The 72089-nt window shown below is 42.2% G+C and overlaps 1 protein-coding gene across 1 annotated transcript; it reads right to left on the bottom strand.

The window, feature by feature from the left end:
• Nucleotides 1-21279: 21279 nt before the first annotated feature.
• LOC142101131 (histo-blood group ABO system transferase-like) lies at nt 21280-60168 on the bottom strand. The gene is made up of 7 exons (XM_075185352.1): nt 60061-60168; nt 52576-52648; nt 51257-51316; nt 41118-41177; nt 39403-39438; nt 23458-23592; nt 21280-23074 (listed from the first exon to the last, which is right to left on the bottom strand). Exons 1-7 carry the CDS (start codon nt 60080-60082, stop codon nt 22345-22347), a joined length of 1116 nt encoding a protein of 371 aa, XP_075041453.1. The 5' UTR covers nt 60083-60168; the 3' UTR covers nt 21280-22344.
• Nucleotides 60169-72089: the final 11921 nt, after the last annotated feature.

The following is a 72089-nucleotide window of genomic DNA, read 5'->3' as shown; positions in this document are numbered from 1 at the left end:
AAATCTTACTCCAATTTACCACTACTGGAAAACAGATGGCTAAGTGTTTGACAATTTGTTCTATATTCCGTTGGTTAATCTCATCAGTCAAGGTGTCATCTTCCTCCAACAAACAATCTCCAATAAATTTTTGTATGTTAGTATTGGGAGGAAGACACGCCCTCAACACTACCCGCCAATCCTTACTGGTTGGTTCGTGAGCATTTCCTAAGTCTTTAACAAATTTCTGACATTTAGCTAACTCTTTTCTAGGATCTGGGAATTCAGTCATAATGGAACGTAATTCTGATCTAGTCCAGGGACAATGCATTGTAACATTTCTTAAAGGAACTACACCATCCTTATCTGGTTTCCCATTGGGAACCGATATTGTGCGGACCGGGAACACACCCTCTGGTACACTAACTTCAGGGGACGCTACAGGATTTACAGGCCCTAGATTTAGAACACTTTCACTCCTAGTGATCACGCTATTCTCACCTATCTCAGCCATTTTCTCATACTTGCGCTGAGCCTCTAGTACATTAACAGCATGGGCAATGGCCGAAATCACAGTGGGTTCATCTTCATTTTCAGATACACTTGATTGAAACTGATTTAAAACAGGGTACAACTTAGTAATTTTTCTATTTTCAGTTTTAACAACGGCTGTACTTATCCCTCCCGCCACATAAGGTGGCGGGGGCGCGCTTGCGCTGAGTTCGCCACGCTTCTCAATGGTTACATCCGCCTCGCGCGCGCTTTTCGCCACGCCTATTTCCGGTTTGCATTCGCTGCTCTGCCACGTGTTACCTTCCATTTGCCACAATTTTAAACAATCATTATGTCTATTTTTCTTTTTCGTTGACTTGATCAACCATATTTTATCTTTTACAGTATTTAGTACCTCTGCATTAAAACTCCCTATTGTTGGGAAAGGCCTATCACAAGCTTTGGTCATCCCGACCCACGTGTCACAATACACAGTTGCATATGCACCATATTTCTTACACATGAGAAACCTCGCTGAACCAATATGGCCTTCCTTAGGCAGTACACTGACCATCTCTAGTGTATGCTTAGCACCCATGTTGAACAATATACCTTCTACCCGGAACACAGACACACCGCAATGCTCTGTTCCTTCTGGCCAAATGTGAAATACAGACACACCGCAATGCTCTGTTCTTTCCACCTAATAATTTCAACTCTGTTGCTATACTCACCGCTAGAGATCTATAATGCTCGGTGAACGTATTTCCTTTAGCCGCGCTCACTCGCTTTTCTCGCCCCTGGCGAGGGTCCCTAATACAGAAATATCACTGTGGGCCGCAAGGGCTATCAGCTCCTCAATACCCTGGCTCAACCACAAAAATCTGCTGAGTTTATTATCGCTGGGAGCGCAAAGTCGATACAATCAACCTGCCTTTCCAGTATAATTCCTCCTAGCTGCTTCACCAATTCGCACTAACGGTGCGACCGGATCGCACTGCCTACCAATACTAATTATTAGCAAACCTTGCGATCTATTGGTAGCGCTTTGCGAAAACCCAGTTTTCGCATTTGGTATACCTGCCCTGTATACCGTCCTTCAGTTGGGCAATCCGCCTCGTCAGACAGCAACTGAGCACCTCAACAATAAAACAGTGTATCTACGTTATAACATCACACACTATACACCTTTTCTGCGCAGAAAATCAAAAGTTCCCAACAATAGTAATAATGTCTCAGAGGCTTTCACAAGTAATTATACTATGCATGTATAATAACTATCAAAACGATTGTTTAACCACGTGGCAAGTTTACCGGAAGTTCGCGTACGCACAGCAGGAAGTACACATACGCTAAACAATGCAATACAGTTAAAACGCACAATGACAGAAAAAGAAACAGTTTTCTCTTTTGTCCCTAGGTTCTAGTTAGCGTGCCCTAGATAATGCAAAACGGACATTCGGTTTCGCAACACAGAGTAAAATTCAGGTTTTGAACAGCATGCGTTCTTACCCGTTTATGACGCGTCTCCACCCTTTGTTGAGGAACCGAAATCCGTTGGTCTTGCGTATCATTGGCAACGAAACCTCCAAAGCTCACGAGCAGACTGTAAATATGACAAATTTTTATGATCAGTAAAAATTGTCACAGGATGACGAGCTCCTTCCAACAAATATCTCCATTCCTCTAATGCTACTTTTATAGCCAGCAACTCCTTGTCCCCAATGGTACAATTCTTCTCTGCAGGCAGAAGACCCCGAGAGTAAAAGGCACAAGGATGGAATTTTTGTTGCTCCGATCTTTGGGAGAGAATGGCTCCTAAGCCAACATTAGAGGCATCTACCTCTAGGAAGAAGGGAAGCGTCACATCAGGCTGTCGAAGAACAGGAGCGGAGGAGAAGGACTCTTTGAGAAACTGGGAAGCTTGAAGGGCCTCAGAGGACCATTGTTTAGTATTGGCCCCTTTACGAGTTAGGGCCACAATAGGAGATGCAATCGAGGAAAAATCTTGAATGAAGCGTCTATAGTAATTGTCAAAACCTAAAAAACGCTGAATTGCACGAAGAGTAGTTGGCTGAGGCCAATGTAATACAGCATTCACCTTTTCTGGATCCATCTGAAGACCAACTCCGGAGACAATATATCCCAGAAATGGAATGTGGGGCAACTCGAATGAACATTTTTCTAACTTGCAGAATAATGAATTTTTTCGGAGTCTGGAAAGGACCTCTGCCACATGTTGATGATGAGAAGGCAGGTCCTGAGAAAAGATTAATATGTTGTCCAGATAGACGACGACACAAACATATAACAAGTCCCGGAAGATCTCATTAATGAAACCCTGGAAAACAGCGGGGGCGTTACATAACCCAAAGGGCATTACTAATGTTATGTGCGTATCGTCGCTAACCAATAACGATTGTCGAACCTCGATTTGTGTTTCCAAAGCACAAAGATTTATTCGCAATAAGTGGAAAAATATGCTCAAGCGAAGTAATAGTAAATACAGCCGTTACTTATCGCAGGCGCTCTGGATCCAGTGCAGTCATTCAATCCCGAAGTCTTGGGACAAGAAGTCTGCACTCTGGATCTCAAGCTGCTGCTTATATACACAATCAAATACAGTAATACAATGAAGATGGTATAGCTTGCATCTATTGGTCCGGGTCTCAGGAATGTCCAAGGGGTCGTCAATCATTGGCTGGTTCATCCTAAGGAATCCAAAGGAGGGGGTCATCTCTACAGGGGGTATGCTCTGCTCTTCCCGCCCGGATTCCTTAGTCTTAAGTAGTTCATAATTCCCTATATTCATAACTTGCGTATGCACGCTGCGATTCCCTCGCAGAGTGAACCAAACAGTAGGATATGTAATAAGGTTCATTATGATACCACTCATGATGTTATTCCTTTAACCCATTCCGTGTATTTCACTAATATGCATGTAACTCTGATATAACATATAAATACTACTATATTTCGACATAACTGACTATGTGTTGCAATTACCATTAATGTGTACTATTTTATAAGTATGCGTGTTTGTGCGAATGTATGGTAAAAGACCGATTACTGTTGCTGCCACGTGTAGTGGATGCGTACGCCCTTTCACGCCGTAGCGTGCCCTTGTACGTCATAGCGTACCGTACGCATCTTTTCAGACAAAGACAACCAAGTTTGCTAGACTTTAATTGAAATGACTTTGTTCAATTTACTGACTTCGACACTAAATATTCATAATGCCCGTCTCTGGTGTTGAAAGCTGTCTTCCATTCGTCACCGGACCTGATTCGAATTAAATTATAAGCACCACGAAGATCCAACTTGGTAAAGATCCGGGCTCCCTTGATACGATCAAATAACTCAGTAATTAATGGAATGGGATATCAATTTTTGATAGTTATGGCGTTAAGTCCACGGAAATCTATGCAAGGACATAATGACCCATCCTTCTTTTTTACGAAGAAAAAACCTGCTCCAGCGGGAGAGGTAGAAGGTCAAATAAATCCTCGCTGGAGATTCTCTTTGATGTACTCAGATGTGGCTTGAGTTTCAGATAACGAAAGTGGATGCACACGACCCCTGGGAGGAGTCTTGCCAGGTTGAAGATCAATCGGACAGTCCCACGAACGATGAGGAGGAAGACGTTCAGACTGAAGTTTATCAAATACATCGGCAAAAGAAGCATACTGAGGAGGAAGTCCCGGTGAACAAGGTGAAATGGAGGATTGCTGTATCTTGAGAGGAACGACTTGAGAGAGGCAACGATGATGACACTCAGACCCCCAAGACGTAACTTGAGGAGTGTGCCAGTCAATCTGGGGAGAATGACGTTGAAGCCATGGAAGGCCTAATACAATCGGACTGGTAGTAACAGGAAGAATTAAAAATAAAAATTTCCTCCTGGTGTAATACACCAATTTGAAGGGTTACTGGAGACGTACTCTGGGTGATGAGACCATTAATAATGCGTGATCCATCGATAGCAGTCACAGTAATTGGTATTTTCAAAGTAATCACTGGTAGGGACCATTGATTCATGAGGGATTTAGAAATAACATTTCCTGCAGCTCCAGAGTCAATAAGTGCTTGGGACATGAAAGATTTGGTAGCAAAGGAAACAGTAACATCAAAAGCCATACTTTTAATTTCGTAGAACATGGAGAGGACTCCAGGGACCCTAACTTCACCTCTCCAGAACTGGTTAGGGCCTGGCATTTCCCAATTTTTTTAGGGCATGAATTCAGCATATGAGTAGAATCAGCACTATAGATACAAAGTCTATTTTTTACTCTTCGGTCCCTCTCCTCTGAAGTTAATTTGGAGCGACCTATCTCCATAGGTACTACTGGAGATGAAACTTGGCGAACTTGAGGACTTGAGCGAAGAGGTGCTTTATATGAAGTTGTTTTTTCAAACTCTCTTTCACGAAATCTCATGTCTACACGATGGCAAAGAGAAATCAAATCTTCTAGGGAAGTAGGTAATTCTTGAGTAGTCAGTGCATCTTTAATTTTATCAGAAAGCCACTGCCAGAAGGCGGCAATTAAAGCTTCAGTGTTCTACTGAAGTTCAGAGGCTAATATCCGAAATTGAATGACGTACTGGGCTACAGTACGAGAACCCTGACGTAGACGGAGGATGCTGGATGCAGCGGAAATAACACGACCAGGTTCATCAAATACACTTCGAAACGTGGAAATAAATTTGGCACTATCTTGTAATAATGGATCATTTCTTTCCCACAGAGGGGAAGTCCATGCGAGAGCTTGTCCGGAAAACAAAGAAATGAGATAGGCCACTCTGAAACGATGAGTAGAGAAATTGTGAGGTTGAAGCTCAAAATGAACTGAGCATTGATTTAGAAAACCCCTGCATGTTTTGGGGTCTCCATCATATTTTGAAAGAGTAGGCAGGTGTAGCGTGGAAGCAGTAGACACCTGGGATGGCACTGGGGAAACGGATGAAGGCACAGGAGCATCAACAGTAGCTGTGATATTTTGCGCAGAAGTTCCTTGGGAGGCTAACGCCTGGCAACATTGCAGCAATTGTTGTTGGCGAACATCCTGTTGTTCAATACGGGTAACCAGATACTGCAGCATCTCTTTAGCTGTAGGTTCCGATCCTGGGTCTGTCATGGCCTGATCTTACTGTCACGGGCACTAGGAGTCTTTGCCCAGGATATCACCAGATGATGTTCTTACCAGAGTAATTTAGCTGGTACTATGGTCCTCTGGTAGCAGGGTGACAACGGAACAGGAGAATCAGCAGATGGTGAGAGAATGCTCAAGCAAAGTCTATGACTAGCAGCAACTGGTAATGACTTAGATGTATGAACACGAGGAACCAGATGGACAAGTAAATGTGAGGAGAGTCAGTGGTCTGCGGACAGCAAGTTGTACCACTGCTATAGTGAGGAGGAATGTCCAGGAGTAGAGAGGAGGTAGTGAAAGTCAGTGGTCTGCGTATAGCAAGTTGTACCACTGTCTATAGTGAAGGAATGGGTTCCAGGTGCAAGTAGGTAACGGGGAAGTCAGTGGTCTGCGTACAGCAAGTTGTACCACTGCTTATGTGAGAGGATACTTGAAACTGGTGCCAATGGGAAACAGAAGTCAGTGGTCTGCATTTAGCAAGTTGTACCACTGCTATATATATGTGAGAAGGGGCACGAGGAGATGAATGGAATACAGAGGATACACGGGCGGCACACGGAACTTGATCCCTCGATGATAACCACAATACAATAATAACTGACAAGCGCTGCTTGAAGTATACAAAGTCACTATAGAGATCCAGGTAATAGGAAACAAAGTCAATAGTAACAATAGCTTCAGTAGATGGAAGACTCCGGAGATGAACACAACACAGTCCAGACGGATATGCAATACAATAGCAAAGTCAATGGAAAGTATGCATAACGCGGTTCAGGAGAGCAGGCTGTCAAGGAGAAGTGCAGGGATACCTGAACGGCTGAACGCCGGCAGGAGGAGAGGCCACTGGAGGATGGAAGCGGTAATCAGGTTGGTGCAGCGCACGAAAGGTAACCGGTAATCAAAGGAGCAATACTCAGGAAGCAGTAGTAAGTAAAACTGGAAACATGATGAACACGGGAGAGTTGAGGCTGTCTGGTATCCGGCAGTAGTAGCGGAGGCAGCGGAAGAGAGACACGCTGAACACAGGAGAGTAGAGGCGGTCTGGAATCCGGCAGTAGTAGCGAAGGCAGCGGAGGAAAGACACGCTGAACACAGGAGAGTAGAGACGGTCTGGAATCCGGCAGCAGTAGCAGATAGGAATCAGTGGAGAGCTGACACGATGAACACAGGAGAGTTGAGACGGTCTGGAACCCGGCAGTAGTAACAGAGGCAGCGGAGAGCAGACACGCTGAACACAGAAGAGTTGAGGCGGTCTGGAATCCGGCAGCAGTAGCAGATCGGAATCAGCTGAGTGCAGACACGATGAACACAGGACAGTTGAAGTGGTCTGGAAACCACAATCGTAGTAGACAGGAATCAGCTGGAGCTGAATACACGAGGAAACACAGGAACACCTTCTGAGGCTCATGGGGAATGAGACTCCAAGATCAGGCAACTAAGTAATGATCACAGGTGGTTTAAATAGGGAGGGTTGCCTGATCATCCAATTAATTAAAAGCAACAGGTACTGAAGGTTTCATAAGGGCTGCACATGCGCAGACCCTCAGGATGGCGGACGGCCACGGTTCCTGAACACAGGAGAAATGGCACTCACAGTCCGGTGAGTGACAGTACCCCCCCTTTTAAAGGTGGGCATAGAACACATGGAACCGGGTTTGTCCGGAAACTTGGAATAAAACTTCTTAAGAAGAGCTGGAGCATTGAGATCTTCTGCCTTAATCCATAAACGCTCTTCAGGACCAAAGCCCTTCCAATGAACGAGGAAACGAAGAACTCCTCGCGAAATTTTTGCATCTAATATGTGAGTAATCTCAAATTCCTCCTCTTGATGAGCTTGAACTGGCCGAGGTGCTGAAGGAGGGACCGAGAAACGGTTGATGATAAGAGGTTTGAGCAAAGACACATGGAAGGCATTGGAAATACGAAGGTTCTTAGGTAGTAAAAGTTTGAAACAAACTGGATTTATCACTTGAATGATCCTATATGGACCAATAAAACGAGGAGCGAACTTCATAGATGGGACATTCAAACGAATATTTTTGGTTGATAACCATACACGATCTCCGATTTTAAGTGGTGGAATAGCCCGTCTCTTTTTATCTGCAAAAGACTTATATCTGGCAGATGTCTTCTTTAAACAGGTTTTGACCTGAGACCAAATATTTTTGAAGGTCTGACAAACAGTCTCTACAGCAGGAACTTGGGTGGGAGGGAGGGCAGGAAATTCCGGAAAAGACGGATGGTGACCGTAAACCACAAAGAATGGAGTTTTAGAAGATGATTCATGATACATGTTGTTATGAGCGAATTCAGCCCATGGAAGCAAATCTACCCAGTTGTCTTGGTTGGCTGAAGAGAACATCCTTATAAAAGTCTCAAGATCTTAATTGACCCTTTCGGTTTGTCTGTTTGATTGAGGATGGTAGGAGGATGAGAGTGATAATCGGATACCCAAGGTCTTACAAAGGGCCCGCCAGAATCTGGAAACGAATTGCACTCCTCTATCTGAAACAATCTCGGAAGGACATCCATGAATACGGAAGATTTCTTTGATGAAATAATCAGCCAGAGTAGATGAAGAAGGTAAACCAGTTAAAGGAACGAAATGTGCCATCTTCGAAAATCTATCCACCACTACCCAAATAGTAATGCACTTTTTACTAGGAGGAAGATCAGTAACAAAGTCCATACTAATATGGGTCCACGGCTTGGAAGGAATGGGTAGTGGTTGAAGCAAACCCGCTGGAGTTCTGCGGGGAGTCTTAAACTGGGAACACAATTCACAAGCAGCCACAAAATCTTTGACATCTCTCCTCATAGAAGGCCACCCGTAACTTCGAGAAAGAATTTCAAAAGTCTTGCGTTCACCAGAATGTCCAGAAAAACGAGAAGAGTGAAACCACGAAAGGATTTTCTTCCTAAGAGCAGGAGGCACGAGGGTTCTCCCAAATGGTAGCACCTTAGTGGAAGAAGCAGCCAGAGAAACACATTTGGGGTCTAATATAGAGTGGTTAGGACCATCTTCAACGTCTGAGGATGTCACAAAAGCTCGAGATAGGGCGTCTGCTTTTTTATTTTTTGCAGCTGGTTTGAAGGTTATGATTAGTTCAAAATGAGAAAAAAAAAGAGACCATCTTGCTTGACGAGGATTCAAACATTGAGCAGACTGTAAATATGACAAATTTTTATGATCAGTAAAAATTGTCACAGGATGACGAGCTCCTTCCAACAAATATCTCCATTCCTCTAATGCTACTTTTATAGCCAGCAACTCCTTGTCCCCGATGGTACAATTCTTCTCTGCAGGCAGAAGACCCCGAGAGTAAAAGGCACAAGGATGGAATTTTTTTTGCTCCGATCTTTGGGAGAGAATGGCTCCTAAGCCAACATTAGAGGCATCTACCTCTAGGAAGAAGGGAAGCGTCACATCAGGCTGTCGAAGAACAGGAGCGGAGGAAAAGGACTCTTTGAGAAACTGGAAAGCTTGAAGGGCCTCAGAGGACCATTGTTTAGTATTGGCCCCTTTACGAGTTAGGGCCACAGTAGGAGATGCAATCGAGGAAAAATCTTGAATGAAGCGTCTATAGTAATTGGCAAAACCTAAAAAACGCTAAATTGCACAAAGAGTAGTTGGCTGAGGCCAATGTAATACAGCATTCACCTTTTCTGGATCCATCTGAAGACCAACTCCGGAGACAATATATCCCAGAAATGGAAAGTGGGGCAACTCGAATGAACATTTTTCTAACTTGCAGAATAATGAATTTTTTCGGAGTCTGGAAAGGACCTCTGCCACATGTTGATGATGAGAAGGCAGGTCCTGAGAAAATGATTAATATGTCGTCCAGATAGACGACGACACAAACATATAACAAGTCCCGGAAGATCTCATTAATGAAACCCTGGAAAACAGCGGGGGCGTTACATAACCCGAAGGGCATTACTAAATATTCATAATGCCCGTCTCTGGTGTTGAAAGCTGTCTTCCATTCGTCACCGGACCTGATTCGAATTAAATTATAAGCACCACAAAGATCCAACTTGGTAAAGATCCGGGCTCCCTTGATACGATCAAATAACTCAGTAATTAATGGAATGGGATACCGATTTTTGATAGTTATGGCGTTAAGTCCGCGGAAATCTATGCAAGGACATAATGACCCATCCTTCTTTTTTACAAAGAAAAAACCTGCTCCAGCGGGAGAGGTAGAAGGTCGAATAAATCCTCGCTGGAGATTCTCTTTGATGTACTCAGATGTGGCTTGAGTTTCAGGTAACGAAAGTGGATGCACACGACCCCTGGGAGGAGTCTTGCCAGGTTGAAGATCAATCGGACAGTCCCACGAACGATGAGGAGGAAGACGTTCAGACTGAAGTTTATCAAATACATCGGCAAAAGAAGCATACTGAGGAGGAAGTCCCGGTGAACAAGGTGAAATGGAGGATTGCTGTATCTTGAGAGGAACGACTTGAGAGAGGCAACGATGATGACACTCAGACCCCCAAGACGTAACTTGAGGAGTGTGCCAGTCAATCTGGGGAGAATGACGTTGAAGCCATGGAAGGCCTAATACAATCGGACTGGTAGTAATAGGAAGAATTAAAAATGAAATTTCCTCCTGGTGTAATACACCAATTTGAAGGGTTACTGGAGACGTACTCTGGGTGATGAGACCATTAATAATGCGTGATCCATCGATAGCAGTCACAGTAATTGGTATTTTCAAAGTAATCACTGGTAGGGACCATTGATTCATGAGGGATTTAGAAATAAAGTTTCCTGCAGCTCCAGGGTCAATAAGTACTTGGGACATGAAAGATTTGGTAGCAAAGGAAACAGTAACATCAAAAGCACAAACTTTTAATTTCGTAGAACATGGAGAGGACTCCAGGGACCCTAACTTCACCTCTCCAGAACTGGTTAGGGCCTGGCATTTCCCGATTTTTTTAGGGCATGAATTCAGCATATGAGTAGAATCAGCACTATAGATACAAAGTCTATTTTTTACTCTTCGGTCCCTCTCCTCTGAAGTTAATTTGGAGCGACCTATCTCCATAGGTACTACCGGAGATGAAACTTGGCGAACTTGAGGACTTGAGCGAAGAGGTGCTTTATATGAAGTTGTTTTTTCAAACTCTCTTTCTCGAAATCTCATGTCTTCACGATGGCAAAGAGAAATCAAATCTTCTAGGGAAGTAGGTAATTTCTTGAGTAGTCAGTGCATCTTTAATTTTATCAGAAAGCCACTGCCAGAAGGCGGCAATTAAAGCTTCAGTGTTCTACTGAAGTTCAGAGGCTAATATCCGAAATTGAATGACGTACTGGGCTACAGTACGAGAACCCTGACGTAGACGGAGGATGCTGGATGCAGCGGAAATAACACGACCAGGTTCATCAAATACACTTCGAAACGTGGAAATAAATTTGGCACTATCTTGTAATAATGGATCATTTCTTTCCCACAGAGGGGATGCCCATGCGAGAGCTTGTCCGGAAAACAAAGAAATGAGATAGGCCACTCTGGAACGATGAGTAGAGAAATTGTGAGGTTGAAGCTCAAAATGAACTGAGCATTGATTTAGAAAACCCCTGCATGTTTTGGGGTCTCCATCATATTTTGAAGGAGTAGGCAGGTGTAGCGTGGAAGCAGTAGACACCTGGGATGGCACTGGGGAAACGGATGAAGGCACAGGAGCATTAACAGTAGCTGTGATATTTTGCGCAGAAGTTCCTTGGGAGGCTAACGCCTGGTAACATTGCAGCAATTGTTGTTGGCGAACATCCTGTTGTTCAATACGGGTAACCAGATACTGCAGCATCTCTTTAGCTGTAGGTTCCGATCCTGGGTCTGTCATGGCCTGATCTTACTGTCACGGGCACTAGGAGTCTTTGCCCAGGATATCACCAGATGATGTTCTTACCAGAGTAATATAGCTGGTACTATGGTCCTCTGGTAGCAGGGTGACAACGGAACAGGAGAATCAGCAGATGGTGAGAGAATGCTCAAGCAAAGTCTATGACTAGCAGCAACTGGTAATGACTTAGATGTATGAACACGAGGAACCAGATGGACAAGTAAACGTGAGGAGAGTCAGTGGTCTGCGGACAGCAAGTTGTACCACTGCTATAGTGAGGAGGAATGTCCAGGAGTAGAGAGGAGGTAGTGAAAGTCAGTGGTCTGCGTATAGCAAGTTGTACCACTGTCTATAGTGAAGGAATGGGTTCCAGGTGCAAGTAGGTAATGGGGAAGTCAGTGGTCTGCATACAGCAAGTTGTACCACTGCTTATGTGAGAGGATACTTGAAACTGGTGCCAATGGGAAACAGGAGTCAGTGGTCTGCGTTCAGCAAGTTGTACCACTGCTATATATATGTGAGGAGGGGCACGAGGAGATGAATGGAATACAGAGGATACACGGGCGGCACACGGAACTTGATCCCACGATGATAACCACAATACAATAATAACTGACAAGCGCTGCTTGAAGTATACAAAGTCACTATAGAGATCCAGGTAATAGGAAACAAAGTCAATAGTAACAATAGCTTCAGTAGATGGAAGACTCCGGAGAGGAACACAACACAGTCCAGACGGATATGCAATACAATAGCAAAGTCAATGAAAAGTATGCATACCGCGGTTCAGGAGAGCAGGCTGTCAAGAAGAAGTGCAGGGATACCTGAACGGCTGAACGCCGGCAGGAGGAGAGACCACTGGAGGATGGAAGCGGTAATCAGGTTGGTGCAGCGCACGAAAGGTAACCGGTAATCAAAGGAGCAATACTCAGGAAGCAGTAGTAAGTAAAACTGGAAACATGATGAACACGGGAGAGTTGAGGCTGTCTGGTATCTGGCAGTAGTAGCGGAGGCAGCGGAGGAGAGACACGCTGAACACAGGAGAGTAGAAGCGGTCTGGAATCCGGCAGTAGTAGCGAAGGCAGCGGAGGGGAGACACGCTGAACACAGGAGAGTAGAGACGGTCTGGAATCCGGCAGCAGTAGCAGATAGGAATCAGTGGAGAGCTGACACGATGAACACAGGAGAGTTGAGACGGTCTGGAACCCGGCAGTAGTAACGGAGGCAGCGGAGGGGAGACGCGCTGAACACAGGAGAGTAGAGACGGTCTGGAATCCGGCAGCAGTAGCAGATAGGAATCAGTGGATAGCTGACACGATGAACACAGGAGAGTTGAGGCGGTCTGGAATCCGGCAGCAGTAGCAGATCGGAATCAGCTGAGTGCAGACACGATGAACACAGGACAGTTGAAGTGGTCTGGAAACCACAATCGTAGTAGACAGGAATCAGCTGGAGCTGAATACACGAGGAAACACAGGAACACCTTCTGAGGCTCATGGGGAATGAGACTCCAAGATCAGGCAACTAAGTAATGATCACAGGTGGTTTAAATAGGGAGGGTTGCCTGATCATCCAATTAATTAAAAGCAACAGGTACTGAAGGTTTCATAAGGGCTGCACATGCGCAGACCCTCAGGATGGCGGACGGCCACGGTTCCTGAACACAGGAGAAATGGCACTCACAGTCCGGTGAGTGACATTAGGGTTATGTAACAAAGGAAGATCCATTGAACCATAAGGATTTAAGTGGTACATACAGAAAAGTTTGTGCCAGAGTTTACGTGTGGTAAGTAAGAGTGGGTTATGTATGACCTGACTTGGTAAGTCCTGTTCATGTAGGTGAATAAAGGTCAACAAACTAAGATTGGGTATAAAGCTCTGATTCAGCGTAGTGTTAGTATAAATATCTGTCATGTGTAGCCAGTCTCTGAGATGTCGGAATTGGGCCGCTTGATTATATCTAGTGATATTTGGCAGATTCAGTCCCCCTCTATCTTTGGGCTGTTGTAACTTGATCAGTCCAATGTGCGGTTTTTTGGAATTCCAGATGAAACGTCTAAAGTCTGCATCCAGTCTATCTGCATCTGATCTAGTCAATAATAATGGTAAGACTTGGGGCTAGATTTACTATCAGGCGTGTTTGTAAAGCCGCCGACTTTCGGCGGGTTTGCCGGCGGTTTAGCCATCGCCGGATTTACTAACGCTAAACCCGCCATCCAAACGGCCAGAAATGATGTTTTCAAACCCGCCTCTGTATAAAGCGCCGTGACGGTTTCAACAATGCTCCACATACAAACAGCCGGATTTACTATTAGGGGGTTTATAAAGGCGCCGGAAAACCGCCATTCAAAAGACCAAAATGAAAGCGCTGCTTGTGAGCGGCGAGATTGTTCAAACAGTGTGCTGTTTGAGGTATTTGGTCAATCTGAACAGAAGGGAAAGGGCCATTTCATGTGCAAAGTTTGTCCCTTTGGGATTGTATATGTTAAAAGGCCAGTGTCTTGTAATGGCAGTGTAATTTGGGTTTCTTTTTCTCTTCTGTTTTCCCACGATGCAATTTTTTTACTAAGTTCAACATTTGTTTAATATTGCAACAAATCCCTTAACAGAGTGTAAAAGCAATTTTACCTGTACTCAATAAAGAATGGGTTTCTGGCTGATGACTCCTCTGCTGCATCCTCACACATCTGCACAGCACAAATTCAGGCACAAACCCACTAGTAGAGGTGTGTTATAGCGTACATTTGTACTTTGGTAAACCAGGTTCAGCTTACTAGAATAATCTGGTGGGGTGGTTATGTATGCACCTGAAAAGGGGTCTGATATTATCCTGGCTGGCTGTTTGATACATAATCTAGCATTACATCAATTTACCCCACCGATTAGTGCAGTACACACTGAAGCAGAAGGGGTCTGTGTCACATCTGGTGATGTGCAGAGCACAGAGGGCGGAAGGCAGATTAGAGTCCGTCTCATTACAAACTACTACACAATAGGAAAAACATTTATTTCTCTAAAATGTGTTTGATGTGAGTGCAATGTTTGTGACAGTCAGAGGGCAATGTGTAAATGATTTGAGTGCCTAGTTTTTTAAAACATCACTATACTCTTGTTTAATTAGCAGAAAATAAACACTGACACCATAGAAATTTAACTGCATTTATTGCAGTACAACACAATAAATAATAAAGGATAATGCTTATACAAAATAAAAAAAGCATGAGGCAATAGTCATGTGTTAGCGCTAGCGACGCCTTTTTGCTTGCATATCGCTATGTCTTGCCCCACTCTCTCCTCTGCCTCGCCCACCCCTGGTGCGAGCACCTCTCCTTGGAGGAGTACTCTGTGCCGATCTGCTTGGCGTACTAGCGGTACTTGTGCTGGCCGAGGAAAAGGGTGCAGGCAAGCGGGCAATGAGTTCTTGCTGCAGTTGGCCTGCCAGCCGGGTCAGGTTCGCATTCCCCTCGCGAACGGAGGAATTTAATGCCTCCACAGCCCCAGTCATTTGGGCCATCTGCAGATTGGATTGCTCCCAGGCATTAGCCAGACGATTGATTGCAGCAGGAATTTGGCTATTTGTGCGGTGTATCCGCCTCAACTGGGCCGCAATTTGGGAAATGTTGCGAGTTTGGCTCTCCATGAAGACTGATTGCTGCTGCTGGAAAGCACCAATAGACTGCGCCATTTCACGGGCTGGGTCCATACTCTGAGGTGCCGGCTGCTGGTGTGCTGGGGCTTCAGCAGGGCCAGGTGCAACATCCTGGAAACCAGACACAGGGGCATCCACTGTTTCCAGGGTGATTATGGTTTGCTCATCTGGCTCAGGGGACATTTGGAGGGACTCCACCTGAGGTGCCTGGTATGAAGAGGGCCCTGTGTATGAAAATGACGGTAAGTATATAGGATATAATATGTTTGTATATTGCATTCTGAACACTTGATAGGAAAGAATAATCTTTACAAACTACAGATTGTTTCACAATTTTTGCATGAATGATTTATTGTCCTATGCTACCTGCTTAAGGATGCACATATTATCCTTTTAATACCCAGTATCATATGAACTATGTATGGTTGAGGGGGCTAAAAAAGCATAGTATTTTTAACCTACAAATATTGTGATTTATTACGCAATATCTGGCTAGACCGTGCCTTGGGGTACACAAATCCTATTTCAGTCCTCCCTCTGTGTAGTACATGCTGGGTATTTTGACTTAACTGCGTGTGTAAAAAAGTGAAGACGTTGCCTATAGCAACCAATCAGATTTGAGCTCTCTTTTTGTAGAATGCAATAAATAAAGTAAAGGTATATTCAGATTGGTTGCTCTAGCCAACATCTCAGTTTAGTAAATGTAGCCCTAAGGTCGCATAGCACACCATATTTTAACAAAAAAAACATTGCCAGCAACATTTCCACAGAAAAACAATTAACTCCATTATTTAGCACAAAAATATAAATCACACACCTGCTTGCTCTTCTGTGGCCGAATCACTGACTGAAGGTGGAGGTGTAGCTGTAGGAATGGGACTCAACTGTGGTCCAGGTGATTCTGGATGTATTAGAAAAAGCATACAATGTATTTGCAGCAAAAAGCCTTTTACAAATAATAAATCTTTGGAAGACATGTGTTTGCACATTAAAAAACAGTTATAAACAAAATTATTGCCCTTTAAATACTGATTGAGTAAAAAAAACACTTTTATATGGAAAAAAGACACTTTTACAATAAAAAAACATTTTCAATATTGTTAGCTTAAAAAGGACAAATCACTCACCAACTACTTGGGCAAACGAGGGCGAATCTGTGTCTTGCACATTAATTCCCTCCACTATTTCACGGGGCATTATCTGCCGCAGCTCCTCCTCATAGCTGGTATATTCAACGCGAAGAGGGGGGCCACCACCCGTGCGTCTTGTGGACCTCCTTTCCTGGGCCATTTTTTCCTTCAACCTCCTCTTAATGTCCGAAAATCTCTTGCGGCAGTGCGCCACTGTCCTCTTTAGTGGGCCCACCGCGTTAACAGCGTCGCACACTCTCCCCCACAATTGGTGGCGCCGCCTTAGCGGAGTCCGGGCTGCCAGGTTCCCCAAGATCACCTCGTAGCAGGGAATGATATTGTGCACCAACACACAATTCTCATCATGTGAGAAACGCACATTCCTCCCTGTCTTGGTCTTCCTGCTCTGTCCTGTCTCCTCAACCTCTCCCTCTCCCTCCTCTGACCCCTCAACCTCCATCTCCCTCTCCTCAGCCTCTGCTCCCCTCCTCTCTCTGGACATAATGACAAAGAAATGTCAAACACACAAAACACAGAAAGACTTACAAACACAAAGGACAAACTACACTAAGTACAGACACACTCTCCACACAATCACACACAAGTAACACAGACAAAGGACAAGTCAAATACAAAAAAGACAATACCGAAAATAAATGAGAAAATAAATGTACAAAACAGGAAAAAACCACAGGACTACTCACACTTCTCTCAGATACACAAAGCCACCAAACTCCAACTCACAAAAACTCTCAGCAAACAACTCTCCTCCAAACTCCTCTCACAAAACTCCTCAAAACCCTATCAAAGAAAAAGTGTCAGGCCAGTGGTTTATATAGGGCTTGTGATGTCAAATCTCCTGACTTTGAAAATAGCCAATAGTAACAGGCCATGAGGCAGGTGTAATTTTCAAAAAAACCGCCTTTACACGAAAGCGCCGTCATTTAAAGCAAAAGCGCCATGTTCTATTCAAAGCTGCCGGCGGCTTTGAGCATTACATCCCGCCGTGACATCGCCGGCGGCTTCAAAATGAAGATCAAATGCGTCCATTAGTAAATCCGGCTGTTTCATATGCAAACACGCCGGAAAACCGCGGCGATGCATGGCGGCTTCAAAACGCCATGCATCACGCCTGATAGTAAATCTAGCCCTTGGAGTGGATATAAAAGTTTAGGAAATATGATCATTTTAATTATATTTATTCTGCCTCCATAAGAGAGAGATAGATGTTTCCAACTTTTCATCTCACGTTCCACTGCATTTATCACCTTAGAGATATTGAGGTCATATAAAGAATGAATATTTCTCGTAAGTAGGATGCTCAGGTATGACATGGACGACTTTGCCCAAGTAATATGAATGTCTCGTGCCCAGGTTGGGGTTATGACATTTTTACCCAGGTACATAGCTGTGCTCTTCTCAAAATTGACAGCGTACCCCGCAACAGGCCTTTAAGGTAAGGAAAAAGAGGGGAGGGGAACATTTAGACCCAGGGGGGATAGGGGGGCGCATTGAGACCCAGGGGGTGGGATTTTGAAATTGTGCCTAGGGCGCCGAGGACCCTAGCACCAGCCCTGTAGCCAGGGAGAGATGAAAACCTCAGGAGTAGAATATGATCTTTCAGGTGAATACTGACTGTTGTCCTTGTGTAGCTGTGGTAATTGCCAGAATGTTCTTCTCCTGTTTCCTCCTGTTTAACTCCGGTATATGCTATTTAAATTTTTTACACTTGTAACTATACACTTAGAACTATACACACTAGCTCTGCAGCCATCACTTGGCTTGCAGCCATTCTACAAACATGAATATAATAAGTATAATAACAGATACTTGAATACAATTAAGCACATATATAGATAGTCATGAGTGAACTATTACAGCTGGCTCAGAAACTATTCCGAATTCCAGGCGTATGAATAAGCAAACAGTAGAAGATTAAGACTTGACATGAGGGTCCTGATGTCCCATATCTGTCGAGATGGACAGATATGGGACATTGGGTAGGGAGGACCCTGCTGTTCAAGTCAGATTTATAATTTATAATTGAATGAAGTCAATCGAACCAGCAATTAATTACTTATAAGAAGCTGGAAAGCTTTAAATTCTTGCACTATTGTATTTTGCAATTGACGACTCTGTGTACGGTATCTATTTTGCTACAGTTGTAAACTGACACTTCTGTGTGTGCTGTATCTATATATGGCACAACTGTGAGTTACACCCACTTATTGTTTTCCTGTATAAATTGTCAGGCACTGCTGTTGATAGGAGGGCATTCTGGATGGAATGCTCAATGCTGGTACCAGCCACGCTTGCACACTATAATGGCAGTAATTTTTTACTATTATTTGCAAACTAAACATTTTGTGCTTTGAAAACACAACCTGAACGGACATGCACTTATTTAGCTTTAATACTGCAATATAGAAGTGTTTGCAAAAAAAAAAACATGGTACAGCCGTTGCCTCCTTCCATTACCTCCTTAACAGCAGTAATAATTGTGTTGCGTTTTAGAGTGACGTAATTTACTGCTGCCGGGATGAAGCTTAGTCGCAACGATTAAACGTTAGTTTTTAAAAGAGTCGCCATTATACTTCTGTCGTGAATATCATCTTCGGAGTCATTATATCGTCCTTAGTACTGTCAGCATTTACAGTATCGTTATAAGGTACCCAACCCAAAAAAAGATGCACCTTGATTATTGAGATAATTTGTCATTTGTCAAATTTATCAAGCTGCAGGTTTAAAAAAAAGTGGAGATGTTGTCTATAGCAACCAATCTGATTCTAGCTGTCATTTTGTAGAACGTGCTAAATAAATTATAGCTAGAATCTGATTGGTTGCTATAGGAAACATCTCCACTTTTTCAAACCTGCAGCTTGATAAATTTACCCCTCTGGAGTGCTCCAATCCCCCTCATGACCAGAATTACAATGTACTTTTTTTGCAATACATATTAATACTTATGGATTCTAAAGAAGAATTGACTCTGAGAATTGTATCTTGCCACGTAGGATAAGAAGGATTATGTGGCACAGTTGGGACTGTCACCGGAAAATATTATGTATCAGCCATTTGTCATATTATGCCATAGCTTGCCACTCCTATTACAAGTAATTGTTATTATACTTCAGCTGCAAAGAGAATAACCGGTTCTCTAACATATCCTAAAGGGAATGATATGTTTGCTATAAGCAAAGTGAGTGTACTATTACTATTTAATTATAGTTAAATATAACACTATACCTGGGGGTATGAGACACTGATTTAAAAAGAAAACCACCTTCAGCGTGAGAACCTTCATCTACAGAGGAATGTTTCAATCCAGTTCCGTCTTAATATCAGTCCATTATTAATAAGGCAGCAGGTCCCGGTGTAGACACATTAGACCAGTGATAGGCAACATTTCAGGGGCCACATGGTACAGGCCTCTAACTTTAAAAAGGGCCGCAATCTATGCCCATGGAAAGAGGCTGGAGAATGATGGATCGTGTTATTTCAACACCATAATATGAAATAGGAGTAAATGTGAACACTAAATGGGTGTGATTACCAGCTCATAGCAAAGATATATTTCTGCTGCACTTTGATACCATGGTAGAATATGTTGCAATGCAAGGGTCACCAATTAAAACAAGTATTAGACACTGACCAAATAATACATGCTGCATACAAATACTGGTCAGCTGTACTACGTCATAGTTTAAGTAGACTCCTTCGAAGGAGCCACACAGAGGAAGGAGGGAGAGTACAGTGCACTCTTTCCTTTTCCTGGTATGCCGCGTGATCTCCCTGCATTGTGCAGAGGAGGTCATGTGATGCAGACGTTGGCTGCAACCGTTCTAAGATTGGGAGCAAGAGACTGGGTTGGGCCGTAGGTGAAGGCTCTGCGGGCCGCCTGCTGCTTACAGCTAGTTATGAGATTCCATTCGCCAGATGTTTAAAGGAGACCACAAATTTGGTCCCTGCAGCATAAAATATTTTGCAAATAACAAACATTTTTGATGTAGATAAAAAAAACTTTATGGTTTATTCAATATGTATGGCAAAGTAAAAAATAGAAGCAGTCATTTGCCAAGCTTCACAAAAATGTTATTTACCAAAACAGAAAAGACCATGATCTTGTTTTTCTGAATCTTTTACCATCGGGCCCTTGTGGCCCTTGTGGCTAACTGTGAGTAGAGTAGTGGTGGCTGGTGGAACAGCAGTAGATGGCTGAACCTCTGCTCCCTGTGTCTTTGGTTCACTAGTGTCGGATACACATTTGTGCACAGAGAGAAAAGACTGAAATCACACTTACGCAAACACACATTTCTATCTTTCTAGATACACATACACATAGATACACACAATAAGGGTTCCCTGGAGTTAAATGTATACACACAAAGGATAAAATATGGAGGTAACTTAGTAACATAATGGGGTAACACATTACTGGGATTTAAATTACATTCTCTTCTGAGAGTGGTTTAGTAACATCCTATAATATCTTGGCTGGCAAACTATAATGTAATGTATGTAAGGATTATATGTACTGTATATATGATCTCTGAAAAGTAAAAGATTTTGTCCCTTATGTTTGTCTGTTTCTGATAACTGATAAAGGATACATGGCTGGTTTGTCTATATTGGTAATACATTATAGTGGGCTTGATAGCAGAATGTGGGCATTTAGCGACTAACACTGATTTGAGTACTATTGTATGTGAAAGTCAATAAATAAGTGTGATACTTGTGCTCAATAGAAGCCGGTCAAAATGGAATCCCGTGAGTCACTATCACAGAATCTACCTCTGAGATGCGACGGTTGCGAAGATAATTTCGATGTGCCGAAAATTGCTGATAAGCCACCGATTGTATTATGTCCAAATAATTATTGAGATTAGTTCTTAATACAATTTATGGCACTGTCTTATTGTTATGAGGATTAAACCAACCTCCTTTTCCTAATACAGTCACAATACACACTTAGCACACTGTGTAATTGTCATGAGGTGTAAGATACATAACACAGAATACTGTATTCACTGTGAGCGGTCTTTATTGAGAAATATGTAAAACACAATACACAAGTAATTGTTATGAAGTGTGAGATACACAATACAGTACATGAACGTGGCGCTAAATCTATTACCGTTAATACGCTCATTTTAACCCTGATTTCTGCTTGTGGCTCCCTGAGCCCATCTCCATTTTTTATTATATTTTTATAATATTATATATTTTTAACTTTCTGTTCCCCCCCTCGTCTTTTTATTCTAATGTGATATTGTGACTCCTCTAAAATTTTCTACACCCAGAGCTCCTGCCCCATTGCTCACCCATAGTTATGGTGGTGCCACATAGGCACTCTCTGGGCCTAGTGAATGGCTGCCTCAAGCAGAGTGACCTTTGTCCATACTTGCCGACTTTCTTCAGCTCCCTTCCGGGAGCCAGCCAGTGGAGGGGGGCGTGAGGGGGGCGGGACGACCAAAATCGCGTCATTCACCGGGAATCGCGGCGTTTGGAATCTAATTTTGCCCACTTCACTAGGAAGTGGGGCACTTCCTAGTGAAGTGGGCAGAATTCGGGAGATTGTCACACTCACCCGGGAGTCAAGGAGACTCTCGCAAAATGCGGGAGTCTCCCGGACATTCCGGGAGAGTTGGCAAGTATGCCATTGTCCTCTCTGTATCTTTCCCATTGCAAGCCGTCCAAATGCTTAGTTCTGCAAGCAGCATTCATAAAGTGCACTAGTGGTAGTTTAATGGGTAACTGGTGTTTACACTGTCTGCAAACAAGACACTTGGGTCACTTATATATTGAGTACAAAGATTGCTGACGTGGCACCACCCTAGGGGTTAGGAGCAGGGGTAAGTACCCAGGATGCAGACAAGTTGTAGAAGGGGGTATAATATCAGATTGGAATAAACAGATCAGGTAGATGATAGTGATCCTAAAATATAGTTAAACAAATATAGTAAAACAACTCACTTGTGTCTGTAAAAATATCATTGTTCAGTTGAGCTGTAATTCACATCATTAGTCTTTTGTCCTATAAGGAGGGACTTACTTACAAAATTCCTATTTGCATCCTTGTTAAGAGATATCATGAATTAAAACCACTAATAATTTTGCTGTTATCGATTGACCGTCTAAATCTGACTTCATTGTAATCCTTGTCTATGCCAAGAAACCTCTTTGTTTTTATAACTGCTGGAGAACCATAATAATTGTTCCAAATATATTCGGGGGAGAGAACTTTGGTTGGCTTGTAGAAGAGAAAATATTTATTCAAATAGCTTTCATCGTGCCAAAGCGCTTCAATGTTTTTCTGTTTGTCAGTCAACATGGCATTGTGGCAGAAATTGGTTAATTTGAGGACCTCTTCTAGTACACCACCAAAATTGCCTCCAGCATAATAAAAGTCACCAAGATGAACTGGAATAAAGGCTTCTGATTGTGGCCTGCGCTCGTAGGTAAACTGTGCCCTTGATGCCCCAAAGAAGCCAGGATGTAAAGTCCCAAAGACGTCACTTAAGATCTCCACCCCAACATGATCGTAGAACCTCATGTCTACATCCACGCACACCAAGTAGTCTATTTCATTGACAAACCGGAACATAGTAAAGTTGTGTATCATCTCCATCCGTCTCATGGTGACATCCTGCCACCTTTTGTACGCCGGTACATCCAGAATGACCAAGCGTCTCCCCTCCGAAAGGTTGAAATTGAAATTCTCATTGGCATGATCAGTGAATACGTAATAGTTGACCTTGTGCCCCACCATAAAGAATTTCTCAGCCGATTCAATAAATGTTTGCAAAAACCTTATGTATCTAAAAAGAAAAGAAAACAAATTCATTGGCATACTGTGTGATTAAAACAATGCACACTTTGCTGTGTGTAATGTGAAGTTTTATATAAAAAAAAAAAGGAATGTAGTGTCAATAGAAAATATGTAGCAGCGGATATCTTTATATGATAATGAAATAACGCCAAATGTTATATTATCCATCCAGTTTCGGGAAGTCTCTTGCAGAGATATCATAGTTTGGCATTTTCACAGGAGGTTCTCTTGTGTAGGACTTACTCCCCTATTGGCTCTATGGGGGCGTAGATTTTCTCTTAAAAGAAAAACAAGGGAAGACGGTATTGTATAAAATCCTTTGTATTGTAATCATTGTTGTTTTAGTTACCTGACAGTAGTCCAATAACTTACTTTTTAATAGCAAATACAGTGATACCAACACGGACATCGATCTGATGGAATTGTGCATTCAATATATCTCTGTTAAATGTTCCATTCCAAACAATAGGGGCAAGCCAAGGAGTTACCGTTAGTACCTCTGTCCTCCTGAAAAGAAGATTATAAATTACTTTAACTTATGGTGAAGTCACACAAGGGTTTTAATTTCTTCCATGATAAGGCAAACACTAGAAGTCCTATTTTGTTGGATTGTATAGAGACTCTTTACTAGCCAAAACAAATTTTGGAGGCATAATGCATATGCCGCTACCTGTGATATTGTGATATCATGCTCCTATGTCTGAATGTAGGTATCGGTTTTTATGGCTAAGCACATGTTGTAGTGGGTCAAGAAGGCAGCAACCATTGTTTTACTGTGTGTTTGTTACGATTGCGTGTTAAGAATTAAGGAATAGTTAGAGTTATGCAGGAGTTAAACAGGAGCTGAACATTCTTTTTCCCCCTCTTCACGCAACTGATTTGTGCACTGCCTGGACTCTCCCTATTGGACTGTTTTCAACCAATATTTCTTGAAACTGCTTTGACAAAGTTCTTAATTTTATTGGTCACGTCGATTTTTGGTCCATTATAAAGTCTTTTCACTTCCCCTCTCCCAGTTGCACACTTCCTGTTATTCACAATAGTTTAGGCAACTTTGCACTTTCTAGTGAATATTCTCTACAACCGCTTACACCTTTGATCAGTCCCGCATAATGATCTCCCTGCTTACAGCTGCCTCCTCACTGCACTTTCTTACCTAATTCCCTTTTCCAATCCCTCCAATCTCTCATACAACATATCTTCCTTCTTACCCCCCCCCTCCATTCACACATTAATCCACCCTCCTCCTACTTACCTCGTCCTCCCCTCTAACATCTCTGCTGCAACCTTCTCTTCATTACTTCCCCCCACTACCCCATTTCTTAAAACAACAATAACTAGGAAAGCGGTGTATAAATTTGTTTTCCAAAGCTGTTTTATTAATGGCAGAATTTACAAACTCATGGAACTGGCTTAAAATAAGTAATTTTATATGTTCTAACAAATTTCTGTACATATATAATTATGGTAACAGGTAGCGCATGCAAAAAACACTTTCAGAGCCTACTCTCCCAAACATGCTGATAAATACACATCCAAGTGCATACACTCAGATATTAGGAATTGCAGTTCCAAAAATTAATAGAATAAGTGTATCTGGGAAAATCTCAATTCGCCTGCCTATATAGGGCCTGATTCATTAAGGAACGTAAATGCAGATATGTTCCGTATTTTGTGTAAAATCGCTCTGCGCATGCCCACAACCAGACCATATAGCCAGTGAATGCAGAAACATCCAATTAATTTTCGAGTGTAAAGGACCCTTACTAGAGCCTATGATTTCTGTGGTAGAACATGAAGTATGCACGTAGTCAATGTACAGTAAGAGCGTGCCAAGGTCGTGCTCATTTGAAGTATTTACCATTGGCCTTTTCTATTTGCTCCACTTCTGCAATGCTGTAATCTGCTGTAATCTTTACCCCATTTCTGCTCTATCTCCCTTTTCTACAATGACAGAGACCACTGAGGAAGCTACATTTGGTGAAATGCGTTTGAACATCCCTACACAGTTTAAAATAGCATCAAATATAACAAAGATAGTTCAAACAATGCTTCATTGTTTGTAGTATATTGTTTTTCCATTCTATGTTAATTTATACAAATATACTCTATTTTTCCAGTACCTTATAATCTATCATCTGCTTCCTAGTTTTATCACTTTATCCATTTAATATTGCACCCTTTCTTTCGCCATACCTTCCATTACTACCCTAATCAATAAATTGCACCATTTATCCCGCTCTCTTAGATCTACCTCTGTACCTTGTCTCGTCTGTGGTAACCACCTCTCGCTCCCACCTACAAGACTTCTCCCGTGCTGCTCCCCACTTATTGAATTCCTTTATAACGCCCAATCAGGCTCTCCCACAGCCTTCAAATCTTTAGACACTCTCTGAAAACCCATCTCTTCTTTAGAGCTTACCTTAGCCCTTATGACACTATTCACACTAATGCTCCCTCACCACTGTCACAATCTCCACTCTGAACCACACTCGCTTCTCTTGTTTCAGCTGTGCCCTCTTCCACTTAGAGTGTAGGCTCTCTAATGAGCAGTGTCCTCCATACCCTTTGTTTTCTTCTCTACATTTATTTTGTCTACCTCGTATGTCCATGTTTTATGTATCTAATCATAAAGAGCAGAGCACTGTGGTGCCTTAAAAATCTACGATAATATTAATGTCACTCACCGGACCGTGAGTGCCTCTTCCCGGACATTTAGGAACCGTGGCCGTCCACCATCCTGAGGGTCTGCGCATGCGCAGCCCTTTTCTATACTTCAGTGTATACCCCTTTAACTTAATTGGCAGATCAGGCAACCTCCCTATATTAAGCACCTGTGGTCACCACCATGTTGCCTGATCTTGGAGTCTCATTCCTCATGAGTCTCTGAAGGTGTTCCTGTATTACTCGTGTATTCAGCGCTGCTGATTCCTGTGGTTTCCAAACCACTTCTACTACTGTGCTTCCATTCCACTTCTACCATCAACTGTATCATCATGACTGTTTGCTCATCGCTATCCGCTGCCTCCGTGCACTCCAGCTTCTACCTCACTCACCTGCTTCTCATCAAGTCTGTTTGCTGATTTCTATCCGCTGCCTCCGTGCACTACAGTCTCCTGCTTGCAACTCGCCTGTGTTCAACATCGTGACTGCCAGCTGACTACTATCCGCTGCCTCTGTGCACTACAGTCTCCTGCTTGCAACTCGCCTGTGTTCAACATCGTGACTGCCAGCTGACTACTATCCGCTGCCTCTGTGCACTACAGTCTCCTGCTTGCAACTCGCCTGTGTTCAACATCGTGACTGCCAGCTGACTACTATCCGCTGCCTCTGTGCACTACAGTCTCCTGCTTGCATCTCGCCTGTGTTCAACATCGTGACTGCCAGCTGATTACTATCCGCCGCCTCTGTGCACCATAGTCTCATCTCATCGTTGCTGTGACTTCCTCGAGACTGCCGCTTTCATTACCATCTGCTACACTTCGTGATCACAGCTCCTGCCCTGCTCTGCACTCCTGTTTCCCATCGCTGTTGGTTCCTGTGGTTGCTACTGGTTACCTCCGTGTGCCGCTGAGTCCTGCCGCGGTGGTCAACGTTATCGTCCATCTCCTGCTGATCCGCTCTCCACGCCTTCACGTGTTCCACTGGTCTCTACCCTCCTGTCAGCATTGGATTTGTATCTCATCTACTACCCTCTGCTGGATCATCTCCATTCTCCTGGGTCCCCTATGAGTCCAGTTCCACGTGTTGCTGACTCCTCTGGATTCGTGTCCCTGTTGGTCTACTCACCTGTGCGCTGCACCTGCTAGACCGCTGCTTCACCTATCCAGGGACTTACTATCCAGTCGGCCTCCAGCCGCTCAGGTACCGCTGCAATCCCATCTGACTGCTACTGCTGAACCACGGTATGCATACTTCTCATTGACTGTGCTGTGTATTGCATATCTTGCTGGACTGTGTTTGGTTCTCTCTGGAGTCTGCTATCCGCTGAGTCTATTGCCATCATTGACTGTGTTATCATTGTGCTGGACTACTTCAAGAGACTTTCTAGATTGCAGACCTGATCAGTCATTTATATATATATATCTATATTGTGCATATTACTGTGGATCGTGTATAAGGTGCCTGTGTATATCCTGTGTTGCAGTCTTCCCCCGTGCACCTCCTCACATATATATTCAGTGGTACTACTTGCTGATGTCAGACCACTGATCCCTGTTTCCGGTATCATCTGTTCCATTATCCTCTCACATAGCAGTGGTACAACTTGCTACCGCAGACCACTGACTACCTGGATACTTCCACCTGGATTCCATTCCTTCACTCAGACAGCGGTACAACTTGCTACCCGCAGACCGCTGACACTCATCACCTCCTTGCTTCTGTTGGACATTCCTCCTCACTATAGCAGTGGTACAACTTGCTATCGCAGACCACTGACTACCCTCACGTGTCCTTGTCCACACAGTTCCTTGTGTATCATTACCTCATTATTACCAGTGTTGCTAGTCATAGACTTTCCTGAGCATCTCATCGGCCATCATTTCATGTTCCGTGATCACCCAGCTACCAGAGTACCCTATTACCATCTACATTGCTCTGGTAAGCCTACCATCTGGTGATCCCTGGGTAAAGACTCCTAGTGCCCGTGACAGTAAGATCAGGCCATGACAGACCCAGATGTGGAACCTACCGCCAAAGAGATGCTGCAACATCTGGTTAGCCGTGTGGAGCAACAGGATGCCCGCCAACAGCTGTTACTTCAGTGTTATCAGTCATTAACCTCCCAAGGAACATCTGGACAGACTGTGACAGCTACTACTGAAGCTCCTGTGCTTTCCTCTGTTTCCCCATTGCCATCCCAGGTGTCTATAGCTTCCACGCTTCACCTGCCTACTCCGTCAAAGTACGATGGAGACCCCAAAACTTGTAGGGGTTTCCTTAATCAATGTTCAGTCCATTTTGAGCTCCAACCTCAAAATTTTTCTACCCATCGTTCCAGAGTGGCCTATCTTATCTCTTTGTTTTCAGGACAAGCCCTGGCTTGGGCCTCCCCTCTGTGGGAGAGGAACGATCCAATATTACAAGATAGTGCCAAATTCATTTCTACATTCCGAAGTGTGTTCGATGAACCAGGTCGTGTGACCTCCGCTGCTTCCAGCATCCTCCGTCTGCGACAAGGATCTCATACTGTAGGCCAGTACGTCATTCAATTTAGGATCTTAGCCTCTGAACTTCAGTGGAACACTGAAGCCCTAGTTGCCGCCTTCTGGCAGGGGCTTTCCGATAAAATTAAAGATGCACTGACTACCCAAGAGCTTCCTTCGTCACTTGAAGATTTGATCTCTCTATGCCATCGTGTTGATATGAGATTTCGTGAAAGAGAGGCTGAGAAAACGACTTCTGCTAAAGCACCTTTTCGCTCTAACCCTCTATTTCGTCCAGTGTCACCTGCTGTGATTCCCATGGAGATAGGACGTTCCAAGTTATCTTCTGAAGAGAGGAAACGAAGAGTCAAGAATAGACTCTGTGTCACGGGCACTAGGAGTCTTTACCCAGGGATCACCAGATGGTAGGCTTACCAGAGCAATGTAGATGGTAATAGGGTACTCTGGTAGCTGGGTGATCACGGAACATGAAATGATGGCCGATGAGATGCTCAGGAAAGTCTATGACTAGCAACACTGGTAATAATGAGGTAATGATACACAAGGAACTGTATGGACAAGGACACGTGAAGGTAGTCAGTGGTCTGCGATAGCAAGTTGTACCACTGCTATAGTGAGGAGGAATGTCCAACAGAAACAAGGAGGTGATGAGAGTCAGCGGTCTGCGGGTAGCAAGTTGTACCGCTGTCTGAGTGAAGGAATGGAATCCAAGTGGAGGTATCCAGGTAGTCAGTGGTCTGCGGTAGCAAGTTGTACCACTGCTATGTGAGAGGATAATGGAACAGGTGATACCGGAAACAGGGATCAGTGGTCTGACATCAGCAAGTTGTACCACTGCATATATATGTGAGGAGGTGCACGGGGGAAGACTGCAACACAGGATATACACAGGCACCTTATACACGATCCACAGTAATATGCACAATATAGGTATATATATATGTAAATGACTGATCAGGTCTGCAATCTAGAAAGTCTCTTGAAGTAGTCCAGCACAATGATAACACAGTCAATGATGGCAATAGCCTCAGCGGATAGCAGACTCCAGAGAGAACCAAACACAGTCCAGCAAGATATGCAATACACAGCACAGTCAATGAGAAGTATGCATACCGTGGTTCAGCAGTAGCAGTCAGATGGGATTGCAGCGGTACCTGAGCGGCTGGAGACCGACTGGATAGGAAGTCCCTGGATAGGAGAAGCAGCGGTCTAGCAGGTGCAGCGCACAGGTGAGTAGACCGACAGGGACACGAATCCACAGGAGTCAGCAACACGTGGAACTGGACTCATAGGAAACCCAGGAGAATGGAGATGATCCAGCAGAGGGTAGTAGAAGAGATACAAATCCAATGCTGACAGGAGGGTAGAGGCCAGTGGAACACGTGAAGGCGTGGAGAGTGGATCAGCAGGAGATGGACGATAGCGCTGACCACAGCGGCAGGACTCAGCGGCACACGGCGGTAACCAGTAGCAACCACAGGAACCAACAGCGATGGGAAACAGGAGTGCAGCGCAGGGCAGGAGCTGTAGATCACGAAGTGTAGCAGATGGTAATGAAAAGCGGCAGTCTCGAGGAAGTCACAGCAAAGATGAGATGAGACTGTAGTGCACGGAGGCAGCGGATAGTAATCAGCTGGCAGTCACGATGTTGGACACAGGCGAGTTGCAAGCAGGAGACTGTAGTACACGGAGGCAGCGGATAGTAGCAGCTGGCAGTCACGATGATGAACACAGGCGAGTTGCAAGCAGGAGACTGTAGTGCACAGAGGCAGCGGATAGTAGTCAGCTGGCAGTCACGATGTTGAACACAGGCGAGTTGCAAGCAGGAGACTGTAGTGCACGGAGGCAGCGGATAGTAATCAGCTGGCAGTCTTGATGAGAAGCAGGTGAGTGAGGTAAAAGCTGGAGTGCACGGAGGCAGCGGATAGCAATGAGCAAACAGTCACATTGATATAAAATAACGTTGAAGTGGTGTAGAAGACTGTGGTGCACGGAGGCAGCGGATAGGAATCAGCAAACAGTCATGATGATACAGTTGATGGTAGAAGTGGTATGGAACCACAGAAGTAGAAGTGGTTTGGAAACCACAGGAATCAGCAGCGCTGAATACACGAATAATACAGGAACACCTTCAGAGACTCATGAGGAATGAGACTCCAAGATCAGGCAACGTGGTGGTGACCACAGGTGCTTAATATAGGGAGGTTGCCTGATCTGCCAATTAAGTTAAAGGGGTATACACTGAAGTATAGAAAAGGGCTGCGCATGCGCAGACCCTCAGGATGGTGGACGGCCACGGTTCCTAAATGTCCGGGAAGAGGCACTCACGGTCCGGTGAGTGACACTCTGTATCTATTGTGCTGATTCCACTCATGTCCTCAGCTCCTGCCCTAAGAGATCGGGAAATGCCAGGCCCTAACTAGTTCTGGAGAGGTGAAGTTAGGGTCCCTGGAGTCCTCTCCATCGTCTATGAAATCTAAAGTCTGCGCTTTTGATGTGACTATTTCCTTTGCTACCAAAACCTTTGAGTCACAGGCATTGATTGATTCCGGAGCAGCAGGAAATTTTATTTCCAAATCATTAGTTAATCAATGGTCTCTACCAATGACTACCTTAAAAACTCCCATTACTGTGACGGCTATCGATGGATCACGTCTCATCAACGGTCTCATCACCCAGAGTACGTCTCCAGTAACCCTTCAGATTGGTGCTCTGCATCATGAAGAGATATCGTTTTTAATTCTTCCTGTTACGACAAGTCCGATTGTCCTAGGCCTTCCATGGCTTCAGTGTCACTCTCCCCAGATTGGCTGGCGCACCCCTCAAGTCACGTCTTGGGGGCCTGAATGTCACCATCATTGCCTTTCCCAAGTCATTCCTCTCAAGGTACAGCAAGCTTCCATCTCAGCTATTTCACCGGGACTCCCTCCTCAATATGCTTCATTTACCGATGTTTTTGATAAAGCTCAGTCTGAACGTCTTCCTCCTCATCGTTCTTGGGATTGTCCGATTGATCTTCTTCCTGGCAAGACTCCTCCCAGGGGCCGGGTCTATCCACTCTCGTTACCTGAAACTCAAGCTACATCTGAATATATACGGGAGAACCTCCAGCGTGGGTTCATTCGACCTTCCACCTCGCCCGCTGGAGCTGGGTTCTTCTTTCTCAAAAAGAAGGATGGATCATTACGCCCTTGTATAGATTTTCGTGGACTCAATGCCATTACTATCAAGAATCGGTATCCCATTCCGTTGATCACTGAGCTATTTGACCGCATCAAGGGAGCCCGTATTTTTACTAAGTTGGATCTTCGTGGTGCCTACAATTTAATCAGAATCCGTTCCGGTGACGAATGGAAGACAGCGTTTAACACCAGAGACGGGCATTACGAATATCTGGTAATGCCTTTCGGGCTATGTAATGCCCCCGCTGTTTTTCAAGGCTTCATCAATGAGATTTTTCGGGACTTATTATATGTATGTGTCGTCGTCTACCTGGACGACATATTGATTTTTTCACAGGACCTGCCTTCCCACCACCAACATGTGGCAGAAGTCCTCTCCAGGCTACGGAAAAATTCATTGTTCTGTAAATTAGAAAAATGTTCATTTGAATTACCCCAGATTCCATTCTTGGGGTATATTGTTTCCGGAGTTGGTCTGAAGATGGATCCTGACAAAGTAAATGCTGTACTACATTGGCCCCAGCCAACTACTCTTCGTGCCATCCAGCGTTTTTTAGGTTTTGCCAATTACTATAGACGCTTCATTCAAGACTTTTCTTCCATTGCATCTCCTATTGTGGCCCTGACTCGAAAAGGGGCTAATCCTAAGCAATGGTCTACTGAGGCTATTCAAGCCTTTCAAACATTAAAAGAGTCCTTCTCTTCGGCTCCAATCCTTCGTCAGCCTGATGTGACACTCCCTTTTTTCCTAGAAGTAGATGCCTCTAATGTGGGCTTAGGAGCTATTCTCTCCCAACGCTCGGAACAGCAAAAATTCCACCCTTGTACCTTCTATTCTCGGGGTCTCCTACCCGCAGAGAAGAATTATACCATCGGAGACAAGGAATTACTGGCTATCAAAGCCGCATTAGAGGAATGGAGATACTTGTTGGAGGGAGCTCGCCATCCGGTGACGATCTTCACGGATCATAAGAACTTGTCATATCTCCAGTCTGCCCAATGCTTGAACCCTCGTCAAGCAAGATGGTCTCTTTTCTTTTCCCGTTTTGAATTAATAATTACCTTCAAACCAGCTGCCAAGAACAAAAAAGCTGATGCCTTATCTAGAGCCTTTGTTACGTCCTCTGATATAGAAGAGGTTTCCAACCATACCATTCTAGATCCCAAATGTATCTCACTGGCTGCTTCATCCACCAAAACGCTACCATTTGGGAAGACCCTCGTGCCTCCTACTCTAAGGAGGAAAATCCTTTCGTGGTTCCATGCCTCTCGTTTTTCTGGACACGCCGGTGAACACAAGACTTTTGAGATCCTCTCTCGAAGTTACTGGTGGCCTTCAATGAGGAGAGACGTCAAAGAGTTCATTGCTTCCTGTGAATTATGTTCGCAATTCAAATCCTCCCGCAGAACCCCAGCAGGGTTGCTGCGACCACTACCCATTCCGTCCAAACCATGGACCCATATTAGTATGGATTTCGTTACTGACTTACCACCTAGTAAGAACCATAACACTATTTGGGTGGTAGTGGACAGATTTTCGAAGATGGCTCATTTCATCCCTCTGTCTGGTTTGCCTTCCTCGTCTATCCTGGCTGAACATTTCATTAAAGAGATCTTCCGTATCCATGGATGTCCATCTGAGATTGTGTCTGATAGAGGAGTACAATTCGTGTCCAGATTCTGGCGAGCCCTTTGTAAAACCTTGGGCATACGATTAGCACTCTCATCTTCGTACCATCCACAATCCAATGGACAAACCGAACGTGTCAATCAAGATCTTGAGACTTTTATAAGGATATTTTCATCAGCCAATCAAGACAACTGGGTAGAGTTACTCCCTTGGGCTGAGTTCGCCCATAACAACATGTACCATGAGTCATCATCCAAAACTCCATTCTTTGTGGTCTACGGTCACCATCCGTCTTTTCCGGAATTTCCTGCCCTCCCGCCCACCCAAGTCCCTGCGGTGGAAACTGTTTGTCAGACCTTTAAAAATATCTGGTCTCAGGTCAGAACCTGTTTAAAGAAGACATCTGTCAAATACAAATCTTTCGCTGATAAGAAGAGGCGGGCTATTCCACCACTAAAAATTGGAGATCGTGTCTGGTTATCCACAAAAAATATTCGTTTGAAGGTTCCATCCATGAAATTCGCCCCTCGTTTTATTGGTCCATATAGGATCATTCAAGTTATCAATCCAGTATGTGTGAAACTCCTTCTTCCCAAGAGTCTTCGGATTTCTAATGCCTTCCATGTATCTTTGCTCAAACCTCTTATTATCAACCGTTTCTCAACTCCTCCCTCAGCTCCGCAGCCAGTTCAAGTTCATCAGGAGGAGGATTTCGAGATTACCGAGGTACTAGATGCAAAAATTTTGCGAGGAGTCCTCCACTTCCTCGTTCATTGGAAGGGCTTTGGTCCTGAGGAGCGCTCTTGGATCAAAGCTGAAGATCTTAATGCTTCTGCCCTTTTGAAGAAGTTTTACTCCAAAAATCCGGACAAGCCCGGTTCCAGGCGTTCTGTGCCCACCTTTAAAAGGGGGGGTACTGTCACTCACCGGACCGTGAGTGCCTCTTCCCGGACATTTAGGAACCGTGGCCGTCCACCATCCTGAGGGTCTGCGCATGCGCAGCCCTTTTCTATACTTCAGTGTATACCCCTTTAACTTAATTGGCAGATCAGGCAACCTCCCTATATTAAGCACCTGTGGTCACCACCACGTTGCCTGATCTTGGAGTCTCATTCCTCATGAGTCTCTGAAGGTGTTCCTGTATTACTCGTGTATTCAGCGCTGCTGATTCCTGTGGTTTCCAAACCACTTCTACTACTGTGCTTCCATTCCACTTCTACCATCAACTGTATCATCATGACTGTTTGCTCATCGCTATCCGCTGCCTCCGTGCACTCCAGCTTCTACCTCACTCACCTGCTTCTCATCAAGTCTGTTTGCTGATTTCTATCCGCTGCCTCCGTGCACTACAGTCTCCTGCTTGCAACTCGCCTGTGTTCAACATCGTGACTGCCAGCTGACTACTATCCGCTGCCTCTGTGCACTACAGTCTCCTGCTTGCAACTCGCCTGTGTTCAACATCGTGACTGCCAGCTGACTACTATCCGCTGCCTCTGTGCACTACAGTCTCCTGCTTGCAACTCGCCTGTGTTCAACATCGTGACTGCCAGCTGACTACTATCCGCTGCCTCTGTGCACTACAGTCTCCTGCTTGCATCTCGCCTGTGTTCAACATCGTGACTGCCAGCTGATTACTATCCGCCGCCTCTGTGCACCATAGTCTCATCTCATCGTTGCTGTGACTTCCTCGAGACTGCCGCTTTCATTACCATCTGCTACACTTCGTGATCACAGCTCCTGCCCTGCGCTGCACTCCTGTTTCCCATCGCTGTTGGTTCCTGTGGTTGCTACTGGTTACCTCCGTGTGCCGCTGAGTCCTGCCGCGGTGGTCAACGTTATCGTCCATCTCCTGCTGATCCGCTCTCCACGCCTTCACGTGTTCCACTGGTCTCTACCCTCCTGTCAGCATTGGATTTGTATCTCATCTACTACCCTCTGCTGGATCATCTCCATTCTCCTGGGTCCCCTATGAGTCCAGTTCCACGTGTTGCTGACTCCTCTGGATTCGTGTCCCTGTTGGTCTACTCACCTGTGCGCTGCACCTGCTAGACCGCTGCTTCACCTATCCAGGGACTTACTATCCAGTCGGCCTCCAGCCGCTCAGGTACCGCTGCAATCCCATCTGACTGCTACTGCTGAACCACGGTATGCATACTTCTCATTGACTGTGCTGTGTATTGCATATCTTGCTGGACTGTGTTTGGTTCTCTCTGGAGTCTGCTATCCGCTGAGTCTATTGCCATCATTGACTGTGTTATCATTGTGCTGGACTACTTCAAGAGACTTTCTAGATTGCAGACCTGATCAGTCATTTATATATATATATCTATATTGTGCATATTACTGTGGATCGTGTATAAGGTGCCTGTGTATATCCTGTGTTGCAGTCTTCCCCCGTGCACCTCCTCACATATATATTCAGTGGTACTACTTGCTGATGTCAGACCACTGATCCCTGTTTCCGGTATCATCTGTTCCATTATCCTCTCACATAGCAGTGGTACAACTTGCTACCGCAGACCACTGACTACCTGGATACTTCCACCTGGATTCCATTCCTTCACTCAGACAGCGGTACAACTTGCTACCCGCAGACCGCTGACACTCATCACCTCCTTGCTTCTGTTGGACATTCCTCCTCACTATAGCAGTGGTACAACTTGCTATCGCAGACCACTGACTACCCTCACGTGTCCTTGTCCACACAGTTCCTTGTGTATCATTACCTCATTATTACCAGTGTTGCTAGTCATAGACTTTCCTGAGCATCTCATCGGCCATCATTTCATGTTCCGTGATCACCCAGCTACCAGAGTACCCTATTACCATCTACATTGCTCTGGTAAGCCTACCATCTGGTGATCCCTGGGTAAAGACTCCTAGTGCCCGTGACAATTAATAGAGTTGACCTGCTTCTCCTGCGCACCTTTCACTTACTGGGTCTTCATGGCACGCAAAAACATACAGAAATTGGGGCTTGAGATGTGCAAAATGTTCACTTACATAGTAACATAGTTGATGAGGTTGAAAAAAGACACCAGTCCATCAAGTTCAACCTATTTTGGATCTCCTGCGATCCTGCACTTATATTTGAAATTAATCCAGAGTAAGCAACCGCCAATCTGTTTCAATTTTGAAAATCCCCCCAGACTCAATATTGCAGTCCTATTTTTACCCTATATCCACTCCTATCCTTCAATTTAAATTAACGGTCGTATCCCTGGATACACCTTTCCGCTCAAAATTTATCTAACCCTTTCTTAAACATATCTATTGAATCTGCCATCACAACCCTCCCTGGCAATGAATTCCATATCTTGACTGCCCTTACTGTAAAGAACCCCTTCCTTTGCTGGTTGTGAAATTTCCTCTCCTCTAACCTTAGGGGATGACCACGTGTCCTGTGTATGGTCCTTGGGGTAAAAAGTTCCCATGAAAGCTCTCTGTATTGACCCCTAATGTATTTGTACATAGTAATCATATCTCCCCTTAGACGCCTCTTTTCTAAAGTAAACATGCCTAAACTGGCTAACCTTTCCTCATAACTTAATGACTCCATACCCTTTATCAATTTTGTCGCCCTTCTCTGAACCCTTTCTAGTTCCAAATTATCTTTTTTATAGAGTGGTGCCCAGAACTGTACTGCATATTCAAGATGAGGTCTTACCAACGATTTATACAGTGGCAAAATTACACTGTCTTCCCTTGCATGCCCCTTTTTATACATGCCAATACTTTGTTTGCCCTTGCAGCTGCTGCTTGACATTGAGCACTATTGCTAAGTCTACTGTCTACGAGCACTCCCAAATCCTTTTCCAATATAGATTCTCCTAAATTAATTCCATTTAATTTATAGATTGCGTTCTTGTTTTTGATCCCTGAATTCATAACCTTACATTTATCTGTGTTAAACCTCATATTCCATTTGGCCGCCCAATCCTCCAGTTTATTTAAGTCCCTCTGTAGAGAAGCTACATCTTGCTCTGATTTTATTACCTTACAGAGTTTAGTGTCATCTGCAAAAATAGAAACTTTACTCTCTAAACCATCACCAAGGTCATTAATAAATATATTAAAAATGTATGATAAATTTTCTTGAATTAGCTGTTCGGTATCTTTAGAACAAATTGGTAAACTGTATGTATTTCTGTCCACAATATTCAGTAGAAAAGTTCACAAAAAAACAAAGAAATAAAAAAAAAAAGAAAAAAACACAAAAATCTCTCACGGTTCAGTGAATAAAGCAGTTGTGATTCAAACACAGTTTTAGTTTTAGTTGATTTTTCTAAGTAGCTTTATAATTCTCCACTCAATAATCCTCAATGAAAAAAAGTAATCATGATTCAAACGTAGCTGTAGGTGATTTTTCTATGTAGCTCTATAATTTTCTGGATTGAATCCTTAGATCACGCATGCGCAAAGCCACTTTGCAATAGGAACCAGAATTTCAAGTCATTGCTGGGACAGCCTCCTATCGGACACAATGTCCCAGGATGGTTTGTTAATAAATGCTCACGAAAAACAAGCATGACAGATCATAATTAAAGGGGCAAACCCACGTTAATTAATAAATGAGTTATAGGTGTTATGCCTTAATATCCTCCCCTTTTGGCACCATGCTTAGTACAGAATAACTTGCATGTAACCTTGGAGTTAAGGTCATCTACCAGCAACTGTTTTATCTAATAATTATTTAAGATACATTGTGTTGCTTATATGTTTTTTCTCTTTTTCTTTTTGATAGTTCCTTTCATCTATTAATTCGCTGTTTGAAAAACCCACATTCTTTCATTTTATATGTTGAATCTTTCCATCTGAAGGGAGCTCTATATACATTGGTGCCTGCTCCGCACAACATACTTGTCGTGGTCGCATCGAGTCTACAGTTGGACTTTAGTTATTATTCCTATTTAAATACTATTACATGCCCAGAGCCATCTATTCATGCCCACATTTTCACAAGGCCATGTCCCTTTCTGAGTCCAGGAATTGGGACAATCCAGCTAGAAAAATGACTAGTGGGTGGTATGCTTCAAAGAGGGGTAGAGAGTGCACATTTTGGGACACCTTCACAGATCAGCGGGTGTCCACAGACGCTTCTTAAACGACACACAATAAAGTGAGTTTGAAGACACTATTCTCTCTAGTTAATATGAAACTATATTACATTACTATATTGACTACAACCAAGGTAATGTGAATTTAGCATGTCTTGCTAGCGGCTTAAGTATTGTCACGGCGGTTACCTGTGTCAGCGCCGCTCCTTCGCTTCGATCAGGTCAGCTGATCTGGGCGGGGAATTCAAACTCCTACTTCAGGACTGCTCTGACACACTGTAGGTGTCAGAGCAACGTGTTACCTGTATCTGGCTGCACTTCCTGTGCTTTGACTTCCCTGGTGTTCTCCTTTGTGACTGCTGATCTCTGTGTACCGAACCAGCTATCCTTCAGACCATTCTACTGCCTAATCCCTGGTACTGCATAACGGACAGATCCCTGTGTACCAAACCGGCTATCCTTCAGACCATTCTACTGCCTAATCCCTGGTACTGCATAACGGACAGATCCCTGTGTACCAAACCGGCTATCCTCCAGACCATTCTACTGCCTAATCCCTGGTACTGCATAACGGACAGATCTCTGTGTACCGAACCAGCTATTCTCCAGACTATTCTTCTGCCTTATCCCTGGTACTGCATTAACGGACGGATCTCTGTGTACCGAACCGGCTATTCTGGACTACGCTTCTGCTCCTGGGGCTGTACTGCGGATTGACTCCTGCATTCCACCAGTCTCTACTCCAGACTACTACCTTCTGAATATACGGTTAGTGAATTCAGTTATCTATTCTTCTGTGGATCTGACCGTGCCGCTACATGTCCATCTCATAGAACTCTTTCCTTACGTCAGTAGGCTAACCTGGGGGCCGCGACCTGCGGTTCTCCGGCAGCAAAACCCACCCTGCCTTGCGGCGGTTCTTGGAGAAGACCGGGAGGGCCGTTAGACTCCGCGCCCTAGGAAGGCCGGCGTAAATACTGACTAAGGTAACCTTGAAACCTAACAAGTATACATGTTGGCACGCCTTGTACAAATACTCCTGTTCTTGACTTGGACACATCTTGACATACTTCTGGCTGAAATGTCACATTTAGGTACTGCGTTTTGCATACGTCTTTTTCTATGTACTTTCGGTGGGGAAATGTATCCATCTCTAAATGAGGTCCATGGTGCACCAGAGCCTTGCTTGTCATATAATAGACTTTAGAATTATGTACATAATGTTGTTGATTACAGAGTTACTGAAAATAAACATGAAAATTTAGAAATTAAAAACTTACGGTGGTTTGAAGTTATCAGGCTTGTCATACTGCATTCTAAAAAGCATTGTACATAAAAACAGTGTTAACGGTATTTACAATTTTAGACATCTTTACTTTTTTTTCTATGATTAAACAGGACTCACTCTCTCTATTCAGCTTTGCTTATTCCCGGCATACAAAAAATTGTTTTGGATGCTAAAGTTACACATTATCTCAATTCCAAAATGTATGGAAGGAGCGGAGGGAGACAGATGAGGGGTCAAATGAAAAGAGAGAGAACAGTAATAATGTTACATCCTAGTGTGAAGACAGACTGAACACCATGCAAAGTGTAGTAGGACAAAAAGAAATAAAACAAAAAGTAACATGTTTTTTACACATGATGGGGATCATTTATGAACTGGAAAATTAGTGTGGTAAGAGCAGGGTGCCGGGCATCACAAATATAGGTTAATCCTGATTGGAAAATCCTCTTGCCAAGTACAGCATTAGATATTGTGCATATCAGTATATGTATTTTGAAAATATTGTGTTTATAGTTCTTAAATGTCGCCAGGTAAGTTCTTAGGCCACCACTAGGTTCACTAATCAACTCCATGAAGGAGCTACCAACATTTGTGACAATTCAAGCACCCAGTTGACCGGCAGCGTCCCAGGCTCAAACTCTGCAGCACATGCGTTGCGAGAGGTTGGCCATGTGGCGTTAGAAGTGGCAGTCAGTAACAAAGCCTGCACAACATGAAATAGACTATAACAGCTTAATTCACGATATGTACTCAGGTAATTAGAGACTTTTATGAGGAACAATGGGTGTCCCATTGTTCCCCATTAAGACTAGCCAGACCTCTGAAAGAACTGGCACCAATCTTAAACCAAGAAGTTACCTAAAGTTTGACCAGGGGTACCCACATCAGAGAGGGAACCAGGTTGGGCATAACCACCGGTTATGGTTTCTGTTTGGTTAGTCTAAGATTGGATCTGTAATCATCAGCATCTACGAGTCTACAAGATATGGAAATATGCAAAAGTTATTCCATAAATTGTGAGAATTTTCTATATGGAACCCCTTCAATTAAGTGTGTTTAACTATTCTATTTATTAGATGTTCCTATCTGTTGAAAGATTAAATGCTTTAGTCATGGGACAAACCTTTATGGACAGCAGTTGAAACAGTGAAACATGAAGGTTATAGAAGCAAACAAAAAACTATCCAAATTACTAAAATATAGCATAATAATAAAACTATAAAAATACATATATACTAAAAATATATCATCTTGTTCATAGGTTTTGCCATGATACTGGTGTTTCTAGCTGTAGTCCAATGCCCAAAAGGATGCAGAATCAAAATATATACACGTGATGGCAAGCCAAGAATAGGCTAATGCAAGCGGGATTTGAAATTCAGGATTAGCAGTTATGACTGGAGTATACATTAGTAAACATAATAGTGAAGATAGTGGTTATTCAGGAACTGATTGTTTATATTTAGAGGCCCAAACAGGAGCCAAGATGGATTCTTCTGAGGTAATATTAGCCATTTTGGTAAAGGGCAAATTCAAGCACAAGTAGTGATCTTTTGTGGCTGGAATCAAAGATTCTACCTGATACTTTTCCTGTAAATATATTCTAGTAAAGGAAAAAACATATCTTAAGGAATTCCACACAGCACACAACAACATTTTTTACAAAAGTATACTGGTGTATATGTAAAATTAAAGATGTTATCTTACCTCTGAATTTTCACATCCTTGAAAAAATTTACAATTGAATTTCTGTGGCTGTTGTTATGGCTACAGGAATAAGGCATAGAGAATAAATTAGATATTGCATCCCTACATAGTGGAATGAGTAAGATAAAAATTAAAGCAGTTGCTATGGCAACATAACTCTTTTCTCATTTACATCCAACACTTGGATAACTTAATAATTTGAAGATTTAACGCCAGGTACTTCAACTAGTAACAATTATAGAGGTAACAAATAACACTTGTAATTTCTTCCATTAGGTCTTCATCGGAGTTACTGCAAAAAAAAATCAATTGAGGGATTTGATTATCACCTACAAATTTAAATGTGGAAGGAGTGGCGGTCTTGCCGCACCGTGATCCTCCTCCATTTGCGCCTGCTCTATTGATATGGACACCACTGAGCAGCCTGGCAGGCAGGGCAGTGCAAACATGTGATTGCACTGTAGCGAATCACCACCAGGAAGGCTAGCTTGCTAGGAGCCTGCTGATTGGCTCAGTTCCTCTTTGACGATAATAAGTGCAGCTACTCTTTCACTTTGAAATGCCTACTTAGTGTATCCTGTCTAGTTTTCTGGCTCTGACCCCAGTCTTGGATTCTGACTACTCTGTTGGCCACATCCTGCCCTGACCACTGTATTGGATACAGACCACTCCCTGGACTGAAGCCTGCACTGCTCTTCTGCTCTAGACCCAGACTACTGTCACCGCTTTCTGCTTAGACCACTTTTGGATTTGGACCTTGCTGTGGACAATGTCAGATCTCTGCACAGATTCTGCTTGTGTGAGTACCTGTATTTATAACTCATAATGCAGTATACATTATTGAATTATCATACCTAGCACTAGAGTCAAGTTCTGGAATAAGCTACTACTACTAGGTGCTACTTTTACTACTAAAGGGAGCAATTGAGTATCGGTGAACACCTTCCAGTCAAAGGGAAAGGAGGTTGCTAAAGATGAACCCTACAATGAACTGGTTCTAGGGTTTTATCCCAGGAATTTTGAGACCTGACCTCACAATCAGACACAACAGAGTTACAAATAACGCTGATTCTTCTATTTTATATATATATATATATATATATATATATATATATATATATATATATATGTATAGTAGTAGTTTTCAGTTTTACATCAAGTCAGACTTGGAATGACTCAGAATCCCAATCACTTTTCAAATCTGAAATAAAAAAGCAGAACACCATTTTCACATGATGTCATAAGTAGGAACTCTGCAAGCCTGATTCATCAAGGAACATTTCTGCAGATTTTGTGCGTATCGTGCACAAATTTAACTTGCGTATGCCCACATTCAGACCCTATGCAACTAAATGCAGCAATGCTCAATTCATCTTCGTTCGCAATGGACACTTAGTAAGTTACTACAGCCAACGATTTCTGGGAAGAAACGGGGCAGGAAATGGGTGTTCACCCATAGCCAATGTACAGTAAGGGCGTGCCAGACTCGAGCGCACGCAGCCGCATCCGAATCAAGCTTTGGGCATCTCACAGTTACTTGTATTTCTGTTGTATCTTTTGCTCCAGACACAGGGCTAGTCTAAGTCCTGATTACTTATAATGACAGTCTCGGATGTATGCTACAATCATGTGCATTCCTTTATGATCACAGTCTACTCATCTTTTAATTGCTACTTCCATAACATGCCCCATTATAAAGCACACGTCACCTCAAGCTAGTTCCAAAAAATTGACAATGAGTTCAGTGTACTCCGCGATTTTCGGGGGGGGGGGGGGTCGCGGGGGTGCCGCGATTTTCGGGGGGGTCGCGTGGGTGCCCTCATTCTCACGGGGGGGGGGGTCAAGAGTGTGGAAGAGCCATGGGGTGCTGGGAAAGGGGGTGAAATAGCCAGGGGCTGCTGGGAGAGGGGATGAGAGCCAGGGGGTGCTGGGAGTGGGGGTGAGATAGCCAGGGGGTGCTGGGAAAGGGGGTGAGATAGCCAGGGGCTGCTGGGAAAGGGGGTGAGATAGCCAGGGGCTGCTGGGAGAGGGGTTGAGAGCCAGGGGCTGCTGGGAGAGGGGGTGAGAGCCATGGGGTGCTGGGAGAGGGGGTGAGAGCCAGGGGGTGCTGTGAAAGGGGGTGAGATAGCCAGGGGCTGCTGGGAGAGGGGGTGAGAGCCAGGGGGTGCTGGGAGAGGGGGTGAGAGCCATGGGGTGCTGGGAAAGGGGGTGAGATAGCCAGGGGGTGCTGAGAGAGGGGGTGAGATAGCCAAGGGGTGCTGGGAGAGGGGGTGAGATAGCCAGGGGGTGCTGGGAGAGGGGGTGAGAGCCAGGGGATGCTGGGAAAGGGGGTGAGATAGCGAGGGGGTGCTGGGAGAGGGGGTGAGAGCCAGGGGGTGCTGGGAGAGGGGGTGAGAGCCAGGGGGTGCTGGGAGAGGGGGTGAGAGCCATGGGGTGCAGGAAAAGGGGGTGAGATAGCCAGGGGGTGCTGGGAGAGGGGGTGAGAGCCAGGGGGTGCTGGGAGAGGGGGTGAGAGCCAGGGGATGCTGGGAGAGGGGGTGAGAGAGCCGAAGGGGAAGGGGGTGCTGGGAAAGGGGGTGAGAGAGCCAAAGGGGAAGGGGGTCCTGGGAGGGGGGTGAGAGAGCCAAAGGGAAGGGGGCGCTGGGAGAGGGGGTGAGAGAGCCAGGGTGGTAGGGGGTGCAGGAAGAGGAGTGAGAGAGCCGGGTGGGTAGAGGGTGCAGGAAGACGTGTGAGAGAGCCAGGGGAGTAGGTGGTACAGGAAGATGTGTGAGAGCCAGCGGAGAAAGGAGAGAGGGACAAAGGAGAAGATGGTGCAGGGGCATAGGTAAAAGAAAGTGTAAAGGGAGAGACATCTTAAGAATTCGAATGTCAGGGATGCAGCTATCATAAAACACAAGTAATAATGAAGAATGGAAATGCACAGAGGGGACAAGTGTAAAAATTTTTTTTAAAAAAAATCAAGCCTTCATACTCCATTCACTTATATTTTCTATACCCCCACTCCTAAATTTCTGCTTCGACCACTGCCCTCTATTCCTGCTCCCGACTGCCTGTGTGAGCTGACAGCTGCTAATCCCTCCTAGTCCAGCGCGCCCAGTAGGAGAACAGAACACAGGATGCCATAATCAGGTAAGTTCATATATTTTCTTGTGTGCAATATGTTTTTAATCAACCTTTCTTGAACTGGGGACACTACAGCGTATCCAATAATGTTTAACACTATGTATTGCTCATTATTGCGCTGTAATGTTTTTTGCATACTTATCTGTACAGGGACTTTTAATTAAGAGGAAAAAACACTGCTTGTCATAAATTTTATCTGTGATTGTGTCAATATATCTATTTTTGTTTCCATTGTAAATGGTGTATTAAGCTGCTCTTGGGACTCACACTCATATGCTGTACCAATTTTTATTTGTGAATGAGTTTTTGTCTGAGCTTTACTAATGATTTGGAGGCACTACTATGGCATAATGTTATTTGGGGTCACTATTGTGGCATAATATGATTGAGAGGCACTGTTGTGACATAATATGATTTGTGGGCACTAGTGTATGGTATATGTTTTGGGGGCACTACTATGCCATAATATGATTTGTGGGCACTTCTGCATGACCAAATATGAATTGAGGGTAATACTATGTGGCATAATATGACCTTGGGGCACTACAATGTGGCATAATATGAACTGGGCACACTACGGTGTGGCATCATATGAACTTCTGCCAAAGGCAAGTCTTTCATTGTTGAATATGATGGGAGCCCAAAGAAGTTGTTGTATCGGGGCCCAAAATTCCTCTTGTCAGCCCTGCCTGTGAGTCAAGGGGGTAGACGTCTCCAGGTAAATAATCTAAATGTTTCCTATCTAATCAAACTGATGGATCACATCCAATTATTTCTCACCCACCTCCTCTATCCCCCTAAATTTATATAATTTAAAATGAATAGAAAAGACGCATATCCAATTACTGTAGTAAAACAAAAATATTTTTCTCTGACATTTTGCTGTAGATGGAAATACTTTTAATGCGGCCGTGTGGGTTCAACTGATCATTCAATAGTTATGTTTTTTTTTGATATGTGTTAGTTTTATTTCATGTGGAATGATTCATGAAAATTCTGCCATTACTATTTAATTGAGGGAAAAGGGTACCTGTTACCTATATGTGTGTGTAAGTACTCTGTTCATTGTTGCTATTTTGTGGGAGATTTGAAAAAAGCAAAACATTGTTTCCTACAGTGGCGTCTGTATAATTGGTGGTATTGCTGTAGTATGGGGTGGCGTGCTGGTGGCAATGTTGTAGTGTGTTTGGTGCTTAGTATTGCTAATAAGTAGGAGAGGGTATTGCTATAATGGGGGTGACGCTGGACACTGTAATGTGGGGGGTGATGCCGGTTGCTGTAATGTGGGGGGTCATGCTGGACGCTGTAATGTGGGGGGTGATGCTGGACGCTGTAATGTGAGGGGTGATGCTGGATGCTGTAATGTGGGGGGTCATGCTGGACGCTGTAATGTGGGGGGTGATGCTGGACGCTGTAATGTGGGGGGTGATGCTGTAATGTGGGGGGTGATGCCGGTTGCTGTAATGTGGGGGGTCATGCTGGATGCTGTAATGTGGGGGGTGATGCTGGACGCTGTAATGTGAGGGGTGATGCTGGATGCTGTAATGTGGGGGGTCATGCTGGACGCTGTAATGTGGGGGGTCATGCTGGACGCTGTAATGTGGGGGGTGATGCTGTATATGGGGGGTGATGCCGGTTGCTGTAATGTGGGGGGTGATGCCGGTTGCTGTAATGTGGGGGTGATTGATGTAGTATGAGTGTGTGAGTGTGTGTGGGGGGTTATTTATTGCTGTCATTTGGGTACTAATAATGTATTGTCATGGTATTTATTGATGTAATTGGGGTGCTAATAATGTAATGTTGAGGGTCATTAGGAGAAATAAATACCCCCCCCCCCCGACACACACTCATACTACATCATGTTGCACTGCGCCAGCATCAGTGTGCAACAATATAGTGCATGGAGCCCACAACACGTGGGCCTGTGTGCTTTAAATGCCAGGGCTGATTTTTAGTCCCAGTCCGGCCCTGTTGCCACCCCTATATATCCTCTGCCTGAGTTCTGAGTCTTCCCAGTCCCAGTTGTGGTACTATATTTGTCTGAGTCTCTGAGTTCTAGGGGTTACTGAGTCTCTGGTCATGGGTTAAGGTCCTCCATGTTCCCATGTCCAGGTTCCAGTCCATCAGGTGCAGATTCCAGTCATCTATTTCAGTACAGAGTCCAGTCCAGCATTCTTCCTCCTAACATCCAGTATAGGATTAGCAAGCTCTATGAGCAAGACATTTAATTGGCCTCCCAGTTTCCACTACATTCCTGTCACAGCTAGTCCCAAGGGTCCCGAGACTGATCACAGAAATCCTATTGGCGTGATAATTATACTATGATGTAATTTAGTATACAATAGGATAACAACTAAAGGAAGCAGGTTGCAGTAACATTTTATTTTATTTTATTTTTTATAAAAGAATAATTTCACTTTAGGTTCTATCTACAAGTTGATGCAGAAACACTTTCATAAGTAGATAAAATAAATGCAGATAGGCAATTGTCCTCAAAACTCATACAAACCAACTTGTATGTTAAAGAAAAAGTATTTGTGTTGCAGAAATAAGACAGGGGATTGTAATATGTGTAAGTCTCTTTATATATTATTCTGTGTGAGAATAATGTTTCACATGAATACAATTGTCAACATCATTAAATATTAGAGATAAGCAATTTGGATTCAGAGAAATCCGACAGATCCGAGATTTGGGCTTCCGAGTAGATACAAAACACAACTCAGTTCTTCGCACCAACATCAGATCTGACAACGAGGCAGGAAAATATGGAACTAAAATGCTGGTTGTACAGGAAGTGCATCATTGCACTTCTGGTTAATGCATTCCAATCTGGAACACCAGAGTGTGCATTTGATAGTGAAGGTGTGTGTTATTGTTTGCTTGTTATAGCTAAAAACTGGTTGTGCACTTCTGTTTTTGGCACTTCCGTTTTGTGGCACTGACGGTTTATGGTAGAGCCTCCAAATACACATGGAGAATACACAGGAGACATTGCCCCATATATTTTGCAGTGAAATACAGACTATCACCTCTTGATAATCATGAGCGACAATTGAAGACAATCTGGGATTGCATAAGAAGTGAGGTTAATACATGGCTTTTAATATCTGTCTTTTCTATTGTTCTATGAGGTTGTGTTGATAAAGGTTCAACTGTAGGATCAAAACTTTGACTTATAATGTGAGATATGGAATTGAATTCAAAGAAAAGTAAAGCAGAAATGGTGATTGTATCGTTTAGTAAACTGCAATGTATTTTTGCCGCTACTCTGTCACTAATTTTAGCTTGATGCAGACTTTGGCCAAAATTACTGAAAGTTTGGACAGTTGTGAAGAGTTTATTAGAAAATAGATTGTAAATGACTGCAAATGAATATGAATGCTGTAAGTAGTAATATAGGAGAGAAAACAGCTCAGAATCACATAATTTTACATATTTTTCACAATTTTTAATTAAATCCAGATCTAAAACAAAGCCAAAACCTTTCAGGATTTTTAGGCAAAACCAGTAACAAAACCAAAGCACAAAGTTGATTTAGAACCAAAACCACATCCAAAACCAAAACAAAGAGGTCAGCGCACATCTCTATTAAAAATGCCTGTGTCAATCAGAATACAAATTACATGTAATTGTCTTGGGTAACCTATATAGTTTAAATATATATTTACGGTTAACTCTTATTTTGCCTCATAATTACTATGAGAAAAACACCTTGGTTCCTCATGTATTTTTTTTTTTGTGTGTAAGTAAAGTAACTATTGTTTATTGCGTGGACAAACAACATGTATACATCAAAGTAGGCCTGGGCCAGGTGTTGTGAAACTACAAGTCCCAGCATACCTTGTCAGCTGTCGGCTGGTTTTCTGCTGGCAAAGTATGCTGGGGCTTGTAGTTTCACAACACCTAGAGAGCCACAGGAAGGCCAGGCCTGCAATACATTATACCATAGTTACCTACTCTCCTGGAATATCCAGGAGACTTCCTATTATTACTGCTCTATTTATATTTGGTGAAGTATTAATTAGATTCGACAATCCTTTATTAATATTTCTGATCTGTCTATTTGTTAAAATAAATATTTTTCTCATGATAAAAGTGTCTGTTTATTTGATTTCCTAATTTTCTCCTATTTATAATATTAGTTGTTTCAAGAGGAGACTAGTATGGAAGGATAATTGTAAATAATTAACTGATAAGGTTAACCATCAGTGTTACATTTTGTTGCAGAATAGCCGAGAGAGATTGTGTTGTTACAAGGCACAGTGACAGGTGTGATTCACGATCTTATAATGAACTGGATATAGTGTAAATTATAATTTTACTGGGCACTTGTAAACTGAGTGTTTCAGTCTATAAGTTTATGACCAATGGTTCTCGAGCGCCTATAAATTAAATGTCCTTTCTAATTGTTGATCTCCTCTGTGCTATGAAATCTTTTTGAGAATGCTTGTAGTGAATCTATATATTATACAGCCGTACAGATCCTCGCACTAAAATTTAAAGGAAAGCCTTTCTTATAGAAGGCAGGTGCTATAGTGGTTATATGACAGTATATACTAATAAAATAGCATATAGTTAAATCGCAATCAATAAATATATGGTGACTATTATAATAATTCACTGCTATGATCGCGCTGTTATGCCATTCAGAGTTCTAGTCACAGATACACAGACAAAGTGTGTTTATTTCTGCATTGTCACAGAGACAGTGTTATATCCCTCCATTACCATAAAGACTGTGTAATATTCCTGCATTGCCACAAAGACTATTATATTCCTGAGTTGCCATAGAAACAGTGTGAATTCCTAACATAGAAAAGTTCCTATTATACCAGATGATTATAATGATGATGAATACAATGATGCGTGTGTTGATGAGGTGTGGTACATTAGTAAAAGCGCATTGTCATGACTGACCGAAAGGCAAAAAGATCCACTGCTTGTGTGTGCAGAATGGTTCTACCTCAACCCATGCAACATATGTGAAGACATCCGTAACCTTTCGCAGGCCAGAGTAAGTAGAGGTAGGAACTTAAAATCATGTAGACAACTTCTTCTTGTTATGTCAATTGCAGCAAGTTTATGTTGGGTACGTTTCACAAACAGAACAATCCATTTAATTGGCATTTGTCCAGTATAGTGTAGTGTATGTACTGACTCAGTGACTCCAGCATTAAGGGGTTCTGGGCATCGGTCAGACTTCCCTCAGTGTGTGTCTGCATTCAATCCCTATAATATGCTGACAAAGACTCCCTCTACCTACAACCTGCTCCCCCATCGAGACCAAAGTTGTGCGCACTCAGGGCTTGACTCTATCCCCTTTACCTCTGCAGAACTCTTCCACACACCCATTGATTATTCATTATTCATTTATTTATTATCCATCTCCAACATTACCACCTCTCTTGTCAACACCACACTCTTTACTGCACTTGATGCTGCATGTCCGCCACACCAAAGTAAAGCACCGACACTTCTCACAGATTTGTCACTTTCAAAAGTGTTCCCACTCTGTAGGACGCAAATGGAGGAATCCCTCTGCAATGTTGATTCACCAACTGTAAATTCATCCTATCTTCCTACTGCACCACCTTCTCCCTCACCAAACAAATCTACTTTAACTCCCTCTCCACCCTGTCCAACAACCCCTACTGCTTCTTCGCCACTGTCAACTTGCCTCTCTGTCCTCACTTATCATCTACCCCCTCCTTGCTCACCACCCAAGACTTTGCAACTTACTTTAAAGATAAAATTGAAACTATCCACCAGGAAATCTTCTTCAGCCAGAACCACCTTCCCCCAGTAATCTGAAATCATCACTTTTCCCTCTTCTGTCACATCCAGTCCCGTCAACCCTCAAGTGAGCACCTTCCAAGCTCTCTGGAATCTTCTCCTTTGCCTTCAAACATGCCTTCATCTCACGCATACTCAAGAAACCCTCTCTTGACCCTTCTTTTCATCACAACTACTGGGCCATATCTCTGCTCTCCTTTGCATCCAAAATTCTTGAACAACTTGTCTTCAATCATCTGATCTACTTTCTCTCTTTTCACTCTCTCATTTACCCCCTTCAGTTGGGTGTTCGTTCTCTTCTCTTAACTGAAACCGCCCACACCAATATGACCAATGATCAATTCCTAGCCTAGTTAAAAAGAAAGCTTCTCCCTCCTCATACTCAACCTCTCTGCCATTTTAAATACTGTTAATCAGTCTCTTCTCTTTGACATAGTTTACTCCTTTGGCCTTCGTGACACTGCCCTCTCCTGGTGCACCTTCTACCTCTTGGGTCACTCCTTCAGTGTCTCTACATACGATTCTCTTTCCCCTCTTCATCATATCTCTATCAGTGTTCCCAAAGGCTCTATTCTTGGCCCTCTACATTTTTCTATCTTTTCTATCTTTTTTCAAACCCGCAGTTTAGTAAATATACCCTTTGTGCATTGGAACCACAATAATTGCATTGGACAATGTTTATTGGTAGGGACAAAACGAACATTACACTATCAATTAGGCTATTATCTAACTATTATGATGACCTGAGCATATGTTGCTTATTGCTAGCTAGTCTTTCAAGAGTAATGTAAGATATCCCTATTATCAACTGCTAGTATCACGTTGGAGGACTTGTGTGGATTGAGAGGTACCTTATTTTAGCACCATTGAGATTTAGGCTGTTATCTATGCTAAACTAACATACCTCTCAAATGTCCAGCTTCAGTCGGGGCAGTCCTAATTTTAGGGAACTGTCCTGCCATACCGAGACTATAGCAAATCACTGACCTCTTAGACGTTTGTTGCCATGGAGTACTGGGTAGACTCATTTGACTCTGGATGTCCATAGTGGTGTGGACATCCAAATCCCGGTGAGGCCACCCAAAGCCCCATGGCAACGAATGACTACGTATAACTTTCATCCAGTGTATCCAGTATAGGGGAAGAATACCATGTTTACAGTGCACACAATATTTAAACACTAGCTAAGCACATAGGTGAACCTGTACAAAAACACTGACCTTAGTATGTTACAGGGGAAAAAAATGCTAGGCCGCCCATTGGTGTTCGTTAAAGTATACCTGGAATATAAAAATAACATGATCATGTGCTAGGTCATATCATAACATGAAACCTTTATTTTTTTATTTCCTTGTGAGGCAATCTCTAGTACTAACATATTCTTATACCCAATAATGCAGTGGAGGCAGCCATTTTGTGGGCCGCACCAATATTCATGAAAATGCAGACTATCACTTCACTAGGGACTAGTGACATCACTGAGGTAAAGAGAGTACAGCCTGCATTGATCCAATTACATCACCAGGGCACTGAAAATGTAGCCAATGAATTCATTAGGAACCTGTGATCAGTGAGTCAGAGGTTACTAGTGCATTGATCAGCTACATTGTAATGGTTATTGGTTAAACCCACAAAATGGCTCCCTCTCATAAAACCGAACCATCGGGCACTAATTTTCACTACTATCTATCTCTCCATAATACCTTTTGAACAAAGGATGGCAAACAGTGGAATTGACCAGAGAAAAAAACCTTTAGTGGAAAAGTAGCTCTCTTCCTTCCTTGATCACAGAAAATTCTCCTTAAACATGGACATATATGAACATACTTAGTGCTGTTGAGGAATGACATGACATAAGCACACACTTTTCTATTAAACAATATAGTTAAATAAGAAACAAGGTGCCACGTGGAGACTAAAACTATACATATGTACATGGAGCTACAGTTCTTTAATGCCCGGGTCCTGGGCAGGCTTGCCCACCATTCACAACAGCCACCTGTGGTGTATTAGGCTATGACAGTAGGTGGCAATATAGAAAGGTTTTTCAACACTTTATATAAGGAAGTTAGTTCTACTCTGTTTGTTGTTGATAGAGTACTGTATGTGTAACAAAAAGGATTGGAAGATCTTGCTGGTTTCTTTTCTCTGAGTCTCGAGCACTGCACATCACCACCCCAGCATTCATTAAAAAATAGGGCAGAAGAGAAAAATATGATGGACCCATGGAAAATCCGGACCCCTTGGTAAACAAGTAAGCAAAATAAAACATACAAGTGGGTTAAGGGACCTAAGCGCCCACCAGAAAACCAAATTATGCCCCTGTTCCATTTATGAATTTGATACAGATCTTACTGGTCTACATCTCAAAACTATTGGGTTTCTCATGAAACAGACCTCAATGTTCTTCTATCAAGGGAGGAATGGGTAAGAGAAAACATTAATCTGGGATGGAAATAGTCTGAGAATAAAAACATTGAAACTGATGAGGATTATCAAATCCTATCTAGTCGTGAGAGATTAGTGTTATCAAACTTACCATGTTAATACAAGAGATAGCAGCACGATGCAAAAGGTGGAGAGGTAGCACTTTTTTGTACTGATCCGTTCAGCTGCAAGAGAATGAAGGACAATATGGTTACATAAACAATTTAAAAAAATAACTAAAACATCAAATATTTAGCAGTGGAGGTATTTCACAATTCCTAAAATGTCCAAGGCACAACACACAATCCTCCTTTGATGTTGCTGTGCACCTCAATTTGATCTAGTAGGTCTAGATTTTCACTAAAGAGTATAGGTGTGTGGAGCAAGACTGTGGCTATGAAGGAGCTATCCCACTACTTTGATACGCGCCCTGCATTGACAACATCGTTGGTGGGCGCGATCAGTCGCAAGGGAGTCCTCCTGCAATAGGAGCTGCAGAGGGCATGCACCGATCAAGAGCATGATCAGTAATACAAAGGCAGAGTGGCCAGGCATGACATCCTCACAACATGTCCAGTACACATGGGCGCTGAGCACATGGAGAATCATGGGAACTTCTGTGTCTATAAAAAGCAGGTCCAGACACTACCCTCTTTCTTCTCCTGCACTCCCCCCATGGTGGATGCCTCCCTTCACTCCCTTTCACTTCTCTTATTTCAATTCTCTCCCTCCTCCTTTTAGACACTGCACATATTGAGCATATGGATTATAATTGCAATGGGTTAAATGATGCACCAAAGGGGTAAAAGCTGTGCACTGTGGGTCTTACCATCCACGTAAAGGGTATCTATATGCCTAAATTCAACAAGGAGTGGATTTGTAGATACATGTAGTGCTGAATTTGGGTGCAGGTCCGCTCTGCTCTACTAGATAGGACACTGCAGGATACGTCCAATACATATGTGGAATATAAATTCTCAAAAGAATGCACAGAAAAATTAAATAACTATTCAATCAATGTCACCTATTAATAAGACAGTGATTAATGAGAAAACATTATATAAATAAAAAAGATTTTTCTTACAAAAATATTATATTGCTTCTAATTTATCAATTTATCCCAGCACATTTTGTTCCATTCTAATGTTGACACCAGGGGCTAGATTTACTAAGCTGCGGGTTTGAAAAAGTGGGGATGTTGCCTATAGCAACCAATCAGATTCTAGCTTTCATTTATTTAGTACCTTCTACAAAATGATAGCTAGAATCTGATTGGTTGCTATAGGCAACATTCCCACTTTTGCAAACCCGCAGCTTAGTAAATCTAGCCCCAGGTCATACATGAAACCAACATTCTTAATAGTTCATCCCCTGCTTTGCTATGTATCCCATCAATAAATTAATTCTCCCAGTTACAGAATTTTCTCTTTCAATTTTTATTCTACTAAAATATATGAATTACATTCTAAACACTCTAATTTAATTACCTTATGGAATAATCCTTCATGCTTGGATATGAAAGCTTCATATACTTGTGAGAAACAACAATGTCCTTATCTGTGAGGAGTTTGTATGTTCTCCCCATATCAGGGCCCTCTTAACAACATTTGGGGCCCCCTGGCAAAGCAGTGCACCGGGGCCCCTATATATATATATATAAAAAAAAATATATATATATTATATATATATGGGCCCTGCAGCCCAGGGCTCCGCAATGGATGTCGGACGGGCGTGATGACGTTTCAAAAAAACATACTAGTAGGTTAATTGGCTGCTATCAAAATTGACCCTAGTCTCTCCCTCTCTGTCTGTCTGTGTGTGTATGTTAGGAAATTTAGACTGTAAGCTCCAATGGGGTAGTGAGTGAGTTCACGCGCTGTACAGAGCTGCGGAATCAGTGGCGCTATATAAATAAATGGTGATGATGATGATAGTGTTTTATCCATTTTCCCCTACTGGAATAACTGGCATTCTCTAAAACAAGTATGTCATCAATATGTAGGTGAGCACTGCATACACACTGAATAATATTCATGTGCCAGTATTTTCATGAGATATCCTCTACTTCCCCATCCATAAAGTAGGACAAATAATTGGAAGATGAGAGAAAAAGGAGGAAAGGAATGGCATCAGTAGATATATTAACTGATCCATGGAAAGGAAATAGAAGTTTTCTATCTTGGTGTAGGGGGAAATTAGGTTATATAATGGGCCTTGTGTAACTACTTCATACTTGCCTACTTTCAGTAGGTGACGTCCGGAAGAGGGGCGTGACTAGAAGGCGCCTTGAATCGTGTCATTTTGGCCCCACCCCCACGAGTAAAATTACGCTTTGTCGCAGGGGCGGGGGTAAAATGACGCGACTCTCGGCGAATCGCGTCATTTTGCCAAGGGAATTGTGGGATGCGGGAGAAATGCCAGCTCTCCCGGGAGTCCGGGAGACGGACCCGAATTTCGGGAGTCCCCCGGACTTTCCGGGAGAGTTGGCAAGTATGAACTACTACACCTAAGGGCATATTTATGTATCCCCCGCATTTTATGAAAGATAGTTTTCAATCCTTATCACATAGATAAGGATTGAGCTATCTTTCATATTTATCAAAAAAACCTACACAGGAACTGCAGTTCCAATAAACTGCTGTTCCCGTGAAGTAAAAGAAAAGTTACTTACCACTGCCTCTTCAAAGCAAGCGTTCGGGATCGCAATCTTCTTGGCTTCTCTCATCCCCTGTGCGCATGCGCTGACTGAAAATCTCGGGCATGAACACAGAGAAACCTACCGTAGTACATTAAACGAAGTGGATTCATGTGATAAGGAGAATTCACATGATCCCTCCACACATGAGTTGTGCAGCTCTGCTCTTCGGAGCAGAGCTGACAGCAGTGAAAGATTTCAATTATGAGAATGTATTCCAGCTTCAGATGGCGTACATTAACATAGGAGAAAAGAGAAAAGAAAATATTTTCATACATTGGTAAATAGCGTTACTGAGCAGTCCTCATACACTGTGGGACTGCTCAGTAAAGCAAAGAGAGATGCAATATCTGCTCAGATGCAATGATCATAAACCACAATTTTGTGGATTTATGTTTCATAAATAGGCCCCCTAAACTTTTGAGAGATGTTTGTTGTTTGAATGCTTGTACACCCTTGACCTAGCTTCAAATATTTTGGTCAGTGTGAGGCAATAGACATGAAATCCATTGCAACTGATAACTGTTCTCAATGTGTAGTACTGGTAGAGGTATAAAAAGCTACTGAATCAGAGCACATGAGAAGCCATTATAGTTATTTTTAAAATAAAATCATGCGGGGGCGGAACTTAATGAATGGCATCATTTTGGCCCACGCCCCTAAATGATTGTCAGAATTTTGGCCAATTACAGCAGGGGGCGGGGCTAAGATTATGCAATATTTTCGTCATTAAGCCCTTCCCATCACTTATCTATTGTGGGGAGCCCAGGAGGTCTCCCAGAAATGCGGGACTCTCCCGGACATTCCAGGAGAGTAGGCAACTAAGCAGCTAATGAATCTCTCGAGACTGAAGTGTCTTTTACATTTCTGTCTCCATTACTGAAGTCATGTTGTCTTACCTGTCAGTCTTTGATTAAATCTTGGTCTCCATGAAAATGGCCACCTCCATAGGCATCAATACATGGACATAGGACACAATTTCTGAACTGTGTCATCATGCCACAGATGGCGAAGCCGACCACGTCTTGTACTGGCTCAGCATCAGGGAGAATGCCAGACTCTTCAGGGAGTGAGGGAGATCACCCCTATTTCAGGAAGTCTCCCTGACATTCATGGAGAGTTGGCAAGTATGAATAAAATAAGTGTACAGACAAGTAAGAATTTAAAATATTACCTTTATAGTGTGAAATTATTCAGTCTTTTTATTTACTTATTTGCAGTCTGCTACAATTTCTTCTTAACATACCTGAATATTGCAACAGGGGGCTCTCAGTTTTCCACATGGCAAACCTGGAATTATGTAGACCCCAAAAGTAAAAGTAAAATGTACTCTTCAATCTTACCCAGAGATTATATTACAGCTGGTGGCTAAAATGGTTCTATCATGATAGCCCTGGCTAAATAACTTACTGCCAGCACATTTTGTACCTAGTGATACTAACATTATTATTATTATTATTATTTTTATCATCATTTATTTGTTAGGCGCCACAAGGTATCCGCAGCGCCGCACACAGTACTAACAGTAGACTATACAGGGTGAAACCATACAAAACAATGAACAAAAAGTACCAATACTTCAGAAACTCCGGCTAGTCATATGCAGTAAAGACGGAGCAGAAGAACAGGTATGGAGACAGGAGGGGAGGGGGCCCTGCTCATACGAGCTTACATTCTAAGGGAGGGTAAACAGACCAGGCACAAGAGGAGCCAGTTGAGGCAAGAGGAGAGAAGGGAGGACGAGCTAAAGGGAGGAGATGGGGGTTAAGTAGATGGTTCGTAGGCTTTGAGGAAGTGGTGAGTTTTGAGTGCACGTTTGAAGGAGCACAAGGTAGGAGAGAGACGGATGGAACGAGGGAGGTCGTTCCAGAGAAGGGGGGCTGCACGGGAAAAGAATTTATGAAAAGAATAAAAAATACTAACACAGCCTCTCTTAATAGTAGAGCCCCCTTCTTCCTACAGCAGCAGCAGGAAGTTGATGAACTAACAAGCAGAATCACAATCAGATGATCACATGATCACATGAGCCATTCCCCTGCAGTTTACCTCCATCTCATTTGACAGCTGCTGCCTGTCAATGAGAGGAGACAGCAGAGATGGAGAGCTATCATAGTATCCAGTCTGAGCTCTCTGTTTTAAAGAAAATCGATCAGAACGGTCTTTACTTTGCTCCACCCCACCAAGGAAGAGGACGGGGCTATCAGGTGTGGGGGGCCTACCGGTGGATAGCCCAGCTCCCCGGCAGGCCAGTCCGAGGCTGGCCTCTAAGCATAAGAGCACATTCAATAAGAGCCATGGCAAAATCCTGAGCAGAGAAGAAATCCGCCTCTATGGAGGAGTTATGTAAGCACCGCAGTCTGGTCCTCATTAAACACTATCGTATTAATATCAAAGCTTCAGCCGATGCCAATTTTGGAAGGAAGATGTTAACCGTGGTAATATGACTTTGACGTAAAAAAATAAAAAAATAATAAATATATACAGTATATAGATATTATACGTTCAAGTTGAACGCATTAAAACTTCAGTTACATTATATGATGGGGCACACCCTAGGAGAAACACAACTTTGAAACACTACCCCATAGTGTATGCTGCCATCCATTAGGAGAGAAAACAGCAGTTTATTACCTGTTAAACTGGTTTCCTTTACTCCTCATTTTTGTCATTGTATTAAGATTTTTTTTCCAGTTTGGAAAAAACCAGGAGACACTCAACAGGTGTGTCTTATTTCTTGTCATGACTCGTGTGAAAGGGGGGATTAACCCTTAGTGTATTTTGCCATGGAGGAGTAAACGAAACCACTTTAACAGGTAAACTTTCCGTATGTTCTCTCCTGCTTTTCTAAATATGTTAATTGATAATATTTATATTAATTTCATCTTACTCATTTCATAAAAGACTCGGTATATTCTAAAACACAAATTATTCCTAATATTTCCCTTACAGATTTATCCTTTACTAACTTTTCCTTCTTTACACTTTCAAGTTTATATTTTTATTCTTAATGGTGATTGTTATTTTTGTGTAACTTAATAATATTTATGTCTTCTTTGGTACTCTCTGTTTTTATTATTGTTAGTTTTACCTGCAGTTTTTCTTTAGTGTTAATATTTATTGCAATAAAAAAAATATTAAAAAGAAAAGGTTTTAATCAGTGTATGCATCCATTACATACAGGTTTTTTTTTTATCAGTAAGTGCTGTCATGAATTATCAGTCATTACAATAATCACTATATTCAATCCTTCTTATGTCAGAGAAATAAATACTAAGGACATTTAATTCAAATGTTTTTCCCTATGTGATACCAGACAAATCTAGCACTTAAATGCGGCAAAATCAGGTGTGTCACTCTAACTTCTAAAGATTTCGCTTTCTACACTCCTATTAATGTATATTCGTGTCACATAATATAAGCTTCACAGTCTATTGTGAGTTTGCACCTTAATACATATTGTATTGTTGACTGTTCGATGTTTCTATTCCTTAACTTCTTTACTTACACAATATAAAGTAAATCAGCTTGTAATGATTACAATGCTTCAAAGTCGCATTAAATATTGAATTTAAGAAAACATTTCAATGTGTGTGTAGTATATCTTGAATCATCACCAATAATGATACAGTTCCCAATTTTTTATATTAGCAAAATACTCCTAATGTCAGCTATAATCCAAGAGTCATTTTTGTTAACGAGCGCACTTTTGACTCGATCAATTTTCATTCCTTGGTGATAAGGGACAATGATAAGGGATGAAAGATTGTGACCATATAATTGAAAGTGTTCTGCCGGAAAAGCAGTCACGATAAGCATAATAAATAAACCCACAAATTCCTGGATAAATAGGAGTAAACAAATATAATTGTATAATAAGCGGTGGTCCCTTATGTATTAGTGTAGGGGAAAGCTGCCAAATGGAGCTGTGAACAGGTGACCAACTGCTCCTATAAATTTTTGGAGACAAATGGTCTCTCTATAGGCGAATAAAAGTTCATAATCACTATTAAATTATATAATGTTCAATACAGGAGATGTACAGTATCTCTGACAACAGAGATTTTAACATTGATGATTAACTTTGCTTCACCTATAGAGACATATTTCTAGCTCTGTAGCGTGTTTATATTTTGCTAAGAGATCATATCTATGTTATTTTATTTTCCGGTTTTGCCTATATTTAATTACTCTATATTTAAAAGATTTATATAACTGCCTAAGTCCCAGAGTTTTGCAACCTAGTCAAATCAATTATCAACTACATCCCCTCACCCTTTTTTCCCCATACATTCCAGAGCCTAGGAGTTTACTTTGACTATATGACTCCAAATAGGGGTAGACAATCTTCCCCATTACACGCAGATAAGATGTTTTTGAAATCTTTCATTGACTATGTTTTTTTTATCTATTACTTGAGATTTTCTTTTAAATATACTACACTATCATTGCTCCAAGTATTGCGTTGTTTTACTCCTAAGTTGTGATGTATGTCACCTTTGATGTACATTTGACTGTGAAACAACTGAGTCACTCATCAAAGTTCTACACATCTTAAATACTTGTATGAATACCTAATATTCCTTAATTAACTCTTCTATCTGGTTCTACACATCTTAAATACTTGTATGAATATCTAATATTCCTTAATTAACTCTTCTATCTGGTACGTGCATGTTTTGAAGAAGTGGATGCTCTCTATCTGACATATGTCTATTCTAACGTTTTACCTGGAACTAAATAATTTAACAGTTAAAATAAACATGTTTTAACAATCCCTGAAATAACACTACAACATCACATGTAACTGAATTCAGATAGATTACAATGGCAATAACTATCAGAAAATCAAGAGGATGGAAACTAGTTAAGTCCATTGTGTAGAAAACTGTTGTTTGTACTTACCCATACAATTTTCCAAGTACATGCTGAAGGGCTATGAAAGGCAGGAGCTGCTAGTACATGCAAACAAAACTCTTTTGTGTCTGTCTGCTTCCCTTGTTGCTTGTCAGTCCCTCATTAATTCATATCCAGTAGAAACACTGTTAGCAAGAGCCAATGGGGAAAAACTATGCTCAAGGTGTGTAATATTTAGATGCAAGCATTGATCCAAACAGGGTAAAGTTGTTGGTTTTTATTGTATGTATAATTACATAGAAACATCTTCATTTTTATTGTTTAATTTTGTTTTTTAAATGAACGTCCTTTCATGGCAGATTTGCATGTGTTTTTTCTGTAACTTTCCTATGTTAACCCCAATGGTGTATCATATTTTCCTGTGCCACAAACCAATAGTTGGCTGTATTATCACCAATTACGCCAATTATTTTTTGGTAATAATATTGGCATCCTTACAGAATTTTCGAATAATGCACCATTTCTTAAAAAAAAAAAAACAAGTATTGAAATGAAAGAAAATGTTCCTATCTACATATAGATTTCTTTGGTTTGTAGTGAAATAATATTTTTGTATATATATATTTAGTATTTATATTTCTTATTTTTTATTGTGTATGTTTTTGCATCTCTTTGCAATTTTTCTTTTTTGGGTGTATTATTTTAATTATTTTTTAAAACAAACAAATGGAAGTGTCCTTTGGATAACGAGTCTATGAATGAGTCCAGGATTGGAAGAGTTAATCGATTACCAGCTAGGTAGATAGAGAGGTGAAGCAGGCTTATGTTTATCTCTCTGAGGAGATTGCTTTGGTGATGAAACGCGTAAGACCGGTATGTTGCACTGCTGATTAAATCTGTTTTGGTTGTTACAATCTGTTTGTTACTAATACAAATCATTGTTTCTGATCTCCTATTAACATCTATAGGAGGTGTGGACAGACTTCTGGACAGAAAGGGAGAAACTTCATGAACCCCCTTGTGAATAGGCGATTAGGAGAGACAGAGATGCCGTAATCATCTAGCGGTCTGCCGCCGTTGGCACAGCCTCAGTTCACACGAGGCAATGTTGCAGCCATTTTTAGTGAAGTCTTACTAAATATTCAAGAAATATATTAGAGGTGTATAAAATGCCAAATTACGGTGGTTGTAACATGCATAAAGGACACTAATTTTGATTTACACTAATATACAATTAAGGAGGGTAAATTGAATTAGAAGTTAAGAGATAAATATAAGTGCATTTGTTTACTTAGCACTTGTTTAAAAATGATCAATGTTTTAGCAATGTATGATTACTATGAGCGTATGAATATTTTTCTAATAAAAGGTATTAAATATCCGCTTGTTATTCTGGTGCACTATTGCAAATGTACCCATTTCTTGTAGTGGAATACAACTCTCCTTCACTTGAACTGACCTCACCTATGGTGAGTTGCGGGTGCCTGCAATATAAAAATCACTCATTAAACAAGCTTGAATAGAGAAAGGGACTCGTTCTCTTGTTTAGTGTCACTGTGTGTACTGCAATGAACATGGAGAAAAGAAAGAAAGCCAGAGAATCGTCTGTAGCCAAGCATGCACAATCTCCATTAACCTTGACGTTCCACAGTGCGTAATATTATTACGAATCTTAAGGTCCATGGCAATGTAGCCAACTTCCTGGAAATAAAATAACCAGGGGCCTGATTCATCAAGGTACGCAAACTCATGTTTCATACTTTGAGTGACGCAAACCCTTATATTTGCATTGGAGTTTGAGATTGAGTTGACTTTGAGTGCCGTATCTGCTCTGTTTGCGCTGCGTATGTGGTGTTTTTACGTAGCTCAAGTCCCGTTTAGCAGATGCGTATGAGTTTGCGTACCTTGATGAATCAGGCCCCAGAAGAGGTAGGCGCTCATTAACTAATATTTCTGTTATTCTATAAATTTAGATTAGTCTATCAATGTATAATCTCTACAGTCTCTGATCTGTTGTTGTAAATACATGTAATGCTCTCTTAATATGCTCTGTATTCCTTATAAATATGTAATAGACTGATTCCTTAAACTTAATATCTTTATTCAATGTCAGTTAATCCCAATAATAAAATGCTAAAACCACAATAAAAGCGTAAATACAATTCAAACATACATACAATTCTCATAAATCTCATGCTTCTGCATATTGCATAAATCTCATGCTTCTGCATATTGCACGATGCCCTAATTCGTCATAGTTCCAATATGTTTTCCATGCTATAGAGATAAATCAAAGCAAAAGATCCAAAATCTCGATTTGTTAAATAGATGTCCCACGACGTTGCAATGATGTTTTCGGATATTGACAGGATGATTAGTTGGATCAGCGTCGCTCGGAGATAACAATCATATGGGTAACATACTCCTATGTAAGATATTGAGTGAGATCCAAGCGAATTTTAAACAGTTGTAAATAGTTCAAATAGTGTCAGATACTTGCGTTTTGTTGGTCCTGGCTGGGTACCCAGATACTAAATCTCCTAAGCTTATTACAATGATTTGAACATTACTATAGCCCTAAAGTAAAGAAATGGGAAATGTGGTTAATGCAGTGCTTGCAGTGTGCCAGTATGAAACGGTACGTCACTTTTCTAAACTCAATAATTGCAAGCAAGTATGTTGCTTGCAAACAATTGAGGCACTGTTTTGAGGGCTCCAATGCTCGTTCGATGAGAGGGGGGGGGGGGGGTGATGGTCGTAGGTCCAAGATTGTACAGGGCCCTCAGAGTGAGTGCGAATGAGGCACCACAGTTGTTTCACACTTCCTGTGAGCTGCCTCCCCCCTCCCTCTCTGGACACCACAGCAATAACAGATCTGACCACGGGCGGCATTTAATAACAGAGTGGACCACGGTTGTTCAATTGGCCCACTGATGACAGACCGGGTTGGCACGATATTCCCAATATAAGGCTCGTGTCTGTCACAATCCCAAAATAGGCTCCCTCAATAGTCTCTGAAATTACTACTGGCGAAGGCGATGACATTATCGTGGCAGGGTGACATAATATGGCAACTGAGGAGCAATCCGCTACACGTCACATAAAGTAGAAACAAAAATTAATCCAAACAGGACTAATAAATAATGTTGACCTTATTAAAAAAAAAAAAAGTTTGCATTTGGTTAACTGCAAAGCCGTAACTAGAATTCTAGCACCTGGGACGAGAAAGACAAATGCCGACCCCTAGCTCTCAATTTGAATCAAATGAACTTAAAACATTCCTAAATTGCGCCTCCCTTCAGCGTTGCGCCCTGGGCGGTCGTCCCCTATCGCACAGCCCTAGTTACGGTCCTGGTTAACTGAAACTTTAAAATCATAATAAGTAGGTATGTCATCACAAAAATGCATATGGTAGATCTTCTAAAAAAAAATTACATAAGATTTGCATCCCCAATTGTAAAGCACTACGGAATCTGCTGGCGTTATATAAATAAATGCTGATGCTGGCTGTTGAAGATTTTTTATCAGCTTGGGGAAAACCAGAAGACATCCTTCAGGTGTGTCTTATTTCTTGTCCTGAAATTGGATATTAACCGTATATAGTATACCGCCATGGAGGAGTAGAGAAAACCAGTTTAACAGATAACCGTTCTGTATGTTTTCTACTACTTTTCTAAAAATGTTATTGATAATATTATATTATATTACATTATATTATATTATAGTAATATATTATATTAATTTAATATTACTCATTTCACAATATATTCTAGAACCTAAATTATTCCTAACTTTTCCTTCTTTCCACTTGCACCTTATTTTTTTTTTCATTCTTAATGATTGTTTTGATTGTTATTTTTTATGCATGATTTGATACTCTTTGTTTTATCATTGTTAGTTTTACCATATATTGGGGCATATTTAAGAAAGCACGATAGTGCTCTTACCGGGTAATTAAGGTGCCTCTGTGTCCTCCGCAAATTTATGAAAGGTGCATCGCAGCAGATATCGTGGATATCTGCTGCTTTGCACTCCTCTTCATTTTTGGGAGCAGTCACCATTCAACATGCGCAATTGAAGGAAGAAGAGGAACGAAGATGACCAGTAGGAGATCCTAGAGACAGCACGTCCCGAACAGGGGGGTAAGTATGATTTTTTTTTATCACAGAAACAGCAGTTTATCGGAACTGCTGTTTCTGTGATCCGTTTTTAATAAATTTGAGAAATAGTTCAATCCTTATCCATGCGATAAGGATTGATAACTATTTCTCATTTCTGCCGATGATTGATAAATGTGCCCCATTATCTTTAGTGTTAACATTTATAACAATAAAAAAATATTTTAAAAAAAGATAAGTATGTAAAGGATACTGATAATGGACCTGAATTAGCTGTTCTATACAACTGATAATGTCCATCTCTGCCTATTAATATAACTATGGAGTCATTCACATAAACTTTGGTAATATAATTATGTTTTTCTCCTGTATATAAAGGAGACTAATATAGATAATTTAAGTGTGATAATGAACAGTGAATAAATGAGACACAAATAAAAGTGATTATTACTTTTAATCACTGTACACATTTTTTATTCTTTCACATTGTAACTATTGCTTTTATTTCGTGATTCTTTTGAAACCAGAAATAGAATACTTTTAATGCATGTCAATAAAATTTATGATTTTAAATATAAATGAACATCCCGGAGAGCCTCATTATATACTTCTGTTTCCCTTTTTCTATGCATACTCCTGTTTGAAATATTGGGTGCACCCTTCAGACAAATATTTATTAGTACTTTATTAGTACTGAATTTAAATATGATGATCCACTAATTAGGGAATGTTCTTATGCATATTACTGAATAAAATACCTTAGTGCAGTTACAACTTCCTTCCACTTGTACTATATTCTCTTCTCTGCCACGAGAATTTTGTTTTCTGTAATGATTGTATCCTCCTTGTATCTAGATTTTTCTTCTACTTTTCAATCAGCCTTTGAAGTGTAGTGTTTGTTTCAAAGTCTTACAATTTTCTTCCTAGATTATCTTTCGTACATTTAACCTCAGCAGTTGTCATTTTCATCAGGATCAACGTAAGAGCACAAGAACATTTCCTCAAAACCAGTTCCTAGTTAATATCAGTTCAAATGTTTTCATGTTCCATCATGTTTTCATTTTTTAACCTATGTTTTAGCTCTACCAAGTCATCCTCCCAGCAGTCTATACGTCCAATTGGATTTCTTATCTCATCTTAGAAATTCGCTCCTTATCTTTTAATTTCTCAACCTTGAGGGGATTTAAATTCTCGTGTTGAATTGAATACCCCCACCCCCACCCCCACCCGCACCTCCCCAGCCCCCACAGTGTTAAGTTCTGTTGTCAGCTTAAAGTTAGTCACTTCTCTTATGAAACAACCTCCTTATTGGATATTCACTTATAAAAACAGATTTACTAATACATAGATCAGACCATTTGCATTAATGTAGGTTCTATAGATATATTCTTAAATTTATTTTGGAAATTAAGATATATACTCTGTACTAACTTGATACTACCAAAGACAAATGGATAATCCATACCGAAGATTATTTAAATGTTTTCTTAATGAAGTTAGCCCTAGGAAGGAGCAATATTGAAAGTGAACGTAGTACCGAGAAACACAATTATTACAAGTTACTCAATATCCACAGATCTGTTTAATTGTATATTATGTCACCCTCTTGTGGTGAGACGTGGAAATAAGACTGTTAAGGTGAATAAGTATAGGACAATACTGTATCATGCAAAGAGAAGGGAGCAATGTTATTAGACTGATTTATGGAATTCAATATAATGCTTATTGATAGGATGATAGCAGTACCGTATTATGAATACAGTGTATACTAAATCTCCTAAGCTTATTACAATGATTTGGACATTACTATAGCCCTAAAGTAAAGAAATGGGAAATGTGGTTAATGCAGTGCTTGAAGTGTGCCAGTATGAAAGGGTACGTCACTTCTATAAACTCAATAATTGCAAGCAAGTATGTTGCTTGCAAACCATTGAGGCACTTTTTTCAATTGAGGGCTTCAATGCTTGTGCGATGAGAAGGCGCGGGGGGGGGGGGGAGGGGGGGGTGATGGTCAGAGGTCGCAGCTGCTGCAGGGTCCTCAGAGTGAGTGCAAATGAAGCATCAGAGCGGGCAGGGCAGTCTTGGGCTCTAGCGGCGCAGCAGTGTGACCTATCAAAAGTCCCACTGCTCCCTCTTCCTGTCTTCGTGTGCAGATGATGGATTAGGTGCCTGTGAAGGGGATTCAGTGAAGTAACGGTAAGATCATCTTTCTGCATCTCTATTTTGTATTTAGTAACTTCACATGGTTTGCTACTTTCTTTCAACCTCTTGGGTCTCTCAAACATCGGAGTTTTGAACTCTACTTTACTCGGCTCATAACAACACTCACGTGCCCTCTCTTCTTATTCCCAGTCCTGGCGACTCCACCTTAAAAGCATTACCAGAATACGCCCTTTTCTTACTCAACATGCTACCAAAACTCTTATCCATTCTCTCATTATCTCCCATCTTGACTATTGCAACCTCCTGCTATCTGGCATTCCTGACACCAATGTATGCCCACTTCACTCCATCCTAAATGCTGCTGCAAGACTGATCTTCCTCTCTCACTTCTCCATATCTGCTGCACCACTTTGCAAAATCCCTACACTGGGTCCCAGTGTCCTCCGGAATCAAATTCAAATTACTCACCCTTACCTACAAAGCCCTCAACACCACCACCCCTGCATATATCTCAAATCTCATATCAAAATACTTTCCCTCCCACTCTCTTTGATCTACCTCTGAACTGCGCCTTGTCTCGTCTCTGGTAACCACTTCTCACTCACGCCTACAAGACTGTTCCTGTGTTACTCCCCACCTATGGAATTCCCTACCACGTCCAATCACACTCAGTGGCGGATCCAGGGGGGGGGCGATTGCCCCCCCTAGCAGGGGCTTGCTGCCGACGGCTGCACACTATGTGCAGGTCCGTTCAGCAGTGACAGGCAGGGACAGTGTGCTGCCCGGCTGCTCTGATTGTGTTTTAAACACAATCAGAGCATCCGGGGAGCACACTGTCCCTGCCTGTCACTGCTGAACGGACCTGCACATAGTGTGCAGCCGCCGGCAGCCTCAGATGTCAAAAAGGGGGCGGGGCCTAAATCGCCCCCCCCCTACATCGCCCCGGGTACAAATATTCTCTAGATCCGCCCCTGATCACACTATCCTACAGCCTTCAAGTATTTAGTCGCTCTTTGAAAACCCATCTCTTTTTTAGAGGTGACCTTATCCCCGGTAACACTATTCACACTAATGAACCCTCATAACTGTCCCAATCTCCACTCTGAGCCACACTCGCTTCTCTTGTTTCTCCTATGCCCTCTTCCACTTAGAATGTAAGCTATCTAACGAATAGGTTCCTCCATACCCTTTGTTTTCATGTCTGCATTTATTTTGTTTACTTTGTATGCCCCTGTTTTATGTATGTCCTGTTTTTCCTACTGTACAGCGCTGCGGAGCACTGTGGCGCCTTACAAATCTACGTTAATAATAATAATAACAATAGTAATATCTTTTCATAATAACAGCCACACGGCTTTAGATGTACCTAAGTACATACAGATAAGAACAACAAGTACAAATAAACAGAATAACAAATGCATGAATGAAATTAACAGAACATATCACATGGCATAAAAAATAATTCATCATAAGACAAAACAGGGACAGAGAAGAGAACGAACAGTGGGCGGATATCAGATATAGGGCCTGATTCATCAACACATGCATTCTGAGGGCAACCCACCTTCAGTATTGTAGGTACGTATTTAGGTTTTGCATCCGCCCGAATTCATAAAGGCACAGATCACAAGATGTGTGGGCGTTTTAAATCGGGGACAGGTCTGCTGTGCTCAACTACACCAGAAGTTGCAGGATGCATCGAATACCTATGTGGATTATAAATTCGCAAAAGAACTCACAGGGGGAAAAAACAAAAAAATTGAATTATTATTATCTGATAATAATATAGGTAGTAATATTAAAAAACAGTAGAAAAATAAATAAAACATATTTTCTTATCCCCCCCCCCCATGAAATACATTTATTACAATGTTGTAATGTTTACTGAGCATAGAATACCCTGCCTGTGAGAGCTTGCCTTCTAAAGGAAAAGGGTAAGCAGAGACACAATGAGAAAAGGGGAGCAATAGGTATAGTGAGGTCTGCAAGATAATAAAGCCGTGTTGTAAAGATGCCTAGAAGGTGCAGAGACCATAATGGTGTCCTGGCTTTTAAAAAAAACCCAACCCACATAGTTACATAGATGAAACACAAGTTATGACGAGCTGAGGTTTCGATCAGAAGAGGGCACGAGTTGCAGCGGTTGATCTACATACCTGAGAATGAAAGGAAATAATGATGGTTAACTGTTATGTAGTTTAATTCATGCATTTCCTAATGCTTTGTGAGGAAAACTCTTAGAGACCTATTTATCAACTTTTAAATCATGCTGAAAGGTTTGTTTCCACAAAGTTTAGGCTAAGTAGGCAAATAGATTATATAACAAAGATATCTCCGGCATTAGGTTAACTATCGCAGATCAATTTATAAAGCTCCATCTAACGATGACATTCTGTCGTGCTCCTCTCCTCCCTTCTATCGCTAATTGTATTCTGAGTATTCCCGACCTCGTGACCGCACTCGCGCTGTGGAAAAGCCAGGACCGATCCTGGAAGTATAGGGATCGCGATTGTGATCACTTTACTATAGACCATTCACCGGGACAGACTCCCATTGGAGCTTCTGTCCCAAATGAATAATTTAAAAACATAGGTACGTTAATGAATTTCTTATTATCGTGATAAGAAATGATAATTAGCGTGAAGAAAATGTGAATGGTCATAGATAGACCTCTTAGTGTAGACAAACACCAACACGACCACACCCCAACACGTATCCCTTAGAGCGGTGGAACCCAAACTTTCTCAGTTTAAGGCACCCTTAGGGTCTCCATATTTTTTTCAAGGCACCCCTAAGCCAAAATAATTACCATGAAGTCCCCCACCTTGCTTACCACTGGCCCTGTCTGTGGCACCCCTGTGAGATAGCAGCAGTACCCCAGGGAGCTGTGGAGCACAAATTGGTAACCACTGCCTGTATACAATGACTATAATAGTATATAAAATCACCAGGAAAGAGTTGAAAAAAATCTTCAGTGCAGATTTCTCTGTTTGTATTAGACTAAACTTTTTTACAATTGATTATTTAGAACAACAAAAAAAAACTTAGCTCTTCATTTTCTTTGTACTGATAAGAGAGATTTCTCTACTTTTCTTTTGAGAAACTCATCTTAATTAATATATTGCCACATTATTTGTACATTAATTATAATTAACTATTGAAAAAAGCCAAAAGCAATTAATGGCTCACCTTGATGTTTACTTACAAACTCATTCAGTCTCTAATACTTCTCAATCAGAGAGAAGATATTCAGCAACCCTTCATATACTCCCTCCCTAATAAACGCTAATCATTAAGTGTATTTGCCCTGCTGTCCTGGAGGTCTCATTCCAACTGGAGTCTCTCTTCTCTCTGTGTTGGAGTCAGTGTGTAATACTCTGTGAATTACAAATACATTACTGCATGCCTTCATTCAGAAAACCACATCTCCCAGGGTGCCTCTGGGAAGTTCATTGCAAATGGTGTCTGCCATTTAAGGGTGGACAAACTGCAAACTGGAGCCCCATACTGCACTAGAAGCATGCAGAGAGAGTTGGACTCTGCAGCAAGTTGCACAAAGCCAGCAAAAAATGGGCTTTTTTGGCGCCAGAATTACGAGGATATTCTTTGTTAAAGAGGGAAGAGCCAAAAACACTGCTTGAGGGTGCTGTGTGGCCACAGTCTGCTGTTATTTGTGCTGTGTTACTGCTAGCTGGGATCAGGGCTGCCAAGAGGAATTCAGGGCCCCGGTACAACAACTTCATGGGGCCCCCCTTATAGTTGAGCATGTAAAAAAAGTGGTAGTGGGTGTGTTCATACAATTGGGAACGTGGCTATGCATCATTGCGGCGTGGCAAGCAGGCAAAAACGCTAGGCCACCCTCCTACAAAAAAAAACCCCCTGCATTGTTGTGTACACCATTACCCCAAGGGTGCAGTGCCTGCTCGCCGGAGCGTGACATATGTCCCAGCACTCCTAACTTTCAGGAAACCTAGCACCATAGTGTAGTATATAAATAATGCAGTGTGTACATAAAGAGTTCAAACCCTTGTCCTACCCCTTACATTGGGCAGAACACTCACCAAAAATCGGGACTGTCCCATAGAATCACAACATTTGAAAGACTGTCCTGCTCTCTCCTACCTGTTCTTGTCACTTTCACCACCTGTGGCTGTTGGTTTCTTTATCTGCGACTTGTCTGGATCCTGGATTGTTAGGGGCCCTATTTGCAAAAAATAGATTTATTCACTTCTTCACTAGTTGGTATTTGATCTGGACTATTCATTTTCTATATTTATTATATGCAACAACGATCATATTGAGCCTTAGGTTATTAAACACAACTGTTGAAGTCAAGAATTTAGTAAATATATCTGAATGTTAATTAATAATAATAAGGGGTACTATTATAATACAATACTTAATTCCTAGTGTGTTTTGTTTTTTTTAATACACTACACTACATCTATTCACTTTTAATCATCAATTTGCTGAAATTATGATTTTAATATTTTTTTAATAAAGACATTATTTTAATCTAATTTGGATCGGAGTACTTTCACAATATGCCAATAGTTTGAATAACTTCATTAAAAGGTAATCCATATCAGGGGCAAACACAGGATTTGTAGAGAGGGGATTCCACGCTGTGCCGCGGGTGGGCGTGACCAGCATGCATGGGGCGTGGCTATAGTTTTAGACAGCTTGGCTGCTCTCCAACTTTTCCTATGCACATCATATACACAGGCAATTACTATCCCCATCATATACACTGGGCAAGCCACCTCAAGCATACAGTGCCCCGTGTTGGGAGGGAGTTTTTAGACACTAGGAAAGCCCTCCTCGGTTTGCCTATGCAGATACGTGCACCTTATAGTATACATACTTTTCTCTTTGTTTTTTAAAGTTTATCTGCAAGCTGAGTGAGTGCCCTGGCAACGTAGAGAAAAATAATTTTGCAAGTGTTTGTCTATATTGCATCAAATTTTTTATTTTATTTAGGAAGTGTGTTTGCTGAAGAGAGAATTACAAGTTGTTTAACTTAACGGTTTCTGGGAGAGATCTACTTATTCCTTTGGATGGATTGTGTTCCATCCACTGGAAATAATTTATTGTGCAGAATTACTGTTCCTTACACTGAGCTCAAGAACCACATGCGCTTCTAGATAATTACAGATTTTGTCTTTCACAAGTTATTAAGTTTAGTGTGTCCAAGTGACATTTTGCTTACACCTGCGGACTACAATTTACACCCCAATGCGTGTGCGTGTTGGGGGCCTGTCTATTATAAGGTGACTCTAGTCTACAGTCATTTCTTCTAAAGCAGCCAGCCTGATTGAGTTGGATTTTTGTTTGTAATCTGTAAATTGACGTTTCCTGAAATTACTACTCTGCATGACTGCTACTTACCTGCCACCGTGGTAAGACTTTACCCCACGAGCAAAAAGAATAAACTCATGAGTTTATGCAGTCTTTACCCTGTTTCCATTTGTTAGCCATTATATTGAATCTGGCCTATAGTACCTCTGTACTACCAGAAGTGCTGCTGTTGTATTTGGACCACTCTCCTAACCTGCAGGAGTTAATCTGATTTACCTCTACATGCTTAACACCTGTGGCTGTCCTTTAGGAGACTGCCTTTACTTGCAACCATTCAGTTCATCAATTGTCCTTGCTGTTGCTGTAGTCTGTGATATCCTATGTTCGATTCTGACCTGCTTCTCGGTATTGACTCCTGCTTTTCTCTACATTTTTGCACACCATATTGTGACCCTGACCCTTGACTTCGATTTGACTTTCCTCTTGCCTACTGACTGC

This window comes from Mixophyes fleayi, chromosome 9, assembly GCF_038048845.1.
Source record: "Mixophyes fleayi isolate aMixFle1 chromosome 9, aMixFle1.hap1, whole genome shotgun sequence".
Classification (NCBI taxonomy): Eukaryota; Metazoa; Chordata; class Amphibia; order Anura; family Limnodynastidae; genus Mixophyes; species Mixophyes fleayi.
The sequence above is the reverse complement of the archived record's forward strand: the minus strand, read 5'-3'. Positions and strand labels throughout refer to the sequence as shown.

Bases quoted from the DNA above. Each gene is read 5' to 3' on its own strand.
- LOC142101131 (XM_075185352.1), bottom strand. From the start codon at position 60,082: ATGTACTTGGAAAATTGTATGG. The intron at 52,649-60,060 runs GTAAGTACAAAC...ATTCTCTTGCAG, and splicing joins GTACTTGGAAAATTGTATGG to CTGAACGGATCAGTACAAAA. The intron at 23,075-23,457 runs GTAAGTTATTGG...TTTTCTTTTTAG, and splicing joins ACTGTATTTGCTATTAAAAA to ATACATAAGGTTTTTGCAAA.